At 53.7% G+C, this 68,582-nt stretch overlaps 3 protein-coding genes and 2 long non-coding RNA genes across 6 annotated transcripts in view; 1 reads left to right on the top strand and 4 right to left on the bottom strand.

The window, feature by feature from the left end:
- LOC106826078 (serine protease 27) overlaps positions 1–4,761 on the bottom strand; it is a 7,544-nt gene extending 2,783 nt beyond the window's left edge. The window contains exons 1-3 of the mRNA XM_014833234.3: positions 4,628–4,761; positions 865–891; positions 27–195 (exon numbers count right to left, since the gene is read on the bottom strand). Of these exons, the coding sequence (XP_014688720.1) occupies positions 27–195; positions 865–891; positions 4,628–4,676 (245 nt within the window). The 5' untranslated portion in view covers positions 4,677–4,761. The remainder of the gene's footprint in view (positions 1–26; positions 196–864; positions 892–4,627) is intronic.
- A 16,593-nt stretch (positions 4,762–21,354) lies between these two features.
- LOC106826065 (uncharacterized) lies at positions 21,355–28,633 on the bottom strand. 2 transcript variants are annotated; one of them, XR_006513465.2, is made up of 3 exons: positions 28,361–28,633; positions 24,676–24,874; positions 21,355–21,733 (listed from the first exon to the last, which is right to left on the bottom strand). It is a non-coding gene; the product is annotated as an uncharacterized lncRNA (long non-coding RNA). The 2 variants fall into 2 exon arrangements; XR_001396805.3 differs by having other exon boundaries at positions 24,676–24,863.
- LOC106826064 (brain-specific serine protease 4-like) lies at positions 27,662–32,228 on the top strand. The gene is made up of 6 exons (XM_014833203.3): positions 27,662–27,886; positions 28,649–28,675; positions 29,152–29,323; positions 29,578–29,855; positions 30,937–31,094; positions 31,682–32,228. The coding sequence occupies exons 1-6, from the start codon at positions 27,805–27,807 to the stop codon at positions 31,940–31,942; spliced, it is 978 nt and encodes a 325-aa protein (XP_014688689.1). The 5' UTR covers positions 27,662–27,804; the 3' UTR covers positions 31,943–32,228.
- Positions 31,091–34,361, bottom strand: LOC123276873 (uncharacterized). The gene is made up of 3 exons (XR_006513466.2): positions 34,123–34,361; positions 32,639–32,671; positions 31,091–31,481 (listed from the first exon to the last, which is right to left on the bottom strand). It is a non-coding gene; the product is annotated as an uncharacterized lncRNA (long non-coding RNA).
- A 20,797-nt stretch (positions 34,362–55,158) lies between these two features.
- LOC106825995 (pancreatic adenocarcinoma up-regulated factor-like) lies at positions 55,159–57,261 on the bottom strand. Its single transcript, XM_044747100.2, has 4 exons — positions 57,138–57,261; positions 56,964–57,046; positions 56,629–56,737; positions 55,159–55,628 (listed from the first exon to the last, which is right to left on the bottom strand). Exons 2-4 carry the CDS (start codon positions 57,016–57,018, stop codon positions 55,319–55,321), a joined length of 474 nt encoding a protein of 157 aa, XP_044603035.1. The 5' UTR covers positions 57,019–57,046; positions 57,138–57,261; the 3' UTR covers positions 55,159–55,318.
- Positions 57,262–68,582: the final 11,321 nt, after the last annotated feature.

The following is a 68,582-nucleotide window of genomic DNA, read 5'->3' as shown; positions in this document are numbered from 1 at the left end:
GGAGGCGTGGGGCTCGGCGGACTTACTTGGAGAAGCAGTGCGCCGCGGTGAGGACCCAGCGCTCCGTGATGAGGCTGCCCCCGCAGAAATGGCTTCCGTTGCGCTGGATGCTGACTTGCCAGGGCCACTCGCCTTCCGAGGCGTCCTGCCCGCCCACCATCCGGTTCAGCATCCTCATCCTCGGGCGCCCGCAGACTAGAGGGACATGACAGCTGGCGCTTACTGGGGGCCAGCTGCACCGGCTCTGATTCCCTGCTCCCAACACCATACTCCAGCTTCCACTTTCTGCTCAATTCCGGGACCTCCCTGCCCCTCCCCTGCTCAGGGACTTTGGGCAAGTCGGAGGCCAGGGCATCTAACACAGGCAGACCTTTCCCAGCTGTGGGACCCGCCCCCTTCCATGCCCCCCTGGACCTCAGGCCTCTCACCTGTGAATGGTGACATCAGACCTACCTCCTGGGTCACAGGGAGGGCTGAGATAACACATGTAAGTTTTACCAGGGCCTGACAAACGGGCTCCCAGGACAATGGGTATTGAGAGTCCCACATGGGGTGGGTGACTCTGAGGGGGTCTGTCACTGTTACAGCAGAATGGTCTTCAGAGTCTATCCTTAGCTTCTTTCCTGTCGCTTTTTCCTGCCTCATTCTCTGTGCTTCATGGCTCAGTGCTCCTCTTGCGCCGTCTGCACCATGTGTCAGACCCTCCTCCTCCGCTCCTGCCTGGGCTCCACAGCTTTTCCCCACTGGGATCCCCATGCTCTGCCTGTTCATTCTGGGTCTCGTCTCAGGTGTATGTTGGGGGTCCCTGGCCAGTCTCACAGCTCTCAGACAAGCCCGCCCCACCCAAGGGCAGTGGATGCTTACCGCTTAATGACTCGGCCCCCTGAGTCCCTGGAAGGGAGAAGAAAGGGGTGATCAGGCAACTTTGTTGAAGCCGAACTTTGTCTGGCCTCTCCTGCCGGGTCCTTGTCTGCCTCCCCAGCACTGTCTTCCCCCTGTCCTCCCCACTGCTCCCCCCCCCCACACTGTCCTCCCCTCCACACCCAGCCTCCTGAGGACTCAGAGGGACCTCACAGCCTCCTGAGTTCACAGAGGGACCTGGCAGGAGAGGCCAGGGGCCTTAGGTTCCCCACAGGCCCGGTTCCCTGAGATCTTTACAGGCCCAGGCCTGTGGTCCAGAGCTTCTCTCTAAGAGCAGACAAGCTGCCCATCAGGAGATGCAGGGAGGGGCCCCTTCTTGGCTTGACTCTCCCGCTTGGGGCAGGATGGCTCCTTCTGGTCCCCACAGGAGTCTCTCCCTCCACACCCCACACTGTCCTTGTCTGAAAGCCCTGGGGCTGTGGGGTCTGCCTTTACCCCCGGAACAGGCCTCTGCATTTCACAGGTCTGGGGCCTTCTCACAGTCTGTTCCACAGTGAACAAGTCTCCTTCGGTTCTTCCCCAAACCTCACTTCAATCCTGAGGCTGCAGCCCAGCCCCACAGGTCTCTCTGGTCTCAGGGGAGTAGAGAGAAGGCAGCCGGGGCTCACCATGAGTCGGTCCTCCCAAGATTTCAGATTCCTGAGCACTCAGGCATGCCAGCATGCTCTTCAGGTGGAGCCCAAGATCCCCAGCTGGGCCACGGTGTCCCACCCCAGGAGAGGGGACAGGCAGAGGGGTCGGGGTAGGGCCGTTCTGGGGGCCCATCTCCCCGGGATCCATTACCCACCACGTCTCAATGCAGGCACAGGGCCTGTTACTCAGCCTTTACAGGAACCCTGAGACCCCAGCCAGGTTGACAGTCCCCAGCTGTGCCAGCAACACTCTGGAAATATGTGCCAGTTGCAGGTGCCCTCCCTGCCCCCAGTGTATCTAGTTTACTGGGGGCAGATCTGATCAGAGCTGGGGTGGGGGCTCAGGACAGCCTCTCCCCACTGCAGCCCTTGGCATTTCCCCTACACCCCAACCCCTTCCAGGGCCCGGAGGCTGGGGCAGCTGCTACTGACCCCGTCTTCCCTCTGATCAGAAGAAGTAAGCAGTCCTGTGGAGGTGAGGGGCCACAGAGGGTAGGAAGTGCCCGGCTGAGCCGCAATCTCTGTGGGGGGGCCCAAGGACCCTGGGTTTTGTTTTTTTTTAAAGATTGGCACCTGAGCTAACAACTGTTGCCAATCTTCTTCTTTTTTTTTTTTTTTCTGCTTTTTCTCCCCAAATCCCCCCAGGACATAGTTGTATATTTTAGTTGTGGGTCCTTCTAGTTGTGGCATGTGAGTCACCGCCTCAACGTGGCCTAATGAGCGGTGCCATGTCTGCGCCCAGGATCCGAACCGGCGAAAGCCTGGGCCGCCAAAGTGGAGCGCGTGAACTTAACCACTCGGCCACGGGGCCGACCCTGACCCTGAGCATTTTTATGGGATCCCCATTCTTCCTGCCAGACTCTCAGTCTGAAGGGCAGACTCCCCAGTGCTGAGGGGGGCGTTGGATGACAAAGCAGTGAAGGTGGGTGGGAGCAGCTGTGATGGGACAAGAGGAGGCGGTAGACCCTGGAGGCTGAGAAGGACCCTGGGGGCAGGACTGGCTATTCTCCGAAGTTGGGGTGCCAAGCAGAAGTGTAGGGGCAAGGGTGGTGCCAGCCCAGGCCAGCACTGGGAACAGGAAGTCTGCCCGGGACATTCCGACATTCCATGAATGGATGTGTTAACAAGGTGTCTAAAATGAAAATGTCTCCTGGGAATTTGTTTAAAATGCAAATTCCCTCCAGCCCCCTCCTTGTAGTATAATATAATTTAATTAGATTGGTGACAACTGACCCCTGCTCTTTCTAAGGCCTGGCCAATTCTGCTTGCACGAGGATGCCCTGACTAACCCCGTCTGCCCTCGGCAGCACTAACGTGCTTTCAGGCTCGTTCCCTCCCTCTGGGAATTTTCCAGTGCCTGGTCCTGGTTCTCCCTACAGCCAGCCCCCTTCCCATATGTGGAGAAGGATCCGTCGTGGGCTCTCAGGGTCAAGTGCACACACCTGCAGGCGGGCGGATGCCCTGAGGCTTTGCAGGCTTCCTCACCCCGGTCTAGTGCAACTCTGCTTCTCATTCAGGCTGAGCCTTCCCACCTTGGAGTGTTCACTCACAACACCCCTCTGCCTTGAGGCTCTTTCTTCTCGGTCTCTACAAGTCCAAATCCTACAGGTCCTAATCCAGATCAAGGCCTAACCAAAATGCTGCCTCCTCCAGGCAGCCCTCCTGGCGTGCACTGTCCATCTAGGAAGCCTGGCTTTCTCTCCTGAGCTCTTGGTCCTCCTGCCGAGCCTCACAGAGCTCTGCCCACCTCACTCTAGAGGCAGAATTGTTGCTCATCTCACCTGTGGGCCCAGGAGCTCCGTGAAGGCAGAGCCCACATCCAGGAGCCCTGAGCCCAGGGCATGTATAGAGGGATGTATAGAGTGGCTGTGGGGAGAGGGCTGACCAGGATGGGTCAATGGGGAAACCGGGGCTCTGCAGGGTGGGCGTCCTGTCAGGGGCTGGGTGTCAGGCCCCTCGTCTGGGCCCAGGGTCTCCATGCTCCTGTAGCAGGTTGGGGCGGGGAAAGGCCTAAGGTTCTAGGAGGGAATGGCCAGAGGTGAGGGTGAGGATGGTGCTGAAGGAGCCCAGGCCCCTGGTCACAGCTGTTTGTGAGCCAAAGGCAGGCTGCTGTTCCCACTTTGGCAATGGCCTTGATTACTCAACCCAGCGGGAGCAATCATGGTGTTACACCCCCTGGCAGAGATGGGCTTCCTCAAAGAACACTATTATCCTTGTGCCAGGAGGCCAAGAGGGGGAGGCCCTGGGAGGCTGGGGCCTCCCCACTGAGGTGCCACTCTGGCGCCCTCCTCCCCTCGTAGCAAGCCTGGAGCCCCGACCGAGTCAAAGCCTGGGTGACCTGGCCCGGCCCTGGGAGGTGACCTGAGGACAGGGAAGTGAGGTGGCTGCTGAGCTGGCCTGGCTGGCCCAGGAATGCGGGAGGGTTCCCTGGCAGAGAGCAGCCTGCCCCATGGGGAGGGGCCTGGGAGGTGGGGCCTCCTGGTTGGCACCTGCTGAATCTGACCCGGGATTGGGAGAGGGCACAGGGATGCAGGGCCTGCTCCTCCCTGTACCCTCCCTCTTTGGTGGCAGCAGGAGCCTGGCTCCCCTGGCCCCCCGCCGAACCCTCACCAGCCTCCCAGGGCTCCCGGGCTCAGGCGGCAGCTCGGCTACCCCTCCTTAGGCCCAGCTCATGGTGGTCCAGGGATTTGGAGCCCAGTGGCTCTGAGTTCAGATCCTGCATGCATGCAGAGGCCGAGAGGAGAGAAAACAGAAGCACATAGCCCAGAGTTTGGCCCATGGTGTCCGAGGCAGGGTGGGAGGCGGACGGAGCCTCTGCCTGGGTCAGTGCCTCAGGGGTCCTTTCGGGCCTGCGCCCACACCCCTATCCTGCCTTCCTCACTTCACTCCCCCAGGTGGGACATCTGGAACCTTCCCATCCTCCCAGGAGGCCCCACCACTCTGGTGAAGAGGGGAGGCCTGTGCTGCAGCCGGGCCTGACCAGGAACGGGGGGCTTGGCTAGAGCTCCAGCCAGGGCAGAGGGGGCCCCTCCCAGGAGGCAGGGGACCGGCTTCCTGCAATGTCCAGGACTCACCAATCCACAGCAGCAGCAGGAGCAGGGCCACGGCCAGCGGCCGCCTCATGGTCTCAGCCTGGCTGGGGACTGGGCAGGGGACAGTGGTGGCGGGAGCTCCAAGAGCCGTGGTGTGAGGTGCGGGGCTCCATGAAGTGGGGTTTTATGCTGGAGGTGAGTGTCGCCTCGGCTATGCCGCCCGACCTGTCAGCCGGGCCCGCCCAGCTCCTCTCACAGGAAGGAGGCACCCCAGAACCCCGACTGCTCTATGACCTGGCCTTGAACCCCCGAACCTGGAGGAGCCAGACCCCTCCCTCAAACTCCTTAGGGTCTTGGTGCCAGGGTGCGCCTGCCTCATTAGGGTGCTTGCGTCCTGGGGTTCTGCCTCCACCATGACTGACCACAGACACCCCCCAACTCACCACAGGCCTCACATAAGCTGACTGCAGCGGCCCTTGAGACCCTCCTTGTTTCATTCATTCATTTCATTCATTCGTATTTATTGGGCACCTACTGTGACCCGGCCGCAGTGAACACAAGAGTCCAGGGTGGGGCTTACACTGATGGGGTGGTCCAGGCCACCGGTGCTTATGGAACAAAGAGCAGGGGGCAGAGTCGGGACGTTGATGGGGGTGTCCCCAGCTGACCCCAGCGCCCCTCACGGGCCCTCCCCCCAGAACACCAAGCCTCAGCAGCCCCCACGCAAGCGCGTAGGTCCCAGAACCCGCCCCAGGATCGCCCCAACCCCGGTCCCCTCCCCACGGCTGCACCCCCTCCCCCGGGCCGCTGGCGGGGGGCTTCCCGGAACCCGCGGCCCAGGGCGGGCGGGGCGGAAGCTGCTTCTGGGAAGGCCGGGCCGGGATGACAGTCCCGGGACGTCCCTGACCTGGGCGCGACCGGCTGGCCTCCGGGATGTGCGGCCCCGGCGAAAGCAGCTCCGGGAGGAAGTTATTTGGAACACGGGGCTGACGTCAGAGCCGGAATTGGGGTTCGGGCGGCCACGCCCTGCCAGGGCTGCGGGGTCGCAGTGGGGGGCCCCCTGGGGGCTCCCCACCAGGCTGGGGGGGGAGGGCGCTGGATGGCAGGCAGAGCCCTGCCTCAATTTCCCCGCCTGCGCAGTGGGTGCGCGCGTGGACTGGGTGTGCTGCGGTGCGCCCTGGGAGGCGGTGGGGGCCGGGGGCGCTGGGCCGGGGCCGGGTGTGGGGCAGCCCCCCGCTCCGCCCCCGGCCTTGGCGGGCCCTCCGGGTCAGCGCTGCCCTGCCCTCTAGTGGCCGCCGGCAGCAGCGCCGGGCGGGGCGAGGGTCTCTCCCGGCCTCGCTGTCCCTTCTTCCCATCGTCCCCCAAACCCGCCCCAGGACTACCTCTCGACCTTCTGCCCCCCACCCCAGGTTCTCACTTCGCTTCTCCAGCAGCCCTGCCAGGGGGAGGGGCGTCACCCTCAATTCGAGACTGCCACCAGGTGCTGGCCCGCCTTCTCCCGCCTCCTCTGCCTTCCCTGTCCCTCCTCCGCACCCCGACCCGCGTTGGAGATTCCGGGGGGGTAGGGCGTGCTGGGCTACCTGGTGGGAGGCGGGGGGGCTGACGGGAGGGAGGGCAGAGTATGGGAAGCGGGATTCCAGACTCATTCCTTGATTCATTGATTCGGTCTACAAGTATTTTTGAGCACGCTTGGTGCCCAACACTATTCCAGTTACGGGGAATATGGAGGTGAAGAAAACAGACCTCAACCTACAGTGTGAGAGGAGATGGCCAGAAGTAATTTAAGGGAAAAAATGTCTAATCATAAACTGTGGAAAGTGTTTCAAAACGTCTGTGTGACCAGCTTCTCCAGCCTGCTGATGATCAATTTCCGGATCCCAGAGGCCTTTCAGACTCTTTGGGGCCCACTGCTTCCTCTCATGTGTCTTTCTCACTTTTCTCTGCCTTTTTTTTTTTTTTAAAGCCAATTCTTCCAAGGGCAGTTCCGCCTTAACATCTAGCAAGCAACAGAAGTCAAGATGCATCAGAAAATGAGTGGGCCTGAGAAAGTTGGGGGCTCCGGAGGACCCAGGGACATCGCTCACTTGGGTGACCCGAGAAACAGCAGCCCAGGCTTCACCCTGATGCTCTCGGGCCTGGAGCCTGTGGCCCCCCGGCTGAGCCAGAGTTGGACTGTGCTGTGCAAGCAGGAAGCCAGGTCCCTTCCTCACACCATCTGCCAACCAGAAGAGGAAGACTGGAATGCAGACGGAGTCAAAGACTTTAATACGTTTTATCAATCGCTGCTAAAAAAAAATGGAAGTGGACATTTATCACCTCTGGAAGGGGGAGTGCTTTCTAATTTTAGAAGTCAGAGTAGACATCGCAAAAAAAGAGAGGTGGTCCATTAGCTAAAGAACACAAGCAACATTGGTTACAAAATACAAAGGCAAACAATAGGAAAAATATTTGCAGGAAATGTCGCAAAGTCTCAACACCATTATTGTCTACAGTGCTCAAGAAATTGATCAGAAAAACACTGAAACCCTAAAGATGAAAGGAATGGAGACACCAACAGACAAGTTGCCAGAGAGGAAGCCAACTTGGCTAATAGACTTAACCAAGAAATGTTCAGCCTAGGTAATTAAATCAATGCAAATCAAAGCCACCGCAAGGAGATGCCCTTCTCCTGCATGGAGTTTGCACGTTGGAGGAATGCTGTTAGTCAGGGCTGGGGGAAATGGGTCAGTGAGGGCACAGCCCTTTTGTCTATCACTTTGACAGTCTTCAGCTTCAGCTTTTTAAAATAATTATTCCCAGTGACTGGCCCTGTGGCCGAGTGGTTAAGTTCGTGTGCTCCAGAGGCCCAGGGTTTCGTTGGTTCAGATCCTGGGCACAGACATGGCACTGATCATCAAGCCATGCTGAGGCGGCGACCCACATGCCACAACTAGAAGGACCCACAACTAAAAATATACAACTATGTACTGGGGGGCTTTTGGGAGAAAAAGGAAAAATAAAAAAAATTATTATTATTCCCTTTGACTCAATGACTTCAACGCTGAAAGTCTGTTCTAAGAGAAAAACCCTAACTACACAGAAAGCATTAAGGTGTTTTCTATTTGCAAAAACCCCCAAACAAGTAAACAAACAAAAACTAATTGCGAGATGGTAAATAAAACATCCTCTGAATAGAATTCATAAAAATGACATTTAAATGGAGATTGGGTAAATAAGGAAAATGCTCATGTTATAAGGGGAAATAAAAAAGGACAGATATAAAGATTTGTAGAAAGTATAATAACTACAAAAAAAATTTTAAATTTCAAAACAGCAGCAGCAACATCCGAAAGAAAAGTTAGCAGTGTTCAGCAGGCACTGGCTCGGGGCAGTTCTGCAGTCATGTAGATTTCTTTCAAAAGCAGGTGACAGGAAGCAGCTTAAACTGATGGAACACATGCCTGTTCGTGGGATCCTTGGTCCTGGTTGGTGGGACTTTCCTGTGATGCTCCAGTTGAAGGAAGAGCTGCAAGACCCAGGGCAGTGCTCACGGCTTCCCTTCTTACCCCCAGGAGGCTCTGCCTCTCTCTGATGGTGACTGTATTCTCCGTCCCCAAGTGACTCCCCCAGCTGGGAAAATGGCAGCCAGCTGGAGTCTCTTAGCCAGCTAAGAGGACGGGAGCTCCTCCTCTACCCCATTCAATATGAACAATCCCAGGGAAAGACATTAACTGGCTCTATGATTGACCCAGGCTGGTCACATGGCCAGTGTGTTGTCCCAGGACAGTTTGTTAGCAGAAAGGAGGAAGAGGGAAAGATGCTGGTCACTGAGAAGTGCTAACCACCACACTCTCAGTCAAGTGTGAGATTAAAATAAAGACGCTTTCAGACACGGGAGGTCTCAAAAAATTCACCCCCTACGCACCCTTCCTGGGAAGCCACTGGAGGAAAGGTGTTCTCCGACTAAAGAAGGAGTAAACCAAGAAGGGAGGAAATGTGGGCTGAAGAAAACAGAGATCCAACAAAGGAGAGTAGTGAATGGAATCTCCAGGATGCTACCAAAGGGGGATTCCAGAATGACAGCTGTACCCCAAGCAGAGAGGGCAAGCAGTCCTCATTGGTACGTTGTGACACAAGAGACAGGACTGCTGACATTGTCATCATCATGCCCTCTGCCACTGCGTTATCTTTTCAATCAGATGAAACTATGAAGGATGTGCTCCACCAAAACAAGATGTAAACCAAGAAAGAAGAAAACGTGAGACACTGGGCATAGGGAATCAAGCCAGGAGAAAGGCAAATGGAATTCCAAGGATGATAGCTAAAGGCACATCTCAGAGAGAAGGAAAATGGAGATCTCAAGGCGGGATGCAGCAGAGAAGAAGACGAAAAAAGGGACTGACATATTCTCTAATGGGATTGACCTTGTGGAGAAAATTGGAAAGCGTGAGCAGGTACAAAAGAAATGAACAACAACAAAGGCAATTATTAACCTCAAGAAACAAAATGAGAAAGGAAACAAACAGTACACTACAAAGTTTGGTCAGTACCCCCAATCTCATCCCATTATGGCATCAGCCAGACTTGAGGGCCAGGATCGAAATCAGATTCAGGTGCAGATGAGGCTTCTTAGGTGTGGTTCCTCTCAATCTGAAGAATTGTGAACCTAAGAGTTCACCCTGCCCACCCAACATACCACAGTGAGGAAGGGCTAAAATTACCACAACAGGGGCGGGCCCGGTGGCTGTGTGGTTAAGTTCGTGTGCTCTGCTTTGGCGGTCCAGGGTTTTGCTGGTTCAGATCCTGGGTGCAGACATGGCACTGCTCGTCAGGCCATGCTGAGGTGGCATCCCACATAGCACAGCCAGAGGCACGCACAACTACAATATACAACCATGTACTGGGGGGCTTTGGGGAGAAGAATAAAAAAAAATCACCACAACAGGTAACCCCACACACAGCAGTAACTGGTCTGTAGCATTTCTGAAATCCAGCTGGGCACATGGTGCTAATTCCTCCTGCTCTTGGAGCAGGGAGGGCGTGTTGTCTAGAGTCCCTGGGAGTGATTCTTCATGACTCTTAGCTCCACCCTCTGGGCTTTTGGCTCTGGCTTCTGAATCATCTGTCCTCTTCCATAAGAAATGGTCCATGTCTGTAGCTGAATAACTTTCTCTGCCAACCTGTTTCTTGTGTTTGGAAAGTCGGGAATCTGAAGAACTGTCCCTTTTGGTTCAAGCTCATACAGTTTGCTGACTTCTCATCAGGAGTAACAGAGGCCAGAAGACAATGCAACATCTTGAAAGTGCTGAAATGATGATGATGATGATGATGGTGATGATGATACCTGTCAACCTATAACTCTATATCCAATGAAGATATAAATTTGAAATATGAAAATTTCAGTTAAATGAAAAATAAGAGAATTTATTGCTAGTAGGCCTGGACTACAAGAGAAGCTAAAGGAAGGTTTCAGGCTTAAGGTAAATGATCCCAGATGAAATCACAGATTTTCAGAAAGGAATGAGGAGCACTGGAAATGGGAAATATGTAGGTAAATATAAAATATTTGTTGTTTTCCTCTTAACTTCTGTAAAATACATAAGTGTTTAAAGCAAAAACCATATTGTGGGGTCTATAACATATGGAGATATAATACATATGACAACTATAGTATAAAGTACAGGAGGAGGTAAATGGACCCATAGCGTTGCAAATTCTGTACATTATATGTGAATTGGTACAATATTAACTTTAAGCGACTGTTTGAAAAGTTAGTAATTTCCAATTTTTACATGTGTTATTGGGCCATCCCATGTATTCAAACCAAATTGCCAGTAACTGATATCTTATTAGGAGCCTGATGTGTTAACTTCTCAGAAGACACCCAACACTCTGGACTGCTCTGGTTTGTACAAGAATTTCCGCCCTAGCTAAACATTATTGTAAAACCGTGTGCCTGTAATTTATCTGTGACTCTGACTCAAATAAGCGATAAAACAGTCCATCAATTCTTAAGAGCCACTTGATAAATTAAGGTTGACCAAGCTGATCCTTGACACCTATTCTCCTAGTTAGGCCTGGGCTGTCTTCCACTATTTGTCACAGTACTTGTGGCTGTCCTCAGGCCACTCTGCCCTTCTCCACTGTTTGATATTCAGGTGATTAAATACTGCCGGAGCACCATTATTCTGAACTGCATCCAACTAATCACATTGTGTCCAAAAAAGACCAAGGCCTCATGGTCAAACGTGGTCCTTTAGGATCTCGTATTTTTATGGAAAAAAATTTTTTTTTGAGGAAGATTAGCGCTGAGCTAACATCTGCTGCCAATCCTCCTCTTCTTGCTGACAAAGACTGGCCCCGAGCTAACACCCATGCCCATCTTCCTCTACTTTATATGTGGGACGCCTGCCACAGCATGGCTTGCCAAGCGGTGCCATGTCCGCACCCGGGATCTGAACTGGTGAACCCCGGGCCAAAGCAGAACGTGAGAACTTAACTGCTGCCCCACCAGCCTGGCCCCTAGGAGCTTGTTTTGAGGGGAGTTGTTGAAAACTTCTAATGAGGGAAATGGTGCACACCTAGGTGAAGCAAGAAGGTGCCGGATGGGGGACAAGGACAGACAGCACACAGAGGTGACCTGTGACTGACACTCTACCACACAATTCTCAAGATTTTCTCAGATCCATAAGCCATTGAAATTGTCATCTTTGATACCTCTAGGAGACCTACTCAGGGACAGAATGACCAGACCTTACCTCTCTGCTAATTAATTTACTTCCCAAATGTGCAAAATAGATTAACCTTTGCTGGACCATGTAGTTTGCTTTTCCTTCTCTCTTTCTCTCACAAATATTTAATTTATTTGCTTACTTATGTATTCATCTAGCTTTATTGGGGTATAATTGACAAAAATTGTATATATTGAAGACGTACAATGTAATTATTTGATATACTTATATATTGTGAAATGATTACCACAGTCGAGCTAATTAACACATCCATTACCTCCTGTAGTTACTATTTTTTGTGCCTGTGGCGAGAACACTGAAGATCTAACCTCTTAGCAAACTTCAAGTATACAATCCAGCATCATTAACTATAGTCACCATGCTGTACATTAGATCCCTAGAATTTATTGATCTTATAACCAGACGTTTGTACCCTTTGACCACCATCTCGCCATTTCCCCCACCCCCAGCCCTTGGCAACCACCACTCTACTCTCTGCTTCTGTGAGTTTGGCTTTTTTAGATTCCACATATGAGTGAGATCATGCAGTCTTTGACTTTCTGTGTCTGGCTTATGTCACTCAGCATAAACGTCCTCCAGGTTCATCCATGTTGCTGTCCCAAATGACAGGATTTCCTTATTCAATGGCTGACTATTCCATCATACATCTATACCACATTTCCTTTACCCGTTTGTCCATTGATAGACACTTAGGTTGTTTCCATATCTTGACTATTGTGAATAACGCTGCAATGAACATGGGAGCGCAAATGTCTCTGCAGTCCTGGTTTCACTTCCTTTGGATGTATACCCAGAAGTGGCATTGCTGGATCAGATGGTTGTACTATTCTTAATTTTGAGGGGAACCTTAATGTCTGTACCAATTTACACTGCCCCTAACATTGTACAAAGGTTCACTTTTCTCCACACCCTCACCAACACCTGTTAGCTCTTGTCTTCTTGATAATAGCAATCCTAACAGATGTGAGGTGATATCTCATTGTGGTTTTGATTTGCATTTCCCTGACAATTAGTGATGTTGAATACCTTTTCTTATACCTGTTGGCTGTTGTACATCTTCTTTGAAAAAACATCTATTCAGGTTATTTGCCCACTTTTAACTTGTTATTTTTATTATTTATTTATTTTTTGCTATTCAGTTTTGTGAGTTCCTCGTATATTTTGGATATTATTTTATACATGGTTTGCAAATATTTTCTCCCATTCCATAGGTTGCCTTTTCATTTTGTTGATGGTTTCCTTTGCTGTGCAGAAGCTTTTCAGTTTGATGTAGTCCCATTTGCTTATTTTCGCTTTTGTTGTCTGTGTTTTTGGTGTCAAATCCAAAAAAATCACTGCCAAGACCAATGACAAGGAGCTTTTCTCCTATGTTTTCTTCCAGGAGTTTTACGATTTCAGGTCTTACATTTAAGTCTTTAATCTATTTTTATTTTTTAATTTTTGTGTATCGTGTAAGATAAGGGTCCGATTTAATTCTTTTGCATGTGGACATCCAGTCTCCCCAGCACCATTTATTAAAGAAACTCTCCTTTCTCCACTGTGTATTCTTGGCCCCCTTGTCAAAGATTCGGTGACTTTATATGCCTGGGTTTATCTCTAGGCTCTCTATTCTGTTCCATTGGTCTAGATGTCTTTTTTTATGCCAGTACTATACTGTTTTGATCTAAGCTGTGTTACATAGTTTGAAATCAGGACATGTGATGCCTTCAGCTTTGTTCTTCTTTCTCAAGATTGCTTTGACTATTTGAGGTCTTTTTTGGTTTCATATGAATTTTAGGATTTTTTTTTCTATTTCCGTGAAAAATGCCATTGGAATTTTGATAGAGACTGCACTGAATCTGTAGATCACTTTGAGTAGCGAGGACATTTTAACAATATTAATTCTTCCAATCCATGAACACGGGATATCTTTCCCTTTGTCTTCTCAGTTTCTTTCATCAGTGTCTGACTCAAGCCATGTGCTGGGAAACTCAAGGCCAAGAAGAGGTACGGGGCTCTAATCTCACACACGGCCACCGGGAGGCGACAGACACGGGCCAATACGCGGCCCTAGTGAAGGCGGAGGCCCCTGGGCTCTGGCCTCTTCCCCGCCCCCAAGGGCAGCCCCTCTTCTGCTCCTGGACCACGCAGACACTTTTCCTTCGATTTCGGGCGTGTTCCGGCCCGGGCGGCAGTGGCAGGGGACTGGGCGCCCGAAGGGCCGCCCCTCAGGGGAGCCCCGCACCCAGGTCACGCCCTCGGAGCTCAGCCCACAGCTCCGCACGTGACCCCCGCCCAGAGTCCTTACCCGGCAGCCTCTGCGGCCGGAAGTTGTCTTCCCCGCCGCCTTCCCGGCATCCCTCGCGCAGTGACCACACTTCCGCTGGTCGGGGATCCGGAGCGAGTCTGGGCATTAATCGGCTGGAGCTAATTACTCAGGGGCAGTTAGCTTGTGTTTTCCCCGATCCTCGGGCCGCCTGCGTTGGTGCGGAGGGACGAGGGACAAGCGCCGCCTTCTGAGTCACCCTGAGGCGGCAGCGCGGGGGTCAGGGAAGGAGGCCAGCGGGCCGCGGGTGCGGGGAGAGGCCGAGGCGCCGCCGGCTGGGGAGCCTGCCCTCTCCTCCCGGCTCCTCCCCGCCGTGGCGTGGCCTTGGGCGAGGTCTTTCACCCTGCCGGGCCTTGGCTGCGGCGGCAGGCGCTGCTGTCGCCTCCCTGACCTCTGAATCTCTTGTTGGCAGGGAGTGTAGCCCCCCCCGCCACCCCGGAGATCTTCTCCAGCGCCGCATCCAGCCTGCTTGCTCGGCCCGCCGGGTGGGTCCTCATCCCCGTGTCGAGTGCTGGCTCCCTGAAGATGCCATCAAAACAACCTGTCGCCAAGACAAAACTGAGTTTGTCGCGCCCCTTGTTCGAGGAGAGCACTCTCTTGAGAGAGTTCCTAGTCGAGTGGAGATGGGAGGACAACGTTGGGGTATTGAGGTTTTGGGGGTCTGATTTAAGGTGGGTTTTTTGATGCGGGATTTAATTAGGATTGGGTAAGGATTATGTTGTATACAGGCCTACCTTGGGGATATTGCGGGTTCGGTTCCAGACCACTGCAATAAAGCGAATACCGCACTAAAGCGTGTCACACAATGCTTTGGTTTCTCAGTGCGTAAGAGTTATATGTACACTATACTGTAGTCTAAGTGTGCAGTAGCATTATGTCTAAAAACAGTTTATATACCTTAATTTAAAAATACTTTATTGCTAAAAAATGCTAACCATCGCCTGAGCCTTCAGTGAGTTGTGATCTTTTGGCTGGCAGAGGGTCTGGTAAAAAATGCATATCTGCGAAGCTCACTGAAACGGGGTGTGCTGTGGTTCGGGCTCACTAGGCACAGTAGTTTAGGGTTGTGGTCACAGTGAGGTGAGGGCTTCAGATCTTGGAGCTTCAACACTCGTTTGGTGCTACCTGTTGGAAAGTTGTGCGGTTTTAAGTGGAGTTTTCTGAAGGCAGGGAGTAAGGTTATTTGCCCCGTTTGTCTGCCGGGGGAGGTGTTTCCTGGAATAGTAAAGTCACAATAATACAGTCACGTGATTTTTCTTCAGCCAGTGTGAGTCACAGTCCTATATTATTTGCACCCGGAGGAATCCTGTCTGTGGGTTTCTTGTGTGTAGAATGGGGATCCTGTTGCAGGGGGAGGGGGAGGAGCTGGGCGTGCCTTGAGATTTCAGCCTCTTGAAGTCTTTCAGCATTGGGCTCGGTAAGGCTTACAAAAAGGTCTGCGTTCCTCTAACAGGAAAAGGGAGCTGCCAAACTGAAATGAATAGATGTTGATTAAACGTCTCCCAAACATAACTGTGTCCATCAGCCAACTGAAGTCAAAGCATACAGCTCCGACTCGGCTGCGTTTACTCTGTTTGGGGGGGGCGGGGGGCATGTTCATTTGTTTGATGCCGGGTGGTGGGGCCTTCAAAGCTAAGAGTGCTCCAGGCTTATCAAGATCTTAAAATGGCCCTGGGCATTTGACTCTTGGCCTTCCTCCTTCCCAGACCTTCCTCCTTCCCAGCTGGGTGAATTGGGGTGAGCTCCTCCCCTCGCTGAGCTCATTTCTTCATAGGTACGATGGGGAAGACGATGCTTTGGGCAAAATAGGAGGATGAAGTGAGGTCATATGTTGAGTATGGCAGCCAGCAATTGTTGGAAGTGAGGTCCAGATGATTCTAAAGCAGCGTCAGCCCTAACCAGCATAGGCTGCTCTGCAAATTGTGGATCTAGGACAACAAATTCCGAGAGACTGTGGGCCCATGGGAAGCGAGTTGGGAAGGACTCAGAGGGCTGACCAGGCTGGGAGAGAGCAGGAGAAATGAAGACGATATTAACTGCTCTCCCAGCTCAGGGAGGCTGGGATCTGTTCCAGTCAATTCCTGCCCTGCTCCCTACCCTCGCCCCTGGGACAGGTGCAGGGGCAATATTACAAATATTTAACCACTGGTTCTTTACAGGCATGAAACAATCAGAACAGGCTTGCTGGAGAGCTGGGAGGCCGCTTGTCTCAACAGGCATTAACTCTTCACTTGCTAGATTTTTGGGAGAGCTGGAGCATCTGGGCATTAAGGGGCAATCCGGGGCGAGGGGCAGTGGCTATTTACCAGCCTGTAGTTGCCATTCAATTTGGCCCTATCAGAGCATCCTGGCTGAAAACGTGCCTTGCTTAGGGGACCATGGGGGAACCAGGTGTGGGACAAGTGGACATTGGCAGTACAGCCCTGTGCAGGGCCGGCGTGGGTGAGGGGCAGGTTCTGATCAGGTGACCCTCTCTGGGGACCCCCAGGCCCTGGCATCTGTAGGCTGGGGTCTCCTGGTGAAAGCTGGGGTCTGCCAGTGAAGCCTCAGCTCCCTGGGGCTCCTGAACCTTTGAGCAGCGCCCTCCCACCGAACTTTGCTGGTTTTTCAGGTCCTCCCATCTTTTAGACTTGGGGAAACCCTTCCCCCTTTCTGTTCCTAGTTGAGGCATTTCCCGTCTCCTCTCTCTTCAGACCGGTGCTTTCCTCTTTCTCAACAGACCTTGATGGCAAATTAAGCCTTGAGACCAAGTCATTAGCAACTGGAAAACGAGTTCTCATTTCCTCAAGGACAAAAAAGGCTGAATCTTCAAACCCTGCCAGGATATGAGGGAACATGTTTGCATTTTGTTTTTCTGTGGTAAAGAAAGGGAAGAAACATAAATCGCTATGCAGCTTTCGAAAGTCATTTAGAAAAGAGAGCAGTTTGACAACATGGATCAAAGGCTGCACATAGTTTCTAACGTTTGATGTAGCAATTCCCCATAACTTGGGGAAATAATCCGAGATGTTTTTCAAAGATTTCTGCCCAAAGTTGTTTATTGAAGCGTTATGTACAACAGTAAGAAGCATGAATGTCCAGTATCAGAGGGCATAGCCTCGGGTAGATTACACAAGACCGCATCATATAAGCCTTAATAATCATGTTATGAATGAATGGGTTACTGACATGGGAAGATACCAAAATTTATTACTTTAAAAGGCAGGTTAGGGGCCGGCCCTGTGGCCGAGTGGTTAAGTTCGTGCGTTCCGCTTCAGCAGCCCAGGGTTTCGCTGGTTTGGATCCTGGGCGCAGACATGGCACCACTCATTAGGCCATGCTGAGGCGGCGTCCCACATGCCACAACCAGAAGGACCCACAACTAAGATATGCACCTATGTACTGGGGGGATTTGGGGAGAAAAAGGAAAAATAAAATCTTAAAAAAGAAAAAGCAGATTAAAATAACGTAGTAGTATCATTCCAATAGTATAAAAAGGGAAAAAATAGAAGCTGTAGCCGGTTTACTAATTAAATAATTTGTAAACTGTTCCATTTAATTAATTAATCGATTGAACAAAATGGAGGGGGCAATTCCATGCCAAGCACTCAGGATGTAAATAGTAAGCTGTAAAAAGTGTAATTTTCAGAAAAGTAAAAGCATGACTTTCAAATAAATATAAACTCTGTCAAAAGATCCCAGCAAGATGCTAAACCTGGTTTAAAGGGAATGTGAAGAAAAGACGTGTACGCAGGAAATCTGGGATGCAGAATCAATTTGCAGATGGTGTAAAAGTGCTCAGTGTCCTATAGAGCAAGAAAACATTATGTTTGGAATAATCTTTTCGGAGAGATGGAGGGGAAAATGTAAATAGCGTAGTTGAAAACAGGCACAAAGACCCCCATAGAGTCAGACACTCGAAAGGGGCTGCTAGACCATGCCCGGGGTCCCGATGAAAGGACACCTAGTTAGTCTCTGTCCATTTCAAAGCCTCCCACAATTTTTCCTAACAAAAAAGGTCCCTATTCTCATGGAACATACAGTTGACTAAGCCACTGTATAAATACACACATAACTTTAGTGAGAGAAATATACAGGCTGCTGCTAAAGGATGATTTTCACAAAAGGGTAAAATTGTGACTTGCCTAGAATCATCTCAAAGAGTTTATTTATCATTTAAGGAGGGAACCAGTAGGATATTACAACTTATTCGGAAGAAGAGTCAAAGTACCCCACATGTATGGTTAAATAAGGAATGCTGAAGTGAGTTTGCCGGCTGATGCAAACTGGGGAAGCGTTTGATACTCGGGGTGTGACAATCAGCTCATCGGTGGGAAGGGCCTCACTTTTCTAAGAACGGAGTATTTGTATTACTCTCAGCTTCCTGCCAACTAACTTCTGTCTCTACAGGGTTGTAACAGCCTCATCAGAGACCACAGAGGCATATGCTCCTGGAGGATCAGATAGTCCCTGGAGGCTCCGGCATTCTGGCAGAAAGATATCCAGTAATCGCGTTTGCCCATTTCAAACCCTCCACGCTTTTCCCTACAGGGCTGAGTAAGAGTAAGAGAGAGGGTGTCACTTTAAGAGCTAAGAGAAGGTGCCAGCCGTGAAGATTAAGACCTTCCAGCTAGATGGTACAGCACGTGCCAAGGGCAGTAGGTGGAGCCATGCTTGGAGGAGACGAAGGCCCCGCGTGGCCGGGCAGGAATGAGCTGGGAGGAGTGGGCATGTGAAGGGAGAGGGGTCAGCAGGGCACAGAGGATGCAGAGCCTAGAGGGGGGACGAGGAGTTTGGATCTCCTTCTAAGTGCAGTGGGCACCTGTAGAGTTTTAAACTGGGAAGTGCCCCAATCTGATTTATGTTTTGTTAAACATCTCTGGGTGCTGTGGGAGAAGAGCCTGGAGGGGGAGCAGCGGACCCGTCCCGGGGCTGTTGCAGTGTCCAGGGGACACTGGTGGACGTGTGTGGCTGGGGAGAGGAGCCTGGATTTTCCCACTTGTTCTAGGATGGAAACACTGTGACCCGCCGATGGATTGGTGTGATGTAATAAGCAATAATATTGCATCAGTCTTGCCTGTTGATAGTAATGCTATTGGCTAGCGATGCCTGAGGCACTCCTCCCACAACCCCCTCGCCCGTACTGCTTGTGAGGGCCCCCGCAGATGTGTTGTGGCTGGACAGGCCCTTGGGGTTCTTATTGTGATTGCAAGGTGCACCTCAGCAACAACCATCAGGAAACTTTGGGGAAAAAAAACCCAGATTTATTTCTCAGGGGTCCTGGAGGCCACACAGCAAGGTTGTAGGGGAGAGGGGAGAGTGTGGACCAGGGAGCTCTGCCCGTATTATGGTCCAAGGAGAGAGAGGCTGCGGTTTTGCAGGTTCACTCTATTGGCGAATTCAAAACCTAAGAGAGGGCATTAGGGCGCAGGAAGGGACAAGTGGGGTCCCTCAAGCAGTCAGCTATCTAGGTTGCCCAGGGGTTTCTGAAAGGGGACCTCCCTGGGTGGGGCAGCCTGGCTCCTTATCTAGTTGTTAGCTAGTAGCTGTGTCACACGGCTGGCAATCTATTTATTTGAGACGGATGTCTTCGAAATGGATGCCTTGGCAATCCAAAGCTGAACGTCAGGCACTTACACTTCAAATATGTGTAATATATATATTGGTCTCTGCCCCCAGTTCCTGACCCCGAGCTCCTAAATCCCTTGGAATTTCCTGAGTGATAGGAGCATCTTTCTTTCTAATGAGGTGACTCTTGGTGGGATGTGGATGTCTCCTGGATGGGGGCTGGTCACCTGACAGACCAAGCTTGGAGCTTTCAGCCCTGTCTCACATCCTCTGGGGGTGGGTGCGTGTGCTAGAGATTGAGTTAATAATCCATCATGCCTACGAGATGTAGCCTCCATAAAAATCCCTAAGGAACCGGGTTCAGAGAGCTCCCAGGCTGGTGCGCACATCCACGTGCTGGGAGGGTGGTGCTCCGGCTCCGTGGGACAGGAGCTCATGCACTCAGGACCCACTGGGCTTTGCCCTAGGTCCCTCTTCATCGGCTGTTCATCTGTATCTTTTATTATGTAATAAACTGGTAAAACGTATCTCCCTGAGTTCTGTGAGTCCTTCTAGTGAATTATCAAACCTGAGGAGGGGGTCTTGGGAGCTCCTGATTTATAGCCAAGTTGGACAGAAGTTTGTGGGTAACCTGAGGACCCGTTACCTGCCATTGGCATCTGAAGTGGGGGCCGTCTGGTGGGACTGACCCTTGAATCTGTGGGTCAGTACTGACTCCAGTTAGTGTCGGAATGGAGTTAAGTTGCAGGACACTCAGTCAGTGTCCACAGAGAACTGGAGAATGGCCTGGTGTGGGAAATCCACTCAACTGGGGTCAGAAGTATTCTGAAGAGTACCGAGAAGTAGTTTTTCCTTTTCAATTTGATGTGGGTGGGGAGGAAAAGGATGAATCGAGGATGACTCTGAGGCATATGGCTTGAGCACCTGGGTGAACTGGGGTCACTTTCTGAGATGAGGGGCCGGGTGAGTGTCTGGCTTCCAGATGTCCTAGGTTGAGATGCCTGCTGGGAGTCCAAGTCGCCAGCACCCAGACTAGGACTTGAAGGAACAGCTGTGGGAGTGGGAGTGGGGGCCTCGGACCTCCACCAGGCTCTCTGGGCCTCTCTCCCAGGTCCCGAGCACTGGGGGGCGTCCCAGTCCCAGCTGCTGCCTGACAGCCCATACGCCTGTGCCTCTTGCCCCAGAGCTGTCTGTTCTCCTGGCTGGAGAAACGCTCTGCACTCTGACTTACCCAGAAGCCATTCATTAGCAGTGATTAGCACCATCACTCATTTCCCTAGAAGGATGAAGGTGGAGGAGGAACGTGGTTGAAGGCAGCTCTCCACCCTGTGGGGGAGGCCGGAGCTAGTTTCTCCATGCTTCCTCTCCCCTGGCATGACTTGGCCACCCAGATCACCTCGGCACTAGGTCATGGCTCAGGATGAACCTGCAAAGGCAGGGCCAAGGGGCCCTGCAGATCCCTGCTCTGTGTCCGGCTCACCTCAGGAGCTGAACTGGGGCCCCTCCTTCTGCACCTGCCCCCCAGTGTGGGTAATCCCGTGCAGTCAGTCACTTCTCCATGAGCCCTTGGCCATGACCTCTGACCTCACAACCCTGAGGTCCTGCCCTCTCTCCTGGGTCTTCGAGTCACTGATGTGTCACCAAGAGTGCTGGGAGCTGCCCAGCCTGGCGATGGGTGCCCAGCCAGTCAGTTCAGCCAGCTTGCCCATTTCCCTCTGTCCTTCCTGCCAGGCTCCATCTGGGCTCGGCCCTTCCCGGTCTGGAGCTCATCTCTCTGCTTCCTGGCCAAGGAGGAAGTGCGGTCCTTCCAGACTGATCCCTCAGTGCCATGGAGTGTGGTTCTAGTTGGTCCTTGGTGGAGGCAGGGAATGTGCTCCGGTGTTGAAGAGTCTGGCTTTAGAATATGCTGTCACGTGGTGGATGATAGGGGTGTGCGGGTCAATATTTCACAGCGGGCTATCTAGGGGCTAAAAGACCCATTTTGTAGCATTTGCTGATTTCGTGATGTAAACTGTCCCATCAGGCATGGCGATTTCAAGATGCTCATGTGATGTCAACCACTGCGAAATTCCTGAAAACTTAAACAGCTCTTGCTAGCCAGTAGGAGCCTGTGTTAACACATCCCTTTAATAAACATGTTATTTTAAAGGGAAACAAACAGACAAGGCAGAAAGTGGCTCCACACTCACCTGTGATCAATTTAATTAGCCAGACATGAGGAGAAAATTATTGTGGAGGTGGGGGGGGGGGCAATAGAAAGGGTTTTCCATCCGCCAGAGGAAGGAGCATGTAGACTGGGAAGTCGGGAGTGAGCGTGAGGGGTTCTGGCCCCCAGAGTGAACAGTCCAGTGACATTTCTGTAGGAAGACTGATCACCTTTGTCTTCGAAGATTCCCAGCCAGCCTGGTGGGGCTTTTTCCATAACAATAGGAGTCACTGGGGAAAATGTGATTAGGAATTTCAGTGTGCGGCAACTTTTCCGAAGGAGGAGAAGGTTGTGAAGAAACCCTAGGAGAGTGCTCTAAGCTGTGGAAGGGAAACTCTGCAGGAAGATCACATAGAGACCTGCCATAGAGAAAGAGAGAGACCATTATTAAGGTATGGTGTAAGTACAGCTAAAAAAATGCCTGAAGGTCTTGGTGGACCACAAGAACCAATAACGCTCTGTATTCCAGGAAGACATTAGCCAAAGTGAAGACGTGGAGTCACCTAGCTGACACCTGGACCCTAGAAGTCCAGCCTTCGAAGAGTTAGACAGCGGGGCGCTCTGCGTTTAGAGAGTATGGGGTTGAAGAAGGGACTGGGGAAAAGGGATCCCTAAGACCAGAGAAGGAAGGCTGGACAAGGAGGGGGATGCTCAGCTCCCATTAAGGAAATGTCCAGAGGACAGGCAATGCTGTTAGAAGATGGAGAACATTTTATTCCCCAGAATTTTAGGTGGGGAGTGCCTGGACCACCCAGCCCAGGGTTGGCCAGCTAGAAGATGGGGAAGGGACTCGGCATGCGTGCTGTGTGAGGCTGGGTTTCTTGTGAAAGGGAGACGGGGCAGAGCTGGGATGGGCTGAACTGAGAAGGCCTTGAGGAGCCTGGGCAGAGGCAGAGGAAAATGTGAGGCCCAGGGGCATGGGAGCTGTGGGGAGGGCTCCGAGAGGGACCCGGGGCCTGGGACAGGACTGAAGTCAAGTTTGACTCAAGTCTCCAAGAGGCAGGGAGCCCCAGTGATATCCTGGTTCCCAGGACAGTTCAGGAGTGTGGTTCGACAGGAAGGACGTCCCTGCGGGAAGGTGACTAAACACCAGCCGTGAGCAGTGTCCTCCAATGTCCCTGGGGCCAGCCAGGCTGGGTTCCTGAAAACCATTATGATGCCTCGGAAAACCCTGCCTGCAGACGAGCACAGCCTGGCCCGTTGCTCAATGGGCACTCAGCCGTGCAAGGCTGCCAGCTCTTCACACCCGAGTAGCCCTTGCTCGCGTGGTCCCGACAGGCATGGGGTGCTGACTGATCCTCTTCACAGATGGATAAACTGAGGCTCAGGTTGGAGGAAGAAGCTACTGTTTTACCTGGCTGCTTTGGAGCGCTCGGCTTGCTCTGGGAGCTTAACTTGAGTCACCTGAGTCGGGGATGGGGCTTCTGTGCTGTCCCAGGCCCTGTGCTGCAAGAGCAGGAGATGCCCCAAGACCCAGTGCCCTAGCAGGTGTCGCAGAGTGGGGGTGGGCAGGCGGGGCAGAGCCACAATCTGGGCCATGCAGCCCAATGGGCCCAGTGTTGCCACAGATTTTGATGTTCACGAAAATGTGGATGTTCAGTTTTTTTCATTTTTTCAGTTGTAGTAAAATATACATAAGATTTAACATTTTAACCGTTAAGTGTACGATTCAGTTGCATTAAGCACATTCACAGCGTTGTACAACCATGACCACTATCCGTCTCCAGAGCTTTTTCATCTTCCCAAACTCCACACCTGCCCACTCGACACTCACTCCCCACCCACCGCCGGCAGCCCTGGCACCCACCAGTCTACTTTCTGTCTCTGTGAGTTTGACTCCTCCAGGGACCTCATAGGAGTGGAATCACCTAGTGTTTGTCGTCTTGAGTCTGGCTTATTTCACTGAACCTCATGTCCTCAGGGTTCCTCCATATTGCCACCTATGTCAGTACCTCATTCCTTTTCATGGCCAAATAATATTCCAGTGTGTGGATGGGCCACACGTCGTCTATTCATCTGGTGAGGGACACTTGGGTTGTTTCCGTTTTTGGCTACCGTGAATCATGCTGCTGTGAGCATGGGTGTGCAGGGACTCAGGCAGATCCTTGTACACTCATGTTCACAGCAGCATTAGTCAAAATTCAGATTTTAAAAATGTGTGGATTTGCCCAATTTGAAAAAAACAAACACAACCCTGCAGGTCTAACAAAACCCGCCGAAGGGCTGGATTCCACTGCTGGTTTGCAGCTCCTGTCTCAGAACACCCTGCTAGAGCCGAGAGGACTCGGGGGCCCCTGGGGTTCAGAGTGGGCTCCCACAGGCTCCCAGCTTCCCTGAGGACTTGTCTTCCCCATTCCCCAGCTCAGAGGGACCGGCCTCTCCTCGCAGCAAACAGCCTGCAGCCTCAGAGCCAGGGCCAGGACTTCATGAAAATCTATACCCCAGAGGAGAGAGCAGGTCCCACACTGTCATCGCGCTCTGCTGGGTTCCTCTCAGTCCCTCTCTCGGGATCAGAGGGATGCTGAAGACCTTAGAGGTCAGAGCACCCTGGGCTCTTACCTCCTGCTTTCCCCAAATCTCCAACCACGGGGCCCTTGAGCCTACAATGCCATGCTGACCTCCCCCCACTCGCAGTGAGAGCCGAACCCCTCGGCTGCAGGTCCGGACAGAGGCGCTGCCTAGGGTGACCAGACGCCTGGACGGTTGTCACTACATTACCTGCCTTGCTCGCGGGCACCTGCCATCCACATCTCTCCAGCTCCATGGTGGCCCGGGGAGTCCCTGCCCCAGGCTCACCAGGACACAACGCTGCCTCCCGCCCGTCTCTTCTCGCCCCTCCCTGCACCTCTGATCCAGGTGGACCCGCAGCGCATTCTGCTGAGCCGTCAGCCGCTCCCCCTGCCCTTAAGCAGACCCCTTTGTAAGGGGAGGCCCCGGAGCACCCTGTCCCTGTGCCCCGAGCCGGTTGGTCCCTCACACTGGAACGCTCTCCTCACCTCTTCTCCTAGTGTCCCCGACTTGTCCTCGAGAGCCCACTCCATGTCACCTCCACAGGGAGGCCCAGCCTGCGGAGCCAGCCCCCTCAGCCTTCATATCTCTCCTTTGCCACTGGGATCTGGTGGCCCCATCCACCTGAGCCTCTGCGTTTGCCCTTCCTGGGGACCAGGATGGGTCTCGGTTCCTCCACTGCTGTATCCTCAGCTCTCAGGGTGGCGCCTGGCACATGGTGGGTGCTGGGAGACTTCGGTCGGATGATGAGTGGTTGCCCCGTGCAGGTGTCTGGCCTGACCCCGGCACTCACCTCTGAAATGCGGTCGGTGAGGCCCTTCTTTGTGGTGAGCATGGCCAGCTCCAGCTGCAAGCATGCGATGCCTCTGCAGCCCTAGCCATCAGGCACACCTCGCCGTGAAATCATCAGTGGCCCTGGGGTGGCCTGGCAGGGACACTGAGCAGCGGACAGCGGTGGGGGGCAGCCCATCCATCTCGTGCCTGGTGAAGAGCTGCTGAGTCAGGGTGCCCAGCGGGCGCTCAGTAAGGAGTTAGTTGAATGAATATTGAATCACACCTGGGTCTGCACTGCCTGGGTGTTGGGGAGCCGGTCTTGGGGACTCCTGCCCAGGACTTGTGCCAGGAAGTCTTTGCTGGCTTTTCCAGACTTCCTCTGCCTCCTACCAAGCCCTTCTCCTTGGGGCCCTCTTCCTGGCCACCATCTTGGGGACAGTAATATCTTGGGGCACATGCCTACCCCTTGGGTCACCTGGGCAGCAATCCAAGTCTTACAAAAGGCAGGAAAAGCTGGAACGGAGAGGAAACTGGAGAGGCAGGAGGTTGGAGCAGTTGGTCCCCAGTGGAATCCCTCAGACTCACCTCGTCCATGCTCATTTATTCATTCAACAAGCATCCGTCGAGACCCAGTGTGTACCAGGTACCAACCTAAATCCTGAGGATCCACAAGAAGTCTCCTCAAACCATCCCTCCCCTCAGGGGTCGCAGCACACAGCACCCAACTTTAGGGTCCATACCCACACCCCTCTCCCCTGTTCCCTCCCCAGTCCCACGGCCTCTGTGCCCACCCCCACAACACCTTGCTGACATTACTTGCTCATCTGCCTCCCACCCCAGGGAGATGCTTCCTGCCTGAGAGTATGACCTGTCTTATTCACCATCATGTCCTGGCACCTGGCACAGGGCCTGGCATACAGCAGGTGCCAAATAAACGCCTGTTGAGTGAACTGGGGAGGCCAATTCACCTTAGTTTCAGGAAGGGAGTGGGTTGGGGGAGCATGAGAAGCATGGCCAGCCATGGGGCACAGAGGCAGACCCAGGAGAGTGAGCAGGTGAGGAGGGGGCGTGCCCTGCCCCAACCTAGCTGGCATTTCTGCTGATGCGGGCCCCGTGGAAACTGCCATCACCTTGGCCGCTGTTTTCCTGCAGTTTCCCTACCCCCATCCTGGGATAGAATAATGCATCAGCTGGGGGCTGCTGAGGGCTCCTGTGTCCCATCTTTGGCTTGTCCCTGGGTGGTGGGGCAGGGGCCTGTCCTTGCGTGATGGGGCAGGAGCAATGGGGTAGGTCTGGCCTGCAGTTTAACCCTGAGTGCCTCCTGCCCTCCCTATGAAGCAGGGGCCAGGAAAACACACCAATGGTCCTTTTTGGTGCAGGGAGACTGACTCTTGCAGACTCTTGGAGCCCTGCCACCACCCAACCCCTCACAGCCCAAGAAGGTGGGCAGCTTGGGATCCCCCCAACCCAGCAGAACAGGAGCTGACCAAGCTGTGGAGCTCAGGAGAAGCTGTGGCGGTCTGCCTGGGGGCGGGGGGGTGGGGGGGGCGGGGTACAGTGAGGATCCACCTGCTGCAGCCCCCAGCCCCTCCCAGCACCCCGTCTGTCTGCACCCCAGCCCCACGGGGCACTCACTCCCTCTCTCCTCTGAGCCCAGCGCCGGATCTCCCCTCTGCTGACCCCCATACACATGCCTCTGCAAGGTCAACTCCAGCTTGCTCTCCAGGCTTCCGTTTCGAGGTCCTCCTTTTCTAGGCAGCCTTTGCTGGCCCCTCGCCAGGGTCAGGTGCCTCCCCAGGCTCCCAAGGCCCCAGCACCCCATCAGTAGGACCCTGGGTGATAATCATCTGTCCACTGGACCGAGCTCCTTGGGGCTCCACTGAGTCTCTGTCAGTCGCTTGTCTCCAGATTCTGGGTTCAAATCCAGGCCCCACCACTCACCAGCTGGGGGATCTTGGGCAAGTCACTAAACCCCCTAAGTGGACTCAGTTTCCCCATCTGCAGAATGTGCTAACAATAAGGGAATCTGAGCATTAAAGGAGGTGATTTCTGCCTCCCCAGATGTAGGAAGGGCCCAGCACAAGGTCTGCTGATTAAATGAAGGAAGGGACAAAGATGCATAGTCTTTCTTGGAGAAAGAAACTGGCTCCTCCTGAGCAGGGTGGGGGTGTCCTGAGGGTAGGGCACTGAGTCAGGGGGACCTGACCGTGGCAAGGGGGTGCTCTGAGGGGAACCACCTCATGTTCCACATCACTGCCAGTGCAGCCCAGTGGCCCTTTGACCCCTAGGGGGAGTTGTGGGGGGGGTCCCAGGAGCTGGGGTGGGGTGTAGGACTGAGTACCCCAGCCCTTCCAGGGCAGCTGCATCAGTCACAGCCCCCTGAGCACCTGGCTGGCTCTGCCCAGGCTTCCCCAGAGCCCAGGTGAAGGTGAGTCATCGGGCATCTGAGTGACAGGGCCCCCAGGAAGGCAGCCCAGGATGGCGAGGCCACTGGGGGCCTGATTCACAGCTTTCCGGGAAGTAGGTTAACGGGATCCCGGAGCCCCGGACTGGCCCAGGTTTCCCGTTGAGTCATGGCAGGGTAGCCAGAGGCCCCTGGAGGCAGGAGCCGTTACTGAGTCTTAGGGCAGCCCCCACCTCCCCAAGGCCCTGGGGCCTCCCCAACACCCCACACCTGAGACCCAGGCCCTGGGGTCTGAGCGCCTTGCCTTCCACACTCGGAACCCCTTTCTTTCAAGCCGTGGGGACCCTTCTCTGCTACACCTCCCCCCCCAAGTCAATGTCAAGGCCATGGCCTAGACCACTGGGCCCAGGTCGCCTCGCCTGCCTCTCCAGAGGCCGGATCCTGGGCCCATAGCCGGGGTCCTGAGTCCCAAATCCAAAGGCCTGAGTCCACTGATCCAGACCCTAGGAAGGGGTCTCAGCTAGAGCCCCCAGACCCCCTAACGGCTCATTTCCTCCCCGCAGCCCCACCCCCTCCCCGTGACCTACAGCCCGGGTGGCAGGGACTGAGCCATCACTCGGGGGACTGGTCCGACGGCATTCCGCCTCTCAGGATAAAACCTGGGGCGACCTGCAGGCAGGTCTGCACACTCCTGTCGTGGCCAGCCCAGCTTCCCGGCCAGCTGTGCTCCCACCCCTACCCGCCATGGCGATTTCCAGAACTCCCCCAGCCCTGGGTGGGGGCTGTCTCAGGATCTTGACCCCCCTGCTGCTTCTGGCTTCCATAGGTGAGTCCCGAGGACCTGCGGCCCCTCCCTCCTCTGCGCCTCCGTCTCTGCCCCTCCAGGATCACTTCTGCCCGCCCTCTCGACCCAGCCGCCTTCCCTCCAGGTCCTCCCTGAATCCAGTCTCCTTTCCCCGCTCAGCTCCTTTTCTCCTGCTCTCCTCGCTCTCCCTCTCTCTCTTATCTGACGGCTCCGTGCCTCGGCTGCCTCTGCAGCTGTGAGGATTAGACGCACAGCACAGCGGGCGCTAGGGACAGGGCCTAGCGCACAGTGAGGCTCAATCCTCTTCGGCTCTGGTGGTTATTTATCATCTTCATCATCCTCATCATCTCCCTCCCTCCTGTCACTTGGGTCTGCACGTTTCAATCCTGGGGCAGCAGCATCCAGGCCTTGGGCCTGGAGGTGAGGGGTCTGGGCCACAGACGCAGGTCTGGGGGGGAGATGCCTGAGAGGGTAGGTGGGCTCCCCAACTCTTACCCTCAGTGTGAGACGCCCCAGGAGCTGGTCCCTCATCCCCCAGGCAGGCGGATGTGGTGCGGGCACAGGCTGGACAGGAAGCTGGTGGGAGGGTAAGGCACAGCTTCCAGCGAGGGCCTGAGGTTTCAGTCCGCCCTACCCCGGCTCCAGGAAATGCCCCGCCCTGATGCCTCGAGGGGTCAGAGCTGTGAGCCACTGGGGAGGGCCTCTGGGCACTGGGGGCCCCTCTCCACTGGGCACTGGGGGTTCCTTTCCACTGGACTGACACTTCCCTTCTCCTCTCCGCAGCCACCCTCGATGCTGCCTACACACCTGGTGAGCAGGAGCTGCCTTGAGGGGAGGGGGTGAAGCCTGAAGTGGAGGGCAGTGTCCATGTGTCTGTCTGTGGGGGGCAGGTCAGAAGGGGGTGCTGGGGTACGAGGGTGGAGTTGGAGAGGCAGGAAAAGAGGCCTGGAGAATGGAGCAGAGACTTGAGATGTGAGGCCTGAGAAGCTAAAGGAAAAGAGAAGTGGGCGGGTTGAGAACCTAGTGGAGGGGCAAGGCCAGCCAGAGAGGAGAGCAGAGGTGGAGGTGGGGTGGGGGTGGGGCGGGGGGCCGCTGGGGAGAAATAGCAAAGGATGGGGCAGGTGTGGGGCAGGAGGGAGAGGGAGCCACAGGGAGGTGGGTAGGTTGCGAGCAGAGGCCCCAGTCCGGGAGGTGGGTCTGGAGTCTGGAGGTGGGTGAAGGGAAGCTGGAAGGTGAAGGCCGTGGTGCCCGAGGGGACGACAGAACACAGGACCCTCCTCCAACAGCCCCCCCGGCCTGTGGGAAGCCGCAGCAGCTGAACAGGATCGTGGGCGGTGAGGACAGCGCCGATGCTGAGTGGCCCTGGGTCGTGAGCATCCAGAAGAATGGGACTCACCACTGCGCGGGCTCCCTGCTCACCAGCCGCTGGGTGGTCACTGCCGCCCACTGCTTCAAAGGGTAAGCACGGCTGGCTCCTCCACTTGATTCTTCAGGCTTCCTGTCCCCCATCCTGGGTTTCCCACATGGCCCTGGCTTCCAGGCCTCGGTCCAGTCTCGGGGCCCCTCAGGAGAGACCCTCCTTCTGCCCAGAAGCCTCTTTTGCTTTGCGGGGGCGTTCACATACATGCTGTTCCCCCAGACACCCCCTCCCAGACCCCTTCTGGCCACCTGTGGCTCCTGGCTAACCCAACCCTCTTCCCTTTTCCTTCTAGCAATATGAACAAGCCACTCCAGTTCTCCGTGCTGCTGGGGGCCTGGCAGCTGGGGAACCCGGGCTCGCGATCCCAGGAGGTGGGTGTCGCCTGGGTGCAGCCCCACCCCGTGTACTCCTGGAAGGAGGGCTCCCGGGCAGACATTGCCCTGGTGCGCCTCGAACACCCCATCCAGTTCTCTGAGCGAATCCTGCCCATCTGCCTGCCTGACTCCTCTGTCCATCTCCCTCCGAACACAGACTGCTGGATTGCAGGCTGGGGGAGTGTCCAAGACGGAGGTGCGGCTTCTTCCCCACCAGGCGGTTGGGGGTGGATGGGGACCGAGGGTCGCGGACACTTAGAGAGATAGGTACCATGGGGGCCACGGCTGGAGGCCAGAGGCCCAGCCAGCTAGAGACAGAAGAAAAGGCTGCAATCCAGAGATGTGAAGTCACAGAAATCTAGGTGGACAATTTTAGGTCATTTCTGGTTAAAAGGGATCTTGGGCTGTGTTCTGAGGCAACAACAGCCAGATCAACGAAGCTATTAAGTGATGTAGGAGTGGCTGAAAGGAGGCAGGTGTGGGGCCAAGCTGAGAGATGAACATGAAAACGGCCCTAAGACTCCAAAGCGGGAACAGGCGCCCTCTGGTGGCGGCATGCCACAACTGCAGGCAAAATTCCCAGGAGGAAACGCAGCCTCCAGGCCCGTAAAATCTGTCAAGCCAAGTGTGGAGGTTTGGAAATCATCTAGAAACACAAAGCAGATTAGACAAAGTAAGAGGAAGAAAATCAGAAAGAGAGAGAGATAGATGATAGAGAGAGACTGACTAAGAAAGGACAAAGTGTGAGAAAACGCCACCAGATTCCAGACGAACTAAGAGAAATGACACTGGTTTGGGGGTCTAGGGACCCCACTGACTCTGAAGTTGCAGCCAGCCTCCCCATGGGCATCTTTAGGGGCTCCTGTGAGAGCTGGAATTATGGGCTGGGGAGGGTCTACAGACCAGCCCAGGGCAGGGCGAGGGGGATTTCTCAAGTCCTGATAACAGTCAACCTTGTGTGGTCCTTTACCGAACACTGAACCTGTAGCTGTCCCCATGCTGCATAGCATAGAGCCTGAGACAGGAAAAGCCCGGACTGCTGATTCTAACCATTTCCTGGGCATAAGAGATCTTGTTAAAGATGCAGAATGTCTGTCTGCACGTTCGTGTTCCAATTCAGGAGGTCCAGAGGTGGAGCTATGGAATCTGGGTTTTCCACAAGCATCTGGGGACAGCCCGGCAGAGTTGATCCCTTAGCCTTTGAGAAAAGCCCGAGGGGAGTGGAAGCAACCAGGAGGAGAACTTCGCAAGCCTGACTCTCTTCTCCCTTCTCCCAGTGCCCCTGCACCACCCACAGACTCTGCAGAAGCTCAAGGTGCCCATCATTGACTCAGAAATCTGCAGCCGCCTGTACTGGTGGGGAGCTGGGCAGGGAGCCATCACAGAGGACATGCTGTGCGCCGGCTACCTGGAGGGGGAGCGAGATGCCTGTCTGGTGAGCACCCCACTTTCTCCCCCCCACCCCATCCCACTGAGCTGTGTCACAGCTCGCCAGGCCTCCCCCCAGAATCAGCTGTGACCCAATGGGCCCACTAGAAGCCTTCAGAGCCCAGCCTCAGCCATTCATCCATTTGTTCCAAGGTACCCTGAGTGTCTCAGGTGTGCCAGAGCCCACTCGCAGACAGCTTGCACTCTCCTGAGGGGTCCCAGACCCGGCCCCAGAGCAGCTCCAGCCGGGTCATCACGGTAGAGGGCAGCAACACAGTGTCATGGTCAACACTGTGGCTGGGCGGCTAAGGCCCCGGCTGCAATTCCTCCTCTGTTGCCCACGGTGGCCAGCCTGGCCAAGCCAGTTCTTCTTTCTGAGCCTCAGTTTCCCCATCTGTAAAACAAATAACAAAACTGCCTGCCTCATGGGCTGTGAGGGAGAAGGCCTCGCACAGTGTGGAGTTCGGGTGCAGGGCCTCTAGGATGGAGAAACGGGTTTCCGCGAAGGGAACCGTCTGCCACGCGCCGTGCAGGTCTTGGAATCTGCCCACTCCCTGCCCCACGTGGGTCCCTAACCTCTCCTCCTCTCCGCAGGGAGACTCCGGGGGCCCCCTGATGTGCCAGGTCGACGGCACCTGGCTGCTGGCAGGCATCATCAGTTGGGGCGAGGGCTGTGCGGAGCGCAACCGGCCCGGCGTCTACATCAGCCTGACTGCCCACCGCTCCTGGGTGCAGAAGACCGTGCAAGGGGTGCAACTCCGTGGGCGCTCGCAGGGGAGCGGGCTCGCGGGGCGCCGAGGACGGGCTCCAAGGGCGCTGCGCGCTCCGAGGGCCGTCCAGGGCCGTCTGGGTTAGGAATCTAGGGGGACAGGGCGGCCTGGGACACCCCAGCCGCCTGACCACGTGGCGTTTCCTCCGTTGTAAATAAGCCATCTACCTCCGGGGGGCGCCCGCGGGCCGGCGCCGGACCGCCTCCCCGGGAGGCCCCGCCCCCGCCCCGCCCCCGCCCCGCCCCCGGGCTGAGGCTCCACCCCCGGCGCCCGGAGCGCCTTCGGGTAAATACATGTTAATAATTTTTACAGTTATTTGTAACCCCGCCCACATATCTTATTTATTCCTCCAACTTCAATAAATTATTTATTCCCCAGTTCTTGTTTTTTCTCGGATGTGGGGACATTGGGAAGCAGAGGCCCATTTGGGGTTAAAATGGGGACAGCTGGATGTCCTGCCCACCTAGGGTTCAACATCCCAGCCCGCGGCCTTTGCACTTCTCTTTTGTACTCCCCTCCCACCAGGCCGGCCAAATGGAGAGGAGGCGGGAGACCCAGCGGCCGACCCAGAGGCCGGCCTGCGAGACCCAGCTGGGCCACGTGGAGGGCGGGAGGGCGTGGGGGCTGCAGGGCCGCGCCTGTTGCGTTTCCAGAACAGGGTTGGCTAGGAGAAACCCACCCGTATGAGAGTGGGGTACCTCCTCCCCGCTCCCCTCAAAGCCGTGTCTCCTGGATTTGGGCCGAGGCAGCCACGCTTCGGCACCTCCAGAAGCTGACTCACCAGGTGATTCATGGTCGGTTCTCCGAATCCTCCCTGCGGAGGAAGGAGCAAAACAGTGAGACAGTAGGTCCTTAGGCCCTGCTGCATCACAGGCCTGAGTCACCTCGCCTGCCCCCACAAGGATGGGGGTGACAGCGGCGTCCCAGGCCGCGAGGACATCATCCTGCCCTCCCCACACCCACTCCTCTGCAGCCAGGCCTCTGGTCTCCTGGACCAGCACTGTCCCTCCTCCCAGGGCCCGGGACTGCCCCCTCCCGGACCTGGAGCCCTGTCCTGGCCCAGCTGGGCTTCCCTGCAACAGGGGCAAACGCCCATCGAGGGTGGGGTCGTCCGTGTGGTGAGTATGAACCTCTAAGCGGTTCACACAAAAGAGATTCATTCTAAAACAGAGTCGAGAAACCAACTGGATCCAGTCATGCTAAAAAAGAGAGAGGATGACTCTGCTACAGTGTCTCTAACCAGAAATGGCCAGTGAAGGGGGTTTGGAGAAGGAGGCACAGGTTTCGTGGGTGGTTGGTTGGTGTCCTGTTTCCGGAGGACGGTTCTGGACGGTTTGTTCCTATTGTTTGGATTACGCTTATGTTGTTCCCAGATCACAGTAAATGATGCGGGGGTGGTTTTATTAAAACACAAACACTAAACTGGCCTCCTGCTCACCTGGGACCAGCCTGGGGAGTGAGTGGGTAACAGGTGAGGGCCCGGCCCCTCCCGTCCGTGACCTCGGCCCTGGTGACCTGGCGCTCTACTTCTCCCTCCTCTCTCGCCTTCAGCGCCGCTCCAGCCTGCGTTTCTTCTCTCGTCTCCCTCCCCCTGTTGTTTCTCCTCCTTCCTGCCTCTCACTCTCTGTCCCTCGGTTTCCCCCATGCCTGCCTGTTTCTCACCCCACCTTCTCCCTCCCCTTCAATAAGCAGAGGACTCTCAAATGGCCTCCTGACAGAAGCCCCTGGGAAAGTGATGCCTAGGAACATCTGCAGGGGTGCAGAAGTTGCCCTGTAGATGGCAGGACGTTCCCGGGTGAGGGTGGGTTTCCTCTGAGTTGGGAGATGAGCCTCCAGGGAGCCCCCAAGCAGAGGGCACCCTTCCGCTCTCCTCTATGAGCTCGAGAGGCAGGCTGGGCCTTGGAGTCGGGAGCTGGCACCTGGCTCCCAAGTGTGGCAGGTCAGCCAATGACTCCTCCCCGAGCAGAGTGGGGGGCCCAGGAAGTGGAAATGCAGTCAGCCCAGCCCTGGCAGGGCCCACACCAGGATCACAGAGAGGCCCCTTTGCTCCCTGGTTGGCGCTGTACCCAGGAACATGCCCCGGGTCTGGACCACTCTGCCGGTGGTGCTCACTGCTCTGGCTCCAGTGACACCACTTGCCTGTGGGGGCTGCAGACAGAGACCCTTGGGCCTGCCTGGCTGTTCCTCAAGGGGAAGTCCCATGGGGCCCAGTGGGAATGGAGCCAACAGTGCATCCTGGGCTCCCGGGCAGAAGTCTCCACTCACCTTGACCTCCCACGTGGAACAGCCTTTTGCAGAGCTCTCCTCACCTCCCCAAGGGCAGGGGTGGGGATCATCTGGCCACACTGACAGATGTCATTATAGCAGGAACCGTCTTAGCTGCAGGCTGTGAGGTCTGGTTGCTGCTCCTCCACACTGCTCCTTCCTCAAATCTTTAACCCCTGAGACTTTCATTCCCATGCCTGGGACCTCCCCCTTCTCCACTTGGCGTCCAGAGCAAGTGTGTAAAACCCGCTTTTAACTGCATGACTTCCCGCAGTGGCGGACTCCTTTGGTTGGCTAAGGCAACACCCATTCCAACACCCCTCCCTTGCTTCCCCCACCTTAGAGACTGGAAAAGCTAAATGCTCACTTCTCAATTCTTCCACATGGTCACAAGTACCTATGGGACTGAATGTTGGCTAATGAGATGGAAGCAGATGTCTGATGGGTGGTTTCTTGGGAAGATTTTGTTTTTTCCTGATGAAAGGGTCATATTCAGCTGGCATCACCCTTTCCCACCTTCCTCTTTCTTCTAGTCTTGGATGCAGATATAATGCTTAAACTTCAGCAGTCATTTTATCACCATGAGGCTACAAGTTGTGCTAAAATGACAGTGAACAAAGATCTAGAAGCCATGGATGTGAGGACATGGTTGAGGTGCTGCCCAGTCCTAGACAGCTGCTTCCATCTACACTTTTTGTGTGGTTCTAAGCCACTGTTGGTCAGATCTTCTTTGACTTGCAGCTAAATGCATTCCCATCTAACATACCTGCTTCAAACCTTCTGTTTTAGATTTATAGAAAACTTTTTGGTTTTTTTCCAGAAGATTCTTTTTGTTATTGTAGAAACAGTATGTCGGATCTCATCAGTACAATCACATTTAAATTATCCAAATTATGAAGGCTTTGAGCTCATACCTGCCCACAAGAATTTTAAATTTTCAAAGAGTGCCTCTATTAGTTTCAAGCGTCCCCAGGTTTTTGTGTCACGCTTATTCAAGAACAAGTCTTTTCTTTCTCACCTTTCCTGCTCGAAATCTCCTAGTCGGTGTTGCTGCCCAGGAAGGCACTGGAAGGAGTGTTGCCATGGCCCCTGCTGATGGAGCCCTCATGAACTCACCAGTCTCCATGCCAAGGGCACCATCTCCCCAGGCTCCTCAGACTTTCTGGGCTGCGCGGGGTCCCACGTGGAGGTGGAGAGAAGGGCTTTCCCAGCTCTGAGCCACACTTCGTTACCTGTGCCCAGATGGCTGTGCTCACAGTATCACAAAGTTGCTCATGGAAATGTCCCCTCACTGGGCCCGTGCGTCTGATTTCCTGCCAGCAGCTGCTCAATCACACACAGGCAAACGGGACAAATCACGGTTTGCAGGGGTGCGGCTGTCTCCACCCGTGCTGAGGGGGAATAATCGTTCTCAGAGCAAAGCCTGCCTTGCTGGCTCTTCCTCATCCTCCCACGTCTAAACGATGGGTTCCCCAAGATCGGCACTGGGGCTTCTTCTCCCCAACTTCACCCGCTAATGCTCGCTCCCTGGGTGATACCAGCTGGCTTCGTGGTTTATACCCCATCCATAGATGGTGACTCCAGAGCACTAGGTCCCGTTGACTACCCAACATCCCCATGTAAATACTGTATAGACATCTCGACCTTAACATGACCCAAAATGAATCTTGATATTCCTTCCCAGACCTGCTCCACTGGCAGCGTTTCCCATCTCAGCAAAAGGCAAGGATCCCTCCTGCCAACTGCTCAGTTTGAAAGACTGAGCGCCCACAAGGCCAAGTGTCCGCGAGGACGCAGAGCCGCTGGAACTCGCCCCACAGCTGGCGGGAGCGCAAAGCGGTACAGCTCTGGGGGAGAACGGGCTCTTTCTTGTAAAGTTTAGCATACACACAGCAACCCTACTCCTAAGATTTACCCAACAGAGAAGAAAACACCTTCACCCAAAAAGCCCTCTGCAAATCTTTATAGCAGCTTTATTCAGAATTGGCCAAAACTGGAAACAACTCCAGTGCCCTTCAACTGGTGAGCAGATAAACACACTGTGGTCCAGCCACTCAGTAGAATCCTACGCAGCAAAGAAGAACAGACTGCACCCTACGACTTGATGACTCTTAGGAGCGTGACGCTACAGGGAGGAAGCCAGACCGAAGAGGCCCTGTGCTGTAGGACTCCCTTTAGAGGATGCTGTGGGGAAGACAGAACTGGACGGACAGACACCAGAGCAGGGGTAGCCGGGGGCTGGGGTCCAGGGAGGACTGACCACCGAGGGGCGTGGGGGATCCTTGCACCAATGGAACTCGCTCCGTATCTTGATTGTAGTGGTGGGTACAGGACTGGAGGCATTTATCAAAACTTATAGGACTATCCATTAAAATGGTGAATTTTACCCTGTGTAGACTATACCTCCAGAAGCCCGATTTAGAAAAACAAAAACAAAAATGTGGAGTCCTCCTCGACACCTCTCTTTCTCTCATTCGCTAAATCATCAGCAAATCCCGTCGGTTCTAGTCTAGCTTCGAAATATGTCCCAATCTGGCCCCTTCTTCCCACACTGGCCCAGGCCACTCTGCGCCTTGTCCTGGATTTCTGTAACAGCCTCCTAACTTGTCTCCCCGCTCTGCTGCCGCTCCCACCAGTCTGTTCTCAGCACAGCAGCCAGAGTGGTTCTCTGAAAACCTCAGTCACAGCATGGCATTCTTCTATTCGAAACCCTTTTGATGGCTCCTCATTTTGATTGGAGGAAATGATGCCATCTTTCTGGCCTCCCTCTCACCTCCCACCTCCTTGCTCTCTGAGCTCCTGGCACTGGCTACCCAGCTGGATTGGGAACATACACAGGCATTCTCCTGCCTCAGGGCCTTTGCATATGCAGTTTCCTCTTCCCCCGCATGACTGCTCGGCCCACTCCCTCACTTCCTATAGATCTCTGCTCAAATGTCACCATGTGACCATCTTGTTTGCAAGAGCAGTGTACCCTCCCTCCCCTCTTGCCTCTTTCCTTGCTTTCTCTCCTTCCAGGACGTTTATTACTACTCAACATCCTATGTATTTTACTTGCTCTTTGTTTATCGTCCCCTCCCAAACACAAGCAAGTGGAAGACAAGCCTTGTCCTGGCAATCGTTGTATTCTGTCATTCCTGTCTGTTTACTTGACTCTCTTTCCTGAGAAATATTCCGGGTTTATTAGGGGCTAGACCTTCGTCTTGTCCACCTCAGTGTAGCTGGTGTCCAGAGCAGGGGCCTGGCAGAGAGCAGGTGGTAATAACTGTTTCAAAAGTCAGTGGTAGTGAATACGAGCTATTTTATCAGTTCGCTGGACAATGTGGACCTCTTTCGCTTTTCTGATTAATCTCTCAAACACCACACTCTCTCATCAGCAGAAGTCTGTTCTCTCTTGAGACCGCCCCACTCTGTCCAGGGATTATCCAAGAATCCTGGGGCTTCCTCAGTCCGCAGGGGCCAGTCCTACAAGAACTGGAAGGTCCCATCATTCCTTCAGTCCAGTTCGGTTGCTCGGGTCAAGGTCCAGTGGTGATGCTGAGGAACACGGGCCCCACATCCTGCAGGGGCTCCCGCCAGCCCGGCCCTGGTGTCCGCAGGTGGGATCCAAGGATGCGGGGCTTCACGTCATAGCCATGGTCTGGTCGCTGTTTTCCAGAGCAGGGAGCTTGAATGGCCACATCCAAGGGGGCTTCTAGCCCCGGCCACATGCTGTGTCCACCCTTAGGCACTCGAGTTGACCCTCGACCACTCAGGGAGAACCACCTTGGGTCCTCGGGGTTGCTTTCTGCTAACGGACCCGATTGGGACGGTCCCAGTTCATCAGAGGGATTCTAACAGGATCAAACCTCACTAAATTCGACTTCGTGACTGGCCTCTCCCTTGTGTTTAATTCAGCTATTGTGTACTTCGTCTACCATTTGGCTTTCCTCCCATTTCCTGTTTTGCTCTCCTGTTAGTGGGTTTTGCATTCACCCCCTTGGTTGGTTTAGGTTCCCTGCCTGTGAGGAACAGCTTTTCAATTTCCTGTTCTGTGACGGTCCATGCTCCAGGAAATGCTGCTGACACTTGCTGTGCTGGCGCTGGTTGTCGCCTGGCCTCAGTATCGTGGGTGTAACCAAGAGATGTGACTTTAATCCACACGCTGGAAGTAGGGCCGTTTCACTGGGGCCTCCATAGAGGCGTAATGACAGAGCTCCTTTTATATTATTTTTTATTTCTCAGAGGTCCTTTTAGACTTGCTCCGTGGCCCTGTGCAAATTTTCCCACGCATCGCTCAGATGTGCGCATCAAGGCGTCTCGGGAAGGTCTGCTCAGGCTTTGAGGGTCCCCAAACAAAGGCTCCACCGCCTCTCTTCCCACGACGACAGTACTCGCCATCCTAATGTTAGCGCAGCGGAGGGGCTCCTCCCGAGGTTCTGAACCACACACGTCGCTCTCCAGTGACACGCGGTCCCAGGTGTGAGCCGAGCGGAGGCGGGCATCCTCGCAGATTTGACCTCACATCTCACTTCCAGTTACAAAATGAGCATCTGGCGGTTTCATGTACGTCAATCTATACCTCTAACTGGGTGACCCAGGGGCTGGTTATTCCCACTCTGGATTTTTGAAACCAATTACGATTTTTTTTTCATTTTCACTTTTTAGTGTGTTTCTTTTAAAAGATAGGGCATTAGAAATACCTGCAATACCGTTATCACATTAAACAAAATGGACAATAATTCACTGACAACAGCACATGTAATTGGTGCTCCTGTCTCCCGGCTCATTCTCTAATGTTCACAGGGTGCTTGCTTGAACCAAGATATAAATTGTTACAGAATCAGTTTTTAATAGATAAAATGATGACACATACAAATATAAAATGAACATGTTTCGATGTTTTTATTTAACTCATTAATTAATGAGGGAGCTAGTAAGACGTTACAACTGGCTCAAAGGGGAATTCAGAGTAGATGCATCTATAGGCCATCAGGAATGTCGAAATTCATTTGCTTGATAGATGCAAAGCTAGCCTTGTCCACTGGGGCGGGGGGGGGGGGAAGGTGGGCGGGAAACCCATTAAGTTCCAAAGGCTACATTCATTTGCACTGCCGTGGATAAGGATGAATAATGAAAAGCAACACGATATCTTGGAGCATGTGAGGAAGCCATTTGGTTTAAAACTAATTCGGCCTGACCTTGTTTTTCCAGAAAGACCTGACGTGGCCTGTTGAGCATGCATCGCCCATCTACAAGGTCCTAAAGACAAGAATGATGTCCTGAAAGATAGGGATGTTGCCGCCCCCATATCAGCATTTCTTTAAGGATAAGCATTTCCTACCAGAAACTAAGGATTAATTACTGACCTACTGTGTTCACCTTGTGACCACTGATCTGCTGTGCCAGCTAAGCATCTCATGACCATAGTGAAAGAGATGCTCTTGTCATATGTGATGTATAGTCTTTGTTCCAAGATGGTATATAACCACTCTGTGCGCCCTGCCTCTTCAGAGAGCCTCCTTCCTTGGTGAAGGTAGTTTCTCCCGGGCTATCGTCCTCAAAGCTGGCTCAGATAATAAACTCCCCCCAATGGCGATTTATAGACTGATTATAGATTATTTGCATCAACAATAAGAATCGCTGGCAATGCCATTAGTCATCTACAATTTGCAGAGCCTGAATAGCTCAAAGACAGGGCCCACACAGCATCAGCAAAGTGCAAGGGCACACCGGATGACCCACGCAGGCCAGGGATCTTTCCGGTCCATTGCAAAGTTGTTCACAATTGCCCCTTACAAAGTGAGTGTACTCACCCAGGAGGTTGTCACAGGTCTCCCAGCCCTTTTATCCTATAAGCCCCCCTCCATCATTCTTCTTTTTTCTTGTCATGTTTTGTGGAATAACTGGTCATTTGTCCTTTATTCCTACCATCTGGATTTCCCAATCTGCTCAGGCTGCTGTAACACATCAGGGTCTCTGGAGGGACCAGTGTCCTTGCCCAGCCCCCGTGGCCAGCAGAGGACGCACCCGGGCACCTGGGATCCAGGAGTCCTCACATGCCCGTCCTCCCTCCCTCTCTCCAGGTGACTCAGGGGGCCACTGGTCTGTCCCATCAAACATACGTGGACCCAGGTCAGGATGGTAAACTGAGGATGAAGCTGCCCTTGGCCACACTGGCCTGTTGTCTACAGCCATGTGCAACCTACACAGACTGGATTGGGAGAACGCTGGCTGAGTCTCACTCAAGTGCCTCCGGGTTCCTCCCTGCTAGTGCGCTGGCCTTCCTTTGCTTGGGGCCCTGTGAACCGTGACTGCTGGAGTCCAGGATCACCTTCTGGTGAGGTTTGCAATTCAGGAGGCTTGGAGGTGACACACAAAAAATGAATCTCAAACGAGGGTTTGAAGGTGACATCCTGGGAGGTTCTCAAAGGACCCAGGGCACAACACGACTCTGCTGGCATCGTGAGTCGTGGAACAGCTGGCGCTTTCACTTAAGCCCCTTGTGGGGACGTGCGCACTCTGGGTGAAGACCCTTCATCCATGTTAACCCCTCTAGTCAGGCCACAAGTGTACCGCGTCAGGGGGAAGCAAGCGAGGGACAGAGAGGGGAAGTGACTTGCCCAAGGCCACAGAGCCACAAAGTGGGGAGCCAGGATCCAAAACAAAATGGGCCAGTGCAGAGCCTGTGCTCTTAACTACCTTGCCACCTGCCACGGGAATCCTGGCACCCCAGCCCAGGCCATCACCAAAGGCAGGCTCTGCCTGAGCTGGGAAAGGGGCCCAGGCTCCCCTGGGACTGTGTTCATCTTCCTCAGCCTGGACCAGCCCTGCTCAAGCAGCATCCAGGACTGGATCTGACAGCCAATTGTTCGTTACTGGTCAGCGATGAGCTCAGAGTACAGATTGAGAATAAAGGTTTAGAAAACTTTTAGAGTAATTTCACAAGTGATTTTTAAATCAGCTTTATGGAAGTATAATTTACATGCAGTACCTGACACCCATTTTAAGGGTACATGTTGGTGCCTCTTGACAAATGCAGAGTCCATGTCCCCAACACCACAATCGAGATGCAGGGTGTTTCTGTCATCCCCGGAGTCTCTCTTCGGTCCCCTGTCCCACCTCCTGGTCCCCAAGCCACCACTGATCTGCCTTCTGTCTTTCCTCGAGTCTCACATACATGGAATCTTCCAGTGGGGTCTTTTGTGCCTGTCTTCTTCCACCTCAACACGGCGTCCGTGAGATTCATCCACGTGGTGGCGTGTTTCTTGGTGCTGGGTAGTATTCCGTCCCATGGATAGACCACCGTTCCTTCATCCATTCTCCTGCTGACGGACATTCGGGCTGTTTCTCCTTTGGGGCTATTACCAATAAAGCTGCTATGGACAAGCAGGTACCAGTGTTTGGGTGGACATATGTGTTCATTTCTGTTCAGTCAGCACCTAGGAGTTGAATGGCTGGGTCATAAGTTAGGTGTGTGTTTGATTTTTTTTTTTTTTTAAGATTTTTATTTTTTTCCTTTTTCTCCCCAAAGCCCCCCGGTACATAGTTGTGTATTCTTCGTTGTGGGTCCTTCTAGTTGTGGCATGTGGGACGCTGCCTCAGCGTGGCCTGATGAGCAGTGCCATGTCCGCGCCCAGGATTCGAACCAACGAAACACTGGGCCGCCTGCAGCGGAGCGCGCGAACCCAACCACTCGGCCACGGGGCCAGCCCCTGTGTGTGTTTGATTTTTAAAGACACCAGCAACTCCTTTCCAAAGTGGCTGCACCATCTTACGTCCCCACCCGCAGTGTGTGAGGGTTCCAGTTTCTCCACATTCTCACCAACGCTGGCTGTCGTCTGTCTCTTTGATTCTAGCCATCTTAGCGAGGGTGGAATGGGATTTTCATTGCGGTTTTAATTTGCATTTGTCTGATGACGAATGAGCATCTTCTCATGGGTTTATTAGCTATTCACATATCTTCTTTTGTGATGTGTCTCTTCATATCCTTTGCCCATTAAAAAAATTTTGGTCTGCTTATTGAGACGTAAGACTTCTTTATTCTGGCTACTAACCCTATGACAGAGTAATTCTAGATTTGTTGAATCTATCTGTATTACTATGAAAAATGTAGGTGTGTATTATATGTCTTAGTCCCTCTAACCCGTTTTTCTACTAACTCATTTTGATTATATTTTATAAAATTACGTGTCATGAGTGGAATTGTCTCCTCTCCCCAAATTCATGTGCTGAATTCCTGACCCCCAGCACCTCAGAAGGGGACTGCATTTGGAGGTGGGGCCTTTAGAGAGGTGACTAAGGTAAAATGAAGTTGCACGGGTGGGCCCTGCCCCAGTTTGACCGCCGTCCTCACAAGAAGAGAAAATTGGGGCGCAGACACGCGCCGAGCACAGAGGGGAAGACCACGTAAGGAGGCGGGAGGAGATGGCCACCTGCAAGCCAAGGAGAGAGGCCTTGGAGACTCCAACCCTGCTGACCTAGAGCCTTGATCTTGGACTTCCAGCCTCCAGAACTGTGAGAAGAAAAATTTCTGTAGTTTAAGCCCCACCCCGTCTGTGGCATTTGTTTCAGCAGCCTGAGCGGAGTAATACAGTATCTGACCGTAGTAGATTGAAAAATAGTCCCTCAGCCGGGAAAGTTTAGGAAGCCCTGCCCTGGAGAGTTTCACCTGGCGTTTCTTCCACACGTACTTGCAGTTACGGTTACTGCATGCCCTGGCTTCCTTGGGACAGTCTTGAGTGATGCTTGTCCCAGTGTTATTATTAATACTCCCGTAAGTGTCCCAAAAGTCGGACGGTAAGTTATATAATTACCCCAATAAGGACTCAGCCGACCCAAGGGCCCCCAGACCCTGGAAGCCCCGGGACTTTCAATCTCTGGCCTCCTTGTGTGGTCACATGGCCACCTACTAGCGATGTTAGGATCGCCCAGCCCTGGCCAGTGTGTGTCCGCCACCCCCACCCTCCCTGCTGGTGACCAGGAGCCGTCTGCAGGGGCCCTGGGCGCCATCTCCAACTTGGTGGCGGTTGCCCTCTGGCTGTGTCTTAGAAGTAGGGACAAAGCCATGCGTGTCAGAGCCGGGTCAGCACTTTCTCAGAAGCACACGTTTGGGAACTCTTACCCTCTGGTCACACACTCACTTGGCCTTCCTTCATGAGACACAGTGGTTCTGCTTTTACTCTTGTGTGCCAGAGGGCTCCGGAGAGGACCACCCACTCGGGCCGGGGACCCACATCCCCGTGGCTGGGAGCCTGTGTCCCGCCGTGACCCTCCCCTCCCTGGAGGTGGCTGTCAGGAACATTCCACAGAGGAGGGCCAAGAGGCCTGTCCAGATTCAAAGCCAAGAGCTCAGGACTGACCGGAGTTGTCAGCCCTGGGCAGAGGAAGAGGATGCAGGGAGCAGTGGACGTCAGCCCTGCAGCCTGTGCCCTTCTGGGGACCGGACAAGCCCGGCAACCTCTTAGTTATGCTGGGGAGGAGACTGTGCGTCTGTGGGTATATGTCTGTCCATGTGTATGTCTGTGTGTATCTGTGTGTGTGTCTGTGTGTATAAGTCTGTGTGTGCTGTGAGTGTGTGTCCCTCAGAGCCCGTCCTCATTTCATGGCAGTCGACCACACAAACTGCTCAACTCCCAACCCCAGGGGATGCCTCCTGAGCCCCCTCCCCTGCCCACTTCTCCCAGTGCTGAGTTAGAAGGAAGGAGCCTGAACCAACAAAAAAGCCAAAGAAAGATTTTCCAGCCCATCCTTGACTGCAACACAAACACAAGCCCCCTTTGTCTTCTCTTTCCCCCGCCGCCTCCAGAGGTGGTGTTTGGAGAGGATTTAGAAGACTGGCAGTTCTGCTCTACCCCCAGCCCCGGAGGATTGCAACAAAGGCGATTCTCTTGGTGCCTCAGGGGTGGGGGTAGGGGGTTGACGTGGGTCCTGGTGTCAGAGACATGTGTCGGGGTGCAGGTGTGGGTCCTGTGCCGGGGAGGTGGGGGAGATGGGTGAGGGTCCTGTGCCTGGGAGATGGGGGGCGGCTGGTGTGGGCCCTGTGCCTGGGAGATGGGGGGCGCCTGGTGTGGGCCCTGTGCCTGGGAGGTGGGGGAGGCAGGTCTGGGTCCTGTGTCTGGGAGGTCGGGGGGTGGGGTAGCTGTGGAGGGAGTACGGCGCATCTCCTCTCAGCATCTAGCTGCCCGACCTATCCCAAATAGAAAGCTGAATGTCTTTTAAGGGCACCCCCCAGATGGCTGGCCAGTCCGTGCACCCTGGTGGGCCGCTGGCAGGCCCTAGGACTGGTAACACTGCCCAGGGACAGGTTAGGGGCCGGAAGTTGCCCAGTCCAGTGTTGTGTAACAAGAAACAATTCTTGGCCAACACACAAACATCCTTCAGAGCTGAGCCAGCACTTGGAGAAGGAAGTGGTTCTAATTCACTGAGATGCTCTGGAAGGCTGACAAGCTGACTTCTGCCCAAAGGCCAGAATGTTTGGTCAAGGATGAGGAGCAGGAACCAAGCGCAGGGTAAACAGTCCCTTCCTCAGCCTGGACCCCAGGCCTGGGCCTTATCTCTGACCTTTTGCAGTGAGTCATTGCAAAGGACTCCACAAGGCCTGAGCAGGCTGAGTGCCCAGAGCAGTGGAGAGAAACCTGCAGCAGCCTCTGTGCTGTGCGAGTTTTGAAGTGGCTGGGCACTAGGGGTGCAGGGACACCCCGGAAAGGACATCTCTTCCCCCCATGATGGTGGGCACTGAGCCAACTCCTGAGCTGGGGGTGCCGCAGGGATTGTGGGGTTTGGGTTTAAACTCCACAACTCACTGGGAGAATTACTTCAACTCTCTCTGCCTGGGTTTCCTCATCTGTAAAAATGGGAGCTTAATACCCACTCCACAGGAGTTTGTGAGGATTAAATGAGGTAACAACTGTGAAACCGCCTGGCATCAGGCCTGGCTCCAGACAGGTGCACGATGAATTCTAGAGTTCCTTCCAGCCATCCATTCTTCTATCCGTCCTTCTGTCCATCCTTTCATCTGTCCTTCCGTCCTTCCATCCACCCCCTCATTCCAGAAAGATCAGAGTCACGGGAGACTTACTGGCAGACACACAGAGAACACTTCAGCAGAAATCAGTTTCCACAAGCGGCGCCTGGGAACCAGGCCCTTTCACCACAGAAGTTCTCATATTGTCTAAACCTGTCTGCTCTTCCCCCTTCCCCAGCCCTCTCAATCCTTAGCTGCAAACGGCATCCTCTGGAAACACCAAGGTCTAGTTTCTCTAGTCTCTTCTTTCGAGTTTCAAGTCGCCCTGAGCAAATTTTTTTTCTGAACACCTCTTCTTGTCCTCAAAGACATTCTTTCTTCCCTAAAACCAACTTCAATGGCTGGATATCCTGTTTATCAAACGTAAACCCCTTTATATGTCTAAATGCAGTTAAAATACTGGAAGTAGATACGTCGAAATGCTGACAGTGAGCGTGTCTGGGTCATGGGGCTTCTTCTCAATTTAGATGTATTTCTTCAGTAGGCACATATGACTTTCATAATGGGGAAAAGAATATTTAAAAATTACACTTCATGAAAGAGTGGATTGCAATTTCCATTCCCCCTCTCCCTGCTGCCAAATTGTGTTTTCCTGTTTTGCCAACTTTGGAACATTTGAAGTGTTTTTAGTCTGTTTGTCGAAGGACCTTTACGTCAAGGTAGCAGGGACATTTCTGACTTCAAATGAGAAAATGAAGACCTCAGAGAAAAATCCATCTTCTGCTTAACAGGAGATGACCCTGCCCCTAACCACAGCAGCTTGCATTTCCCTGTGGGCTCCATGAGGCCCCTGGGTGAACCCAGGCGAGAGGAGTGGAGCCTGGAAGTGGGAAGGAGCCTTCTTTTGCTGTGTTGTCCATGACTCATTAGATCCTCTCTTCACCCGAGGCACCGAGACAACAGCCAGAAGGAAGGAGTTCAAGATAAAAGATAAACAGCTGGGCAAAGGTTTGGCGTGAGACATCACAAAAGAAGATATATGACTGGGCAATGGACACACAAAAAAGTGCTCCTCATTAGTTACAGGATGTCCCAAACATCAAAGATTGACAAGGCCAAGTGTTGGCAAGGATGTGGAGCAACTGGAATGCTCGTACATCACTGGTGGGAATGCAAAATGGCACAACCACTTGGAAAGCTGTTTGGCAGTTTCTTACAAACTTAAACACACACCTACCATGTGAGTCATCAATTCCACCCCTGGATATTTACCCAAGAGGAATGAAAACAGAGGTCTATGCAGAGATTCACGCACAAACATTCATAGAAGCTTTATTCATCATGGTCCCAAACGAACAACCCAAATGTTTGTCAACTGGTAAATGGGCAGATAAAATGAAGTATAAATGAAAGGAAATGCTATGCAGCAATAAAAAGGAACAAACTACTGAAAAACAGATAATATAGATGAATCTCAGAATCATAAGGTCCAATGAAAGAAGCCAGACACAAAGGAGCACAGATCATGTGACTTCATTCATACGAAATTTTAGAAAAGGCAAAACTAATGCTTAGTGATCAAAGCAGATCAGTGATTACCTGCAACCAAGCTGGGAGGGGACCGAGTGCCAGTGGACATGGGGGACTTTTCTGGGGTGACAGAAACCTTCTACATTTTGAGTGTGATGGTAGTTATCTAGGTGCATACATTTGTCAAAACTCATCAAACGGTACTGTTAACATAGCTGCATTTTATTGTATGGACATTACCCTCAGTACAGCTGACTGAGAAAACACAACAGGAAAACTCAGAGAGAACACAGTTGAACATCGAAACTCCATAGAGAGCTGTGGGACCTAACTTCAGAAGAACCAGATGAAACCAGAGGACATGTGGGCAGATAAGACAGCATGAAGTAGAAAACACTTGCATGCAAAACACGCTTACAGTCATAAAATAAATGAGATAAAATATCGGGAGTGACTGCTTTATGGGAACGGGGAACGGGGTTTCCTGTGGGTAATGAAAGCTTCTGGAGCTGGGTGGTGGTGACATTGCACAACATTGTGAATGGACTCAGTGGCACTGAATTGTACACTTTAAAACAGTAAAAATGGTAAATTTTATATTATGTGTATTTTACCATTATAAAAATATTTGTCAACCTTGTGCAACATATGAATTGATGTGGAAAATATCTGAGAACCCCTCCTTAGCTGGAAAACTCAGAGAGATGGGGACCAGGATGAGAGAGAGAGAGGAGCTCAGAGAAATACTCCAGGGCCAAAGGCATGGCAGGAGGTGGGAGGTGGGGGCGCACAGACCCTCGGCCTTAAGGCTTAGAGCTCTGGGGAGATGGACCCCGCTCAGGTACCCCCGCCAGACTCACATGGGGTGAGAGGGAGAGGTACTCCCCTCAGGAAGGGCAGACCAAAGCAACTTCCATGGTTCTCACCTTGGCCAACTGAAGTTTGGGGCCAGATAATTCTTTGTTGGGTGTGGGGGGGACTATCAGTGCATTGTGGGATGTTAGGCAGCGTCCCCCTCTACCTACCTGATGCCAGTAGCACAGGCCAGTTGTGACAACACAGAATGTCACTAGACACAGCCAAATGTGCCCTGGGGTACCATCAACCCCAGTGGAGAACAAGTGCTCTAAGCCAAGGGGGTTCATCCCACCCATGGGAGAATCTGTGACTCCCTCAATAAAACTCAGGTCCCCCAGTGGAGAGTCTCCCCAGGGTCACTGTCCAGCCCTGCCTCCACCCTGCCTGGCCTGGAGGAGCTGGCCTGTCCTTAAGGACAGCAATAGGCTTTCTCACCAAAGACACCTCTGTCAGTGGAGAAATCCCTCCGATGAGCAGGTTCCCTTGAGTGGATCTCTTTAGCTCCTGGTGGTTCAAGGCCTGGAAATGCTGGGCGAGCCCCTCACTGAGCATGCTGACCTCTGGCCGGTGGTGACAGTGTGGCTGCGGGTTCCAGCTCCGTCATTTGTGAATGCAGCACCAGCCTCCATCTGGGCCTTGTGCGGGTCCACCTGCAGGGATCCCTGCTCCCCTACATGTGAGACCCGAGCCATTACTTTCCCTCCTTGGGTCCCAGTTTTCTCATCTGTAAAATGGGGCGAACATTGCCTGCTCTTAGTTTGCTGGAGGCTCAAAGGAGATGGCTGCCCCTGATGTTGCCTGGTGACTGGCACACGGTGGTTATAAAGGAAACCAGGGCCTCCCAGCCCCCAGGGAAGCCCTGGACTCCCAGAGACCTGCTCCTCCAGCCCTCCCCCCCTCCCAGGAAGCCTCCTTGGGGAGGCAGACGGAAGGAACCCAAAAGGGCAGCAAAGCCCACACAGGAGCTTTCCCAGGCTCAGGAGTGGCCCAGGGCACCCGCAGCCCTGTGTCTGCCTCTGCCCGGTGCCCTTTCCCAGCTGTGTGCTGAGGGCTCAGCAGGCTGGCAGCTCCTCTGGAGGTCCCCCTCCCTCCCCCACCCCGCATCACAGCACCTGTGAGGAGTCTCTCCCAGGCTTGTTGGGGGAGGGAGGCTGCCCCTCACCCCACCACCTCCCAGGGCTTGCTGCCCCTTCCCCTCAGCTAGGAGTGCCAGGGGGCTGTGGGCTCAGGTTAGCTCCCTGCAGGTCCCAAGGGGACGAGTGGGGGTGGCCTGTCCTCCTGGGTGGTGTCCCTTGGCCGGTGCGGTGGATGACCTGAGCTGTGCACACGGCCATTAGCTGGGGGACGTTTGAGAGAACTAGGGACAAGGAAGGGGCGGAAGGGAGAGACCAAGGAGCCCCAGGGTGCCCAGAGCCTGGCAGGGGGTGTCCCTTCTCTGGCATCTCCGTGGTGTGGGGACAGTGGGCTGTGGCGATGAAGGCAGGTCCGGGACTCGTCCCTGGGATGGAGTCTGGCCTTGGCCACATCTCCCCGAGTGGCCTCGGGCAAGTGCTGAACCTCTCTGAGTCTGGGCTTCTTCAGCTGTTAGTGGGAATCAAGCAGTGGCGTGAGGACGAGGTTAAGAGGACTGGTCAGGGGCCCGGCCTGAGTGAGCGCTCCACCAGTGGGTGTTGTTGTGAGTTCTCGACGCGGCAGGGGGAGCGGACTTTTTCAGGAGGGAATCCAAAGGAGCTTAGGCACCCCCCACCTCAAATGAGGAAAGGGTGGGGGCTTGTCCCGCATGTTCTCTGCATCTGGCCTTCTGATCGGGGCAGTTGCTGCTGTGTCTCCAAGCCTTGGGGGTCCTCTCAGGCAGGGCCGGCTGATTTCCTCCTCCCCACGTGCCCAGGGCCCTGTGCCTCTTGGATGCTCAGAGCAAACATCGGTCCCTGGCTTTGGACTTCCCTTTGTCTTGGTTTGTGACCGTCCCTTCCCATCCCCTCGTTGGTTCTTCCCATGTCCCATGGGCTTGGTCTGGGCTGTGTGGCTCCCTTGTCTGTGGGCTGTGGACAGGAACACAAACACTGAGCACCCAGCACCCCTGCCAGATCACCCTGGACCAAGGGCTCCTGGGTTCTTGCTGGAGCCCTTGATAAGGGTGGAGACTTCAAGGTCCCACTTGTGGTGGGGGTGCCTGGGCAGCACCTGGGCATAAAGGGGCAGCTGAGTGGCTCAGACCAGGCGGAGCAGGTAAGGGAGGGGCTGGGGGCCGGGAGGGAAGGGGAGCTGTGAGCTGACTATCTGGAGACAGAATCGGGGAGCAGGGACCAGTGGGGGCCCCAGGACAGGGTCTCTTCCAGAACCAACTGTGTACTTTGGGGGCCCAGTGTAAAATGAAAATGCAGGGCCCCCTGATCCAAACTGATTAAGAATTTCAGGATGGTGACATCAGAGCATCCAGGCAGGCGGGGCCCCTTCTGAGCAACTGAGCATTTGGCACATCCGAGAAATAGCCCTGGATGCTGTTTCTCATTTGGTCCTTGAAGCCTGTAGGAAAAGAAGGTTCCCTCAGTTCCCCTCACCCAGCCTCAGGGGCCGCATGACCCCTCACCCCTGACCTCTCCGCCCAGAGACTCCTCTCAAGTTTTCTCCATGTCCCGCCCCTCCTGACCCATAAGCCCAAGTCCCTGGGTGCCGCCCCAGAGCCATGCTGTTGTTGCTGGCCCTCCTGCTCCTCTCAGGTCCTGCCTGCAGAGCCCAGGGTAAGCCCCAGCCCCTCCTGGCCCCTCTCAGCCCCCTTGGCGCCTCCCGGCCCCTCCTGTCCCAGCCCAGCACGCAGCCCTGGCCTCCACACCTGCCCGCTGCAGCGCTGGAGCAGACGTTGGAAGCGGCGGGCTCGGGCCCAGGAGCTGTGCTGCTGCCTCCCCTCCTGCTCCCTCTCTCCTGATACACACCGTCCTCCAGAGACGCAGGGCCCAGGCGGCTCCTACTCCTACATCAGGGGAAGAGCGGGGGAGACCCAGGCCATCGGGTCTTCGTGGGGATAATGGGCCTCATCAAGGGGTGAGTAAGACCCGGGGCCCTGGGATGAGTCCGCACATGGTCCCCAAATGTGCTGATACTGTGCTGCTTCTCTGAGGACGGTTTCAAACCCTGGAGCCCCTAGAGCAGACCCTGCCTCCCACCTCTGCTTCCTCCCGACCTCACCCCTGTGCCCTCACACATAGCCCCCTGGCCTGGCCTGATGTCCCACCCAGGGCCAGGATACTGGAGAGAGAGGGAACGACACAGGCTGGGGGTGGGGGGCGCGACAGGCGAGTCCTGACTGAGGCTGCTGAAAAGGGCTTGAAGTTCCCCAAGGAGCATCCCCATGGTGTCAGGATGGCGACGTCTGGAGGATCCCCTGTCTGGGGTTTGTCTGGCTGCCTTAGGGCCCCTGGGTAGTAAGCAGCAGAAACCCGCTCAGGCTAGGAAGACCACCAGCGTCTCCCCCGGTTCGTCACCTGCAGCTCTGTCTCCCCCACTGCTCCTTTGCTCTGTCCTCCAGGGCCGTCTCCCCGACAGGCCCCATCCTCACCTCGCCCACCAGCTTCTGCCTCCAGGGGCCTGTTCTTCTCCCACAACGCCCAAGGTGTCTTGGGGTAGGGTTGCCAAATTCAGTGAATAAAAATACAGTACACGCAGTTACATTTGAATTTCAGATACACACGCATTCGTCTTAGTGTAAGTATGCATCGTGCAGTATTTTGGATACACTTATACTAAAAAAAAATCAGTATTTGGCACATAGTTATACTTTAAAAATGCAATGTTTGATATATACCTACACTAAAAAATCATTTGCTGTTTCTCTGAAATTCAAATTTAACTGGGGTCCTGTATTTTATCTGGCCACCTACTTGGGGTGTGTCTTGCATGTAAGAGCAGGAAGCAGGCCATCAGGCTGGCTCTGCATCTATTTTCCGCTGTTTCTGGTTCATAGGTGTCCCCTTCACTAAGGGGACACGGCTGCCTCAGACTCTCTACTCACTTGTGACAACACCAGGCCCACTCAGAGCCTGACTTGCTCATCTCTGGCTCTGGGAATGAGGGCCCAGTTTGGGTCAAGGTCCACCTCTGGTCCACTGGACTTAGGTGAGGGGGCAGGGTCTCAATGTGGCTGCTTCCCCCTCACTCCAGGTGGAGTGGGGGCGGGGCCCAGAGGGACAGTGTGAGCTGGGCAGATGCTGGGGAAGATGCAGCCCCAGGAGGAGGGCCGCAGTGGGGAAGCTGGCCCATCCTCCTTAAGAATCTTTTCCCACGGGTGCAGCAGGAAGTCACCGGCCACAGCACCTCGGCTTTGGCCTCTGTCCCAGCCAGTTGAGAGCTGCCCACCCTGGCCACTAGGATGTGTGTGAGAGAGAGAGTTAGAGGCATCAGGGGACCCAGATTCTGACTACACCTGGGTCTAGAGTCTCTGGGGACTAAGGGGGAAGGAGGTGTCCCAAAGAGTCTTCCACTCTTTTTGGAGGGAGCGGACCTGACTGCTGGTCTGAGGACAGGTGACAAAGCCCCTTTCTGGGAGACAGAAGGGCACCTTAGGAGTCGGAAGAAGCCCCAGCGGGGCAGCCCCAGGGCTGGACAGTTGTTAAAAAGGGAAGGAACTGGCCACTCCCGGGGGTTGGACATTGGCTAGACAGCAGGAGGACTTGGTAGAGTTGGGAGGTGGGATGGAGCGGAGGTGTCATGGAAGCGGGGGCCCGGCCGTTGACTCCACCTCCCTCCCAGCCTCCAGCTGAGGTTTGGGGCGCAGAGGAGACCCTGGTATGAAGCCCCTGGCGGCCGGCGGCCGCGCGCAGGAGTTCCTGCTGTGGACGGGGGGAGCGCATCCCCGCGGTGGCCGGCAGCGCGCGCGCCTGCATCCGGCCCCTGCGCTGGACCCCCAGCAGGGGGCGCGAGGCCAGGTTCCGGCGCCCCGCGGGCAGGCGGTTCAGCGCGCAGCCTCCGGCCGCCGGGCAGCAGCTCGTGTCCGCCAAGAGCCAGCGCGGGCTCTTGTGCCTCTCGGGCATCGGCTTCAAGTGGGGACTTGCCCCGGAGCAGCCGTCCACCCAGGGGTCCGCCGCCGTGACCGCACAGCCGACTACCCGCGCGGGGAAGGAAGTCTCAGTGGGGTCGTCTGCGGTGCCCGGGGCGGGCCCTGCGCGGGTCTGAGCGGGTCCTGGGTCCCGCCGGGGTGCGGCCTCCTGCAGCCAGGTGGGCCTATTCAGCCGCAGGGCCGAAGCCTAGGTGGTCGTGCGCTGGTACCGGCCGGCAAGGCCACAGTGACCCTGAATGCCCTACCGTGTTGAATAAAGGTTCTGCACACACGTGAGCCCGCGTGGTCCTTGTCACCGAGGGGAGCGGGCCCTCGCGCCCCCTGCTCCCCCTGCCCCACTCCGCTCTCCCCCCGCGCCGGTTCTGGCCCCGCTGTGTACTAGACAAAGACTGCATCATGAGGACCCGAGGTCCTGAGAACAGGTGCAGCGTCCCCACCACCGCCTGTCTACGGGGTCCCCGGCAGGGCTCCACAGGGAGGATGCGCTCAGTTTTTGGGAGCGATGAAGGAAATGCCGAGGAAATGCGAGAAATGTGTCACTTACAAGTAAGGATCCGCTGGGTCACGGACCGTGCTTCGCGGTTAGTCTGCACAATAGCCCTTGAGCTGGGGCCGTGCTCCCCACACCCCCCTTCCTGAGCCCTGCTTGTCCTCTTCCCACTCTCCTCTCGTTCCTGCTCTCATCCTATCCGGTCTGGTCACAAGGCAGTGACTGCTGTGGGGATCAGAGCTGTCACTCTTCAAGTCAACATTGTCCCCTTTCTGATCCTCCTTGTTGTCACCCCAGGAGGCATGGAGAGGCAGGTCCCCCCTGGCAGCTGCCAGCCCCAAGAGAGGTGGGCGCCTGAGAAAGGGGTCAAGAATCTCTAGTACTGAAAATAGATTCTCTTTTGGGAAGCCAGAGGCAGGAAAGGAATTATGCACCAGACCTGGCCTTGGGCTTCCCAGCGCAGCTGCCAAGCTGGGATGAGAGGCCCCTGCCCACCCGTGGCTTCAGCCCCACACAGGGAGAAAGGAGCCCCCTGCAAAGCAGCCTCAGATGGCTGGTCAAGTGTTTCCACCTGCGTGCGCTCTACAAACACCTGTGCTCTTGTTATCAGCTCATGAACAGGCAGGTCTGAAAACACCCACAATTGTGAAGGAGTGATGAGTGTAGATTTCAGGATGTCTGGGACAACTGAACAGTAATTGATACGACAAGGTCGCAGGATCTGTTGCTGGAATGTTGGAGGTCACAGGTGTACTGCAGGAAATAGGAAATTTCTTATAGCGGACAATGAAAATGAAGAGGTAACTTTTACCCATCCAAGTTCATGGCTTCCTGAAATTTTCCCACAGGCGCCAGGTGAAGAACCACGAATGGCTCTCAACCAGCCTTTCAAATTAAAATAAAAGTAGAAAGGAGAAAAATGTCACCCTGTACCTCAGGCAGAAAGATGAGGATCTATGGGGAAATCATTGCCTCTGTCTGGGGTCCTGAGCCCAGACATTGCCCCTGGAACATGTCACATTGAACCCCAACTCTGCCACTTTCTTCTATGTGACCTAGGCCAAGCCACTGTGCTCCCTGTGCCTCAGTTTCCCCTTTTTGAAAATGGGGATACTGGCAGTCCTGTCCTCATGGGGCTGCTGTGAGCAGGGGTTCAGGGGACAGGCTGCACTTGGCAGGATCCCTGAGTGTTTTGCTGTCGCAGTTCTCTGGACGGGTGCGTGCTCGTGTCACAGTGTACAGTGTGTTTCTTTCAGGAGGTTGTGATCCAAAATGTTTGGAGCCTGGTCCCTGGAGAATTCCGGGACTCAGACCTTGGCCAGTGCTCCTGGGGGATTCCAGGTGTGGGATGGGGTACACAGAACATGCAAGGTCTGGGGCTACATTTGTTTCCCGATGCTTCTATAACAAATTGCCGCAGTTGGAGCAGTGCAGCCCATGGCTATCCCTGGCTCTGGCCTTGGCCCATGTTGACCCCTCCCCTGGGATGCCCTCCTCCCCTTGTCTCCACCTGGCCACTTCTCACGAAGCCTTTAGGACTTAGTCAGACGTGGCCTCCTCCAGGAAGGCTTCCCTGAAACACACCCCACCTCCCCACCTCTGGGCAGGTGCCTCTGCACAAGGCCCTGCCTGTGTCCCCATCAGTGCAGACGCCACAACCAACAGTCTCCATGTGCTTATGCTTCTGTCCCCTGGGGTGCCCTTCAGCTGGACACCCAGCATCTTCTTCTTTACACCTTAAGTGCCCAGGAGAGTCTGGTGTGGGTGAGGCCTTGGCAACTATGTGCTGAGGGGGTGAGGGAGTGACTGACTGACTGAATGAATGAATGAGTGGCTTCCCTGAGGCCCCTTGCATATCTGGGAAACCTGGACCTGAGCCTGGGCCAGCAGAGGCCAGCTGGATGGGCTTGAGGTGGGGAATGGGGACAGGGCATCCTTGGAGCCCAGAATCCTCAAAGTTTGTGGGATCGGCCCAGGGTCTGCTCGGGCAGGTCCCGCATCCTCGGCAGAATCATGGAGGCCTGTGGTGTCAGACCCACCTCCTGCCTCATCCTGGGCTTGGGTCACTGAGCTCAGCCCCAGAGCCTCACCCTCCACACGCTCAGAAGCTTTGGGTTGTACCCCAGACCCAAGGACCACGCCTGGACACACTGTTCTTGCAGAAGATTCATTTATTGGTGGATTATTATTCAGGGTTGAGAAAGGACACCTCAGTGCCACCAGCCCACCAGCAGCCAGAGGGCCTCAGCCAGGCCCCATCCCTGGGGACCCAGGAGCACTCATTTCTCAGCCTGTGGGTTTGCACTAGTTTGTGCAATGGTCAACCAAAGGACCGAATACTATCCCACCGAAAGCCGATGCTCGTGATGCCGAGGAGCTTATGGTGGCCAAAGATTCCCGTGAGCACCTTCCACGGTTGGTCTGGGGAGGCAGAGAAGCTGTTGCCCTCTTCTCGCCCAAATGCAGCCGAGCGCCCTTGGTCGGTGTATATGACCAGGTACTGGAGGTAACCCCTGTACGAGCCGTGGACGGCTATAATGTGTTCGCCCGGCTGCAGCAGGAATTCCTGGATCTTCCCACCTTGGGCGCCGAGGCTTTTACTCCAGGAGGATCCATATCTCAGCTGGATGCTGGGAGAAAAGGGGAGCTTTGAGTGCCTGGGACCCAGGAGACTCACCACTCTCCACGTCCTCTTTCCCCGAGCCACCCCTCCCTGGCTACCGGAGAGCAGGGCCGTCACTGCAGCATGAGTCTCTAAGCACATGAATCTGGGTGCTGACACAGACATGCTGGTCTCAAACCCCTGCTCTGCCACCTTCAGGCTCTGTGATCTTGGGTTCGTTACCCAGCCTCTCTGGGCCTCAGTTTCCTCGTCTGTCAAATGGGAGTGACTGTAGGAACACTCAGGATCATTTGAAAGGAGCGTTCAGCCCCGTGTCCAACACTCTGACCCTCAGAAGATGCCTGCCTCTGTCATCCTTTAGAGAACGGAGCTGTCCCTGGACCCAGTTTAGACTTTCTGAGCCTGAGTCAGGCTGCCCAGGTCACAGGCCTGAGAAGCAGATGACTTCCCACACTCACCTTGGGAGTCCCACTAGCTCTGCCCATCTGGCCTTGTCTGTGTCCTTGTCCCACTTTGGGGCCTCTCCCATGGCCTCCCCTCCTCCCCTCACTCTACCTACAATCTGTCCTCTTTGGTGCTGGCTGCTCTGCCCCACTCCCTCTCACAGGTGCCCGGGACCCCGTCAGTGCAGAGCCAAGATCTGCCCTAGGTCCTGAGCAAGGACACCACCCCAACATTAGGGTAGTGGCCCTTGGCTTTGTGCCTCTACACACTTCTGGCGACTTGTGTTCAGTCAGTGGTCCACTCTGACCCTCACTACCTTTCCTCTCTGACCTAACCTGGACTGAAAGGACTGCTGTGTGGGAGAGGAGGCAGCTGAGGAAAAGGGACAAAGGGAAAGGTGATGGCTGGTGGCTCCATGACTCCAAGGACCTAACTGGCCTCAAAGAGTCATCAGGACCCAGCGAGGATGTTGGGAGAAGAGGCGCTTAGCCCCCTCCCCACATTCCTGAGACTTGGCATGAGTGGGACACAGCCTTAGAGCTCATGGCGCGGCTCCTACTCACCTCTTAATCAGGCCAAAGATAGGCCCTATAGACACCCGAATCCCAGTGACATCGTTGTAATAGTCTGGAGAGGTACTGAAATACCGGCCTCCTCCGAGCCCATAAATCTCTAGATGATGAAAGAAGCAGGTGGGGAGAGAAAATAAACCACATGGTCACATGCAGGCTATCTCTGCCTCACTCTGGACGCAGCCCCACCACCAGATGGGACAGTCCTGAGATAAGAGTTAGTATGTGGCCAGGGCAGGGCCCAGACCCTGGGTCTCTGGGATGCAGAGAGGGGAGGGTGGCCACCAGATGGATGGGCTGGAGGGGGCTGACCCAGCCAGACTTACGCTCTGCCCAGCAGGTGGTGCTCCACAGGAGGGCGAGGGTCAGCCACAGCAGCATGGCTTCTGGCTGGAGGGTCCCAAGGCTCCTGCAGAGAGGAGGACAGCCCACCCGACTCTCAGAGAGGGATTCCGCCCAACCTCGATGGCCCCATCCATGAGAGGGGAGCCCCATCTTACCTGGACAGGTGAGTCTTATTGCCCAGTCCTGGCACTGGGAAGCCTGGTTGTGCCTAGGCGTCCTCTGCCCAGCCCTTTATACCCTCCCTGGCCCTGTGGGCACCCATACAGAAGGAAGGAGTAAGGGGCACCAGGGGACAGGAAGGAGGTGGGAAATGACGTCTCTTCCTGGGGGAATCCCTAGAGCCATCCTGGGGGAGGCTCCCGGACCTGCTGTGTTTGTTGTCTTGGCCCCATCGCCTGCACAAACAAGACGAGACAGTGACAAGTATTTTGCTGTCACCTCTGGGTCTCTCTCCTCAGCACCTGGACTAGATCTTGACCCCAGAGATGGGGAAGGTTTGCTGAGAGACCTTCCCAGGTTGGCCAGACAGGTCAACCCCATGGGGGAGCTGTAGGTCACACGCTCATGGAAGCTCAGTGGGACTCAGGGCTCCTACCTCCTGAAGAACTAGTTTCAGGACCTCACTGAGGTCTGGGCACAACCTAGTGTCCCACAGGCTTTGAGGAGCCCAGGCCAGCTCCCCATTGACCTTCAGAGAGCCAGAGTGGATGATCCAGTCCAACATGCCTGGCACCAGGTGGAAAAGACACCCTAGGGGCTGGCCCTCCATGGTCTGTCACTTGGAGATGTCTGTGACCTTCCCTCAGTGCTGGGTCTGGGCATAGCTCTGGTCTGTGGGGTGACTGGACAGCAATGGTGCTGAGACAGGAGGCACAGAGGAAGGGGAGAGGGCGATTCTCCAGGCCAGTGCTTCCTAGAGCGCCCGGGGCCAGGCCGAGGTCAGACTTTATCTGGGTGGTGACAGGCTGCTTCTCAGGAGCTCGATCCTGCGGGCCCTGCTGGAGGGGCATGGCCAGGCTTTCTGTGTCGGGCTGAAGCTAAGGCTGTCCGCAGGCTCCCTTGACCTTTGGGAAGAACCACAGAGTCACAACCGTCATAGTAGGGGGTGCATGTGAATGTCGGTGCTGGAGCCAGATCAGGGCCCAATCCCATCATCCCTACTGATTAGGCAAGTGATCTTGGGAGCCTGCATCACCTCTGTGCACTTTGATTGTTTCATTCAATATATGGGGTAACGGTAGAACCTAGTCCTGGGGTGTTATGGGAATTCAGTGCAATCCTTCTCCATCTAAGGGCCTGGACGCCTAAGACTTTGTGCCCTGTGGGCAGGTGTGCAAGGCTATCACTTGCAGCATGCTTTGAAATCGCAGAAGCTTAGAAGCAACAGATGTGTCCGTCTAGAGGGGACCCATTACATAAATGACGGTCATCACTACAGTGGAATACTACACAGGTGTGAAGAAGGGATGCCACAACCTGTTGCTCTGATACGTTGCCCAAGGAAACAGGGCCAGTGTGGACTGGAGGGTTTAGAATGCCCCCATTTCGTTACAAGAGAAAAGGGGTGCACAGGATGGCCACATGTGTGCAGACTCACCCCAGAAGTGCTGGCTCACCAGGAACTGGGAACACTGGTCTCATTAGGATGGCAGTACTGGGAGGACTGGGGATGGCTGGAGGCCCTGTCTAGCTGGCACGTCCATTACCTGCACCAGGTACCTAGGCCAGAGCTCAGCAAAGTACTGCCCGCAGGCCAAATTGTGCCCTCTGTCTGTTTTTGCACAGCCCCAGAATTGAGAATACTTGTTACATTTTTCAATGGTTAGGAAAAATTCAAGGAAGAATAGCATTTTGTGACACAGGAGGATTCTATGAAATCCAGTGCCATTGCCCACAAATAAGTGTTCTGGGTGCAGCCACACGCATATCTTCTGGGGCTGCTCTCACGCTACAAGGGCAGAGCTGAGTAGTTGCAACAGACCCAGGCAAACGAAAATGTGTGCTCTAGCCCTTCAGCCACAAGTGGGCTGCCCTCTGTTGGGTGCCTGTTCCCTTCCCTGGCACAGACGCAGCCCTGTCCATGGTGCTGGCTTTGTGGGTGGGATGAGGGGGCTGCTCCATTGAACAACTGGTCTTTCAAGGAGAGCGGCAGAGAGAAGTCCTTGGTCCTGACAACTGTGCCCTTCCTCCTGGTCCTGCACTGGCCTCCCTGGAGAGGCTCCTTAGGGCCCAGGCCCCCGCTGACTCTTGTTGCAAAGGTGAGGGCCCCCTCCTGTCCTCCTGATGCTCCTCAGCCCTCCCAGCAGCCTTCAGGTCCCCAAATGCAGCAGAGGCTGGGCCAGGGAGACCCAGCAGCTGGCAGGCCTGCAGAGGGGCAGCAGCTCCCCTCTCGAGGACCCAGGACGCTCCTGTGGGGAAGAGGCCGAGAGGCCCAGACCTCACAAACACAGCTTTGGAGGAAGGGGATGGGTTGCACCAACGGGGCTGTGTTCCTGTCCCAGGTCAGCCTCAGGGCACGAGTGTGGCTACTGCTGCCAATTCAGGTGCCTTCTCTCCAGCTCCTGGCTGGCAGGGTTTGGTGCCCAGATGGAAGATCTCTCTGCGCCAGGACTCCAGGATGCACGTCCTGGGTGGGATTTGGAGAAGACAGTTGCCAGCCTGGACAGGTGGGAGGAGGAGTCGTGCCCGATGACACACAGCAGGCACATTTTCGTGAAGCGCACAAGCTCGATGATAACGAATGCACATGCACAACACATGAGCTGGAAACACACGTGTGTACCACATGCTCTCACATGTGTGCACTCTCACACACACACCTGCCCAACCATGCCTACATACAGCAGCTTGCACAAGCCCCCTGTCCCCCTACAACACGTATACACTCATGCACACCTGCGTAGGAGGCCCCGATCCTGGATGAACCCCGCCCCCTCATCTACCCTGGCCCAGTGCTGGCCCTGAGCCTGCTCGGGAGACTCAACACAGGCCCTTTGTCCCTTGGGATCCGGGCTCCCCAGAAGGGATGTACAGAGAATTTACAAGGCCATAATCCCCTCTGTAGGTGTGCTCCAGACCTCACTCTGCCAGGAGGGGAACCATGTGGCTTTGTCTTCCCAGCAGAGGTGGGCCCTGGGCTGGTTTGTCTGGGTTGGGTCAGGGCTGGCACCCCTGGTCTCCCTGCTCTCTGGGTGTGGGGCTCCAGGAGACCTCTCTGTGCTCTGCAGGTTGAGGCACAGCACACAAGAAGGCCTCCATCTCCAGCCCACTCGCTGCAGGCCCTGCAGCCCTCTGGGAGAAGCCCCAGCCTGGCTTGGAGGCTGAAAACTGTGTCCCTGGCTGGAGTCTTGGGGCAGGTCTGGCCTGGCTGAGACTCCAGGGCTAAGTGGGGGAGCTGACTCCTCCGTGTGACGTTATCTGATCCCTCTGGCCCAGGAATCAGAGGGAAGATCCTGCTGGGTGGGGGAGGGGTATGATCAGAAGGGCAAGGGCATTTCTCTCCTGACCCAAGTGAAGCCCAGAGCAGGCCTGTGTGCCCGGCCTGGCCCTCGAGTGGCTGCAGCCAGGCCGGGAGGCCCACATGAGGGACAATTCGGCTTTGCATTTCAGAAACTCTCCACTCCTGTGCCCCATTTACTCTGTCGCTCATTCAGATTCTTCCTGGTGCTAAGCAATTTTTCAACATTCTTCCCCAGAGAAACTCAATACTTTTATTGGAAAACTGGGACAACCAACCACACATTTTGTCTAATCTCTTATGTCATCGAAATTCCCTTAGTGCAGATGTTGAAAATAAAATGAACTATACGCAGGTGCCTGATTGATGGAGGCAGGCATCCCAGGCCCCTGTCCCCTGAGGCTCCCTGGCACACGTGTCTGTTACATGCGGCATTAGTCAGCTTTGGCTGTGACAACAAACCCCACAGACTCGGGGCTTATACATTGTGAGTTTTATTTCTCACAATTCTGGAAGCTAAGAATTCCAAGATCAAGGTGCCAATAGATATGATTTTGGTGAAGATTCTCTTCCTTCTCACAGAAGGCATCTTCTCAGTGTCCTCACATGGCAGAGAGCTTCCTTAGAAGGACACCAATCTCCTGATTAGGGCTCATTCTGTGATTTCCTTTAAAAGTAGTCACCCCCAAACGCCCCACCTCCAAATCCCATCACACTTGGGGTTAGGGCTTCAGTGTACGAATGTTGGGGCTATGCAGGCAGTCTGTCCGTTACACTAGTCAGCACCCTCCCGAGCCACCCCTGGGGCTGGTTCCTATCTGGCACCTCAGCCCCTCCCACCTCTCCTGATCTCCGCTCCTGGGGCCCAGGGAACTGCCTGTCATTGGGGCAGACCCCACACTGCTTCTGCTGGCAAGCTCACACTTCCTTGCTTGGGACCATCCCCTGCTGGATGAAGTAATGCGTGTCACGGCTAGCACTCTGCCTGCCCCCGTACACTCGTTATTACTGACCTGAGGGTCTGATCCATTACAGACATTCTGACTCTGCCCTTCAATGCACATCCCTTACTGCTCTGAGCCTCGGTTTCTTCCCCTGTAAATGGACCCCTAACAGACCCCACTGCATGAGGTTGGTGAGGGAGGATTGGGACTCTGTGCAGGTCATTAGCAATCTTTTTGGGAGGAGGGTTCCGTATTGAGGACTGGCCCAGACGGACCTCCCCCTCCTTTTCAGCGGCAGGCTCTAAATGGTCTTGGTGCTGGGACCACATCAAACTGCTTTTCAATAAGATGCTCCTCTCCTTCCCAGGAATGGTCAAGACCTACCTGTGTGGACTGCAGAGAACAGGAGCCCTGTGCGGGTGATGCTGGATTGGAGGCCAACTCCTGACTGTGGCCCCCACAGCGAACCAACACCACCTGCACTGCACCCGTGCTGAGGGCTCAGAGCTTTCCAGACCACGGCTCCACGCTAAAGGCACAGGGTCCAGATGGACCAAGATGGCAGAAGCTGAGTACAGACTCAGGCGAGTTATCTTTCAAATTCAAAGTCAACAGACATTTCTCCCAACATTTCACTATAAAAATTTTCAAACTTATTGCAAAGGTGAAGGATGTTTACAGCAAAGACTCATATACTCACTGCCTCTCCAAGTCTTGGCATTGCATTGTGTCTACGTCATTGGGTATCTATGCATCTAACCATCCATCCATCCAGCAACCTATCCCCTTCTTGATGCATTTCAACGTAAGGTGCAGGCATCAGCACACTGCCCCTCAGACTCTGCAACTTGTGGACCACTGAGTAGATGGGTTCATAGTTTCTTTTCCAATTTGAAGAACAATTTGCACACAATGCAATCTCAAATCTGGAAGTGCATCCTCATGGGGTTTGACAGACACACATGCCTGTGTATTCCAGACTCCTTTTCCGATACAGAGCACGACCCTGCCCCAGAAATGTCTCTCCTGCTCCCCCTACCGGTAATCTGCACCTGATATCAAACCTGAAATGAGTTTGCTCATCTGTTGCACAGCTAGCCAATCTTTGACACTGGGTGTAGTGGAAGAAAGTAGGACTTTCTTATTGCCCAGCGCTGAGCAAGGAGAAAGGGCAGCTAACGCTGAAATCCAAAACTCTGCCAAAAGCTAAAAGGAAGGGTTTTTATTTGGGGTTTTAGGTAGGGGAGGGGGAGCATATGGCCTTGCTTGTTGGAGCTTTTCCATCAGCCTGTATTTGGCCTTGAGACTACTTGCAGAGAGGAGGGAGCCCGTGACCTTGCTGGTCACCAGCTTTCACACCAGCCTGTATCTCCTTGTGGGGAGGAGATAGTGAATCCAGGTGGTTGTCCTTGATGGTGTCTGTCTCCATGGAGAATAGTGGATTCTGGATCCAGGAAGCCAGGGAGTAAGCAGGGAATGAGTGTTTCGGTTTTAGCTCCACATATGCTGGGTTTAATGTAGGGAAACCGATATCAGGGCTGGTATCACACCCTCCAGCTCCAGGCAGCCACTGCTCATAGCAGACATTCTTAACCACAGGACAAAGTAGGGAGCATAGCCACTGTCAGACATTTTAGGAAGAATATGGATAATCGAATTAATCCGACCAAGAGACGAGTCAAAGAAAAGAGCTTATGTGGTTGATTTCATTTACTTAAATATGGAACAAATAAATGTCTGTGGGAATCCTGGTTACAGAGTAGAATAGAACAATTAGAAAAATTAACCACATCCAAACAATTATGTAACTCACCAAAATTGGGAGGGCATTTCCCAGGGCTGCTGTAAGAAATGATCACAAACTTGGCTTCAAACAACAGAAAGGTATTCTCCCCCAGCTCTGGAGCCCAGAAATCTGAAATGAAGCTGTAGGCAGGGCCATGTTCCCTAGAGGTCTCTAAAGGAGAACATTTCCTTGCCTCCTCCAGGTTCTGGTGGCCACCAGCATCCTTGGCGTTCCTTGGCTTGTGGACACATTTCTCCTGTTTCTGCCTCCGTCTGCACATGGCCTCCTCCCTGTATCTGTGTGTCTTCTCTTTTTCTGTCTCTTCTAAGGACACTTGTCACTGGATTTATAGCCCATTCTATCTGGGATAATCTCAAGATCTCTACCTTAATTACATCTGCAAAGACCCGTATTCCAAATAACGCCACCTTCAGAAGTTCTGGGTGGACATATGTTTTGGGGGCGACAATTCAACCCACTGCAGTCAGTCACCCAAGTGTCAGCCTGACGTTTGCCTGGGAGCCTCTCCTGGACCCCAGATCCACTGGATCTCACCTGTAAGTGCCCTGAGCCCCACCTCCTGCCCCATGGTGGCCCCTGCTCCGATCAACTCAAGCCCACATGCCTCCCTCCTTTGAGAGGCTCCAGCACATTGCTGGGGTCAGCACCCTCAGAGAATTGTTCTCTTTGTCAACGTCTCCTCGTTGTTCTCTAGAGTTTGCAGGAGCCTGGGAGAAGCAGACTCCTGTGTCAGGTCTCCATCCTGACCCACACCCTATCCGCCCTTCCAGCTTCCTGTCCTAGAACCTGAGTTTTAAACAGATTTCAAGAAAGACATTCAAATGAAACATAGTTATTCCAAGATTATGGAATTTAGGACATTTTTCTCTTTCCTTCTCTTTTCTATATTCCTTCAACTTTTTTTGTAAGATTGTACCAATTTTACAAAACAAACTGATTATTCTTTATAAAAATATTGTGTATTTTTTAACCTATAAGTTCTCAAAGGATGTAAGAGTGGAGTTGTCAGTGTCAGGAGCAGTGTGGGAAATGGGTCCCTCTGACTTTGCTGGAGGAGTCTGCTGGGGACCTTCTCGTGGTTTAAAACCTTTCAAATATGGAGGTTTTGACTAATTTGTTGCTCTCACAGAAAATTTATCCTGAGAAATGATTAGGACGGTCAGCCAAGGTTTATAAATAAGCATTTACATGAAGGTATCATTTTTAATGACATTTGTCAACAACCCAAATGTCCAGTGCTAGAGATTGGCTCAAAGTGGGGTTCTGGTGATTTCTAAAAGTTTCTTCTTTAGGCTCCTTTTGTTGACTTTCCTTTTCTAATGAGAATGCATTACTCTTATAATCATCATAAAGCCATTTTCAGTTTGCAGAGAAGTCTGACTCTGCGAGTATGGCACCATTTCTCCTGTTGTCCTAGACAGCCACCCAGGGCAGCAGTGTGATCAGGCTGCGAATGAGCAGCCCAGACGGGGTGCTTGTAAGTTCTTCTTCAGCCTCGATCCAGCTCTCATGTCGAAAGGAAAAACAAGTCTCCTCAGTAGGCATGCGATCTGGATGGTGGCTTTGCATCTTAAGTTACCTGCATTGTCACGTACCTGCTTTATCTGGTAAATAGCCAATGAGAAACCAGGGCCTCCGGCCACTTCCTCACCTTAGATGAACACCTGGACAGCTTGGGCAGTGAGGTCTCAGCTCACCACCGCCTCCTTGTGTCGGATGGGGCACATGGCAGGGACAGGTGCTGAAAGGAAAGGAGATTTTGCTGGAGAAGAATCCACCTGAGAAGATGGAGGATGTCAGCTCAGGGGATCCTACGAGAGGGAGGGCCCAAGAGAACCGCCAGGATGCAGGGTGGCCCTCGAAACCGTGGGGCAGCATGTCACAAGTCCCTTGTGCAATTCTCCAAAAACAAGGGGTCCAGGGTCCAGTGATTTCAGGGAATGTCACTCAGTAAGTTTCCTTGTACAGATTCCTGATGCATTTGAGCCTCTTAGAGTTATTGAAAAGTCCTGCATCAAAGCAACAGAGAACGGTGTAAGATGGTGGTGTAGGCAGACTCTGAGCTCCCCTCCTCCCATGGACAAAATGAACTTACAACTACTCTAAGAATAATTACCCATAACAGAGAACTGAAATCCGGATATAAAGAACACATACAACAAGGGACAGCGCTAACAGATAGAAGGGGCAGAAATTCCTATCTGGAGAGTAGAAAGCCACCTTTTAGCCACAGTGCTTCATGGCTGGCCAGGAGCAACCCTAAGGTTTGAAGCCTTCCCTGGAGGAGTGGGTGATCTGACTGGGGGAGTGTTACCAAAATAAGTAGGTTTTGGATTCAGCACAACTGAGACAAGTGTCATAATATCTGGCTTTGCTTGCTATTAACTACAAAAGGGAATACCCCCCAGAAAAGCTATTGACATAAGGGAAAATAGAGCAGGCTGTTAAAGGGCCTATGCAGAAATTCACCTGTTTTGATAAGCCACCTAAAAGAGCCAGAAAGAAAGACGCATAGTCCATTGGGGAGAAGAGACTCATCTGATAGTCTCTGGGTGCATCTTGGTGAGAGGTGAGACCTCTCCAGGGACTGAGACATTTGCAGTAGCCTTTATTGTGACCCAGTACAGGTGTGCTGACACAGATGCTGGCAGATAACATTGGAGTTCTTCTTCTGGCCCATTATTGCAGAGGTCTGCCCCACCCACTAGAGCACCGACTTAATCCAGCTAACCCCTGGGGTTTGGCTCCACCCACCAGCAAGCCCTCTGGCAACTTCTGGGCCAGCTTACATGGGGTGCCTGGAAGCCTCTGCAGCTGGGCAAGTGGGTTGCCCTCTGCAGGGTAGGGAGTGCACGAGGAGTGGGCCTGTGGTCGTGGAGTGTGTGGGGCCTCGGCAGCAGGGCGGTTGGGTCTGCTTCAGTGGGTTTGTGCATGTGTATGGGGCAGGGCTGTGTTGGTGGGGTGAGTAGCCCTGTGGGCAGTGGGGCTTGTCAGCTGCAGCAGACTTGTGCTTCTCAAATAGCCACACAGAGGATTGGCCCCACCTTCCAAAGCCTGAAACATTTGGGTGCTCCCTTGCCTGGGGCTGGCCACACTCAGCTGAAGCCCTGAGAGAGCTGACAACAGCCTTGCTGGCTGGAGGCCTGCAGCAGTTGTATGCCCCTGAGCCTAGTATTTGGTCTCACTGGTGTCTACTCACTTTACAGAAAAACTGCACCAGATATGTGCTATTAGACCTTTCAGCCAACTGTACTGTAGCTCCCCAACCCTGATAAAGTGACTGAAAGGACCATAGCAGCCACACACAGCTGAGCATTACAGCCAGTTGGCAAGGGGGACAGCCTAGACTCCCCAGGCACCTGCAGCAAAAGCAACCATGCCATAACAGATGGACACAAGCAGCCCGCACGGGGTAGCTCCTGGGACATTTGAACTAGAGACAGGAGGGAAGCACATTGCCGGGCCTCATAAGGCATCTCTTATATAAGGTCATCTCTCCAAGATTGGGAGACGTAGCTGACCTATACAATACATAGATATAAGCACAGAGAAAGAGGCAAAATGAGGAGACAAAGGAATACATTGCAAATAAAATAACAGGACAAAACCCCAGAGAAAGAACTAAATGAAACAGAGAGTCATAAGGATGCTCACGGATCTTAGGATAAAAATGGATGAACTCAGTGAGAACTTCAAGAAAGAACTGGAAAATGTAAAAAAGAACCAATCAGAAATGAAGAATACCATACTGGAAATGAAAAATTCACTAGAGGGACTCCACAGTAGAGAAGATGATACAGAAGAATGGAGCAGCGAGCTGGATGAGAGACTAGAGGAAATCATCCAAGCTGAACAGATAAAATAAAAAATAATTAAAAAGAACAAGGACAATCTAAGGTACCTCTGGGACAACATCAAGTGCACTAACATCAGTGTTACATGTGTCCCAGGAGGACTAGAGACAGACAAAGGGGCAGAGAATCTATTTGAAGAAATAATGGCTGACAACTTTCCCAGTCTAAGGAATGAAACAGACATCCAGGCAGAGGAAGCACAGAGAGCACCAAACAAGAGGAACCCAAAGGGGCACTCACCAAGACACGCTAAAATTAAAATGTCAAAAATTAGAGATAAAGAGAGAATCTTAAAAGTTGCAAGAGAAAGGCAACAAGTGGCATGCAAAGGAAACCCCATAATGCTATCAGCTGACTTCTCAGCAGAAGCCTTACAGGCCAGAAGGGAGTAGCATGATATATTTAAAGTGTGGAAAGGAAAAAACCTATAGTCAAGAATACTCTACCTGGCAAGGTTATCATTCAGGATGAAAGGACAGAGAAAGAGTTTCTGAGACAGGCAAGAACTAAAAGAGTTTACCACCAAGAAACTACCCTTAGAAGAATTGCTAAAGGGATTTATTTAAGTGGAAAAGAGAAGACCACAAATAGGAATAAGAAAACTATTTTAAAAAAAGCAATAAAGTTAGTGGTAAAGGCAAATACACAACAAAGGTAGCAGATCAACCACCTATGAAGCTAATATGAAGGTCAAAAGACAAAAGTACTAAAATTGTCTATATCCATTTTAAGAGGGTAATGGATGCACATGCACAAAAAAGAGGTTAGATTTGATATCAAAAACTTAAAATGTGTGAGGAGGAGAGTGAAAGAGTAGAGTTTTTAGCAAGAGGTCAAACTAAAGTGACCATGAACTTAATATAGATTTCTATATATGTAAGTCATTATATGTGAACCTCATGGTAATCACAAACCAGAAATGTATAATAAACGCAAAAAAATTAAGAGAAAGGAACCCAAACATAATACTAAAGAAAGCCATCAAACCACAAGGGAAGAGAGCAAGAGAAGAAGAAAGGAACAGAGAAGAACCACTAAAACACCCGGAAAAAAGCAACAAAGGAGCAATAAGTACCGTCTTATTACTAGCTAGTTTAAACGTCAGTGGACTAAATGCTCCAATTAAAAGGCATAAGGTGCCTGATTGGATAAAAAAAACAAGACCCATATTTTGCTGCGTACAACAGACACACTTCAGACCTAAAAACACTCAGAAACTGAAAGTGAAGGGATGGAAAAAGATACTCCATGCAAATGGTGATGAAAAGAAAGCTGGAAAGGTATACTTATCTCAGACAAAATAGACTTTATTTTTTTAAATTTTTTTTCTGCTTTATCTCCCCAAATCCCCCCTGGTACATAGTTGTATATCTTAGTTGCAGGTCCTTCTAGTTGTGGCATACGGGACGCTGCCTCAACGTGGCCTGACGAGTGGTGCCATGTCCATGCCCAGGATCTGAACCCTGGGCCGCTGCAGCGGAGCACGCGAACTTAACCACTCGGCCACGGGGCTGGCCCCCAAAATAGACTTTAAAACA

Source organism: Equus asinus, chromosome 14, assembly GCF_041296235.1.
Source record: "Equus asinus isolate D_3611 breed Donkey chromosome 14, EquAss-T2T_v2, whole genome shotgun sequence".
NCBI classification, from domain to species: domain Eukaryota; kingdom Metazoa; phylum Chordata; class Mammalia; order Perissodactyla; family Equidae; genus Equus; species Equus asinus.
This window is presented reverse-complemented; position numbering and strand designations above follow the sequence as displayed.

Coding starts and splice junctions, on each gene's coding strand:
- LOC106826064 (XM_014833203.3), top strand. CDS start 27,805: ATGGCGATTTCCAGAACTCCCCCAGCCCTGGGTGGGGGCTGTCTCAGG. Junction 29,856..30,936: donor GGGGAGTGTCCAAGACGGAG/GTGCGGCTTCTT, acceptor CCCTTCTCCCAG/TGCCCCTGCACCACCCACAG. Junction 31,095..31,681: donor GGGAGCGAGATGCCTGTCTG/GTGAGCACCCCA, acceptor TCCTCTCCGCAG/GGAGACTCCGGGGGCCCCCT.
- LOC106825995 (XM_044747100.2), bottom strand. CDS start 57,018: ATGCTGCTGTGGCTGACCCTCGCCCTCCTGTGGAGCACCACCTGCTGG. Junction 56,738..56,963: donor CACCACCTGCTGGGCAGAGC/GTAAGTCTGGCT, acceptor TTCATCATCTAG/AGATTTATGGGCTCGGAGGA. Junction 55,629..56,628: donor ATCTTTGGCCTGATTAAGAG/GTGAGTAGGAGC, acceptor CTTTTCTCCCAG/CATCCAGCTGAGATATGGAT.